The sequence below is a fragment of the Podarcis liolepis genome (genome assembly GCF_965112155.1).
Source record: "Podarcis liolepis genome assembly, chromosome: 4".
Classification (NCBI taxonomy): Eukaryota; Metazoa; Chordata; class Lepidosauria; order Squamata; family Lacertidae; genus Podarcis; species Podarcis liolepis.
In genome coordinates this window covers 57,591,001-57,663,089 of record NC_139558.1, presented here as the reverse complement: position 1 = coordinate 57,663,089, position 72,089 = coordinate 57,591,001, and the positions used below count along the sequence as shown (strand labels likewise).

The 72,089-nt window shown below is 39.8% G+C and overlaps 1 long non-coding RNA gene across 3 annotated transcripts; it reads right to left on the bottom strand.

Moving 5' to 3' along the window:
• Positions 1-26,392: 26,392 nt before the first annotated feature.
• LOC310705643 lies at positions 26,393-56,882 on the bottom strand. 3 transcript variants are annotated; one of them, XR_014525417.1, is made up of 6 exons: positions 56,784-56,882; positions 55,556-55,629; positions 53,027-53,166; positions 49,712-49,758; positions 28,701-28,847; positions 26,393-26,737 (listed from the first exon to the last, which is right to left on the bottom strand). It is a non-coding gene; the product is annotated as an uncharacterized lncRNA (long non-coding RNA). The 3 variants fall into 3 exon arrangements; XR_014525418.1 differs by lacking the exon at positions 28,701-28,847; XR_014525419.1 differs by lacking the exons at positions 28,701-28,847; positions 53,027-53,166.
• Positions 56,883-72,089: the final 15,207 nt, after the last annotated feature.

The following is a 72,089-nucleotide window of genomic DNA, read 5'->3' as shown; positions in this document are numbered from 1 at the left end:
TAATCCTGGAACTTAACACACATTTCACTTGTGCACATTCAGTTTTACATGCTTGGGGGGAAATTTAAATAAAATATAAAATATAAAATAAAATAAAAGCTGGAGCCAGCACTGATGGGAAGAAGCCTTAAAGCCTTTCTAACCATCTGACTCCATCTATTTAGGCCTCAAAGCACAATTACATGTGAGGGGAAAAACCCAGCTAGCGCTGAAAGCCTCATTTACAGTAGTGGATATATGAACAACTTTGATGGATTATACAGTTGGTTCTCTAAATTATAACCTAAGAGTCAGCAAGTATGACTGAATGTGTTCACAGTGGGTGGGCCTATCTTGCTCTTGTTTCCATGGCAATTCTTTCCCCCCTAGTTAGTAAGAATTACAAACTGAAACACCTGTGTGCAATGATGCATGTGCCTAATAGAAAATCAGACAGCCAGCTGTTTTTTTTAAAAAAAGGTTCTGGAGTTGGGAGTTTGGGAGAAGAATTCAAGTTAAATTGCATACAACCCTTCAAAACTTTTTGGTTATAGAAGTACAAGGTAAGAAATTAATCTGTGTCCACAAAGAAACTTGCTTGATGTGGCCCATCTTAAATCAACTGCTCCATCTTGACTCCAGTAATCTGCTACCACTTTTCCGTACCCATTTAAAAAATTAAAAAATGCCCAGGCAGGTGGAGATGCTTGCTAGTGACCAACTTAGCAACTTAGTGCAAGGTCTTTGTTCCTGCCTAAATACTCCCCAGCAGGGCTGTACTGAAACCTCTCCTTAAAAAATTAAGTTTTCTCTAGTTATACTTAAAGAGAATTCCAGCTTTCTGGCTCTTTTTCAGGACATGATAGAATTTCTTTAGAATTTTGGTGGAAGTGGAGAAAGGCTTATCTTATCATTGTTTTGGGTGGCTTGTGTGCTTTTATTTCCATTTTAAAAATCTCAAGCACTCTGCAGCCTCCCTAGCTGCCTACTTATGCTGTTCTGAAAAAGGTGCATGGGGTGAATTACCTCATGATGGCTTTTCAACAGTGGCATCACTGCCATTTACTGGGAAGCTGGAGTACATTGGGAGGTCGGTGCTATGGCAGTGTACTCACACAGCCCTGTCCTTGCTACCTTCCTACCCATAGGAGCCAACTCCTAGGGCTGAGGGGTCTTGGCCCCACCAATAAAATATTTGAGGGGGCTGCCCCCCCAGTTGATGGGCATTGCCATTCAAATGGTGTGCGCCATGGTGTGCACCATGTCATGTGATTGATTATGTGGGAGGCGCTTACCCCCCATATTTTATTAAAGTTGGAACCCCTGTTCCTGCCCTGTAATGACCCAGTAAGCAGTAGCCATACTACCATCAGGTCAGCTACACACTTCCACAGCATGCCAGCCACTCTTGTTTGTTCCACCAATCTCAGAAGCTCAGGGTGGGAGAGGATATTCTCTTTGGCAGCACCTGCCTGTTCTAGAACTTGATCCCCACAGAGGTGCATTGGACATCTTCATAATACATCTTTGAGTCCATTTTGAAGACACACCTCTTTACCCTGGCTTTGACACCTGTGTTCTATATTTTTAGAAACCACCTTATTTCTGTAATTGTAAGTTGTTTTACATAGTTTTTTAACATTGTCTTTTAAATTTTGTAATCCACCCTGGGATCTTAGGGTGAAGGACAAGCTATCATCAACATCAAAAGTAATCTTGTAACATCTATTTTTCAGAACTAATGTAGCTAGTTCATCATTGATGTACATTGTGACATCTCTTACATTTTCTGAGAAATAAGACGACTAGGATGTTGAGATAATAAAACAAAATGCAATAAAATGGGGAAATTGCCAAACTAGAAATGGCAGTGACCTTTAAAATTCTCTCTCTACAGTGTCTTCCAGTCTTTAGGTTATCATGATACTTACTTTTAAAAAAGAGTACCTAATCCTTCTCATGGAGGTTTTGGTGAAGGAATGAAGTCAGCATCATTGGTTGAATCAGACGCTCTGTTAAAAGTTGCATTACTGCATCTCAAATAGACGCTATGTTTCTTACAATAAAATGTTATAACGAGATGCATTTCATAATATGAATCTCAGTGGCAGGTGTTTAAAGTAATACAAAGGAAATTATTAAGTTAACTTCCACAAGACTAGTAATAGGTTCCCAAATAGCTCTTCTGCAGAGGCAAATAATTATAAATTTGAAAAAGCATACTGTTAATTCGACACCATTGTAATGACATCTCTGTAGGTGGCACATATCATGCACCATTTTATAAGCTTCTTAGGAGCCTAATGGCAGCATTTGCACAATAGGGATACAGGAGGATGAGGTAGCATAATTGCAGCATCACTGAAGCATGACTACATGCTAATTAACAAAATTGGAACTGCTGCACTCATGCTCCCATTTCATCTATCTTATTTCATTTACTTTTACATGCTGTTATTGCCAAAAAATTGCTGTGTGTGTGTTGTTTGGATATTATGGTGATTATTGTCCACTTGATGCTTCCATGCTGCTGTAGTACAAAAGCCTGGTCAATTGGCTAATGGTTTCATCCCAGAATCTGTTGTTCTTAAGAGTCTTAGGCAGTCATCACCTTTCTAATCTGGATGCTCCTAGATCTTGCTACATTCTCTTTGAATAGCAAAACTCAAGCTAAAAAAGCTACATAAATGTGTAATGCAATAGACACAGATAAATCTTAGCTGGCAATACTACATTTGGTCAGGTCTACAATTATAGCTGGATCATAAAGAAGGCTAATTGCCAAAGAATTGATGCTTTTGAATTATGGTGCTGGAGGAGACTCTTGAGAGTCCCATGGACTGCAAGAAGATCAAACACATCCATTCTTAAGGAAATCAGCCCTGAGTGCTCACTGGGAGGACAAATCCTGAAGCTGAGGCGCCAATATTTGGCCTCCTCATGAGAAGAGAAGACTCCCTGGAAAAGACCCTGATGCTGGGAAAGATGGAGGGCACAAGGAGAAGGGGACGACAGAGGACGAGATGGTTGGACGGTGTTCTCGAAGCTACAAACATGAGTTTGACCAAGCTGCGGGAGGCAGTGGGAGACAGGAGTGCTTGGCATGCTCTGGTCCATGGGGTCACGAAGAGTCGGACACAACTAAATGGCTAAACAACAAAACAACAACAATTATAGCAGTCTTATAGTAACCCCATAACTTGGAAACCTGAATCACAGTACAGCTCATGTTAGCATATGAAGGAGCTTCCAAAAATCGTGCTGGCTAGAATAGGGTGCCAATAACCCAGTCAGTCAGAGTTCCTGTCCCCATGGAGGGAGCCCCATGCACATACACCTGTATAGATATGGTACCCACTTCATACTAATAGCAATCATGCATTGGCTGGGGGTGGGGAATGCTGATTGTACATATTGGTATTTAAGAGTTGGTGCTAATCAGCCTAGTCTCAGAAAATGGCCAAAGATAAAAAGTGATCAACATTATAAAAATGAGCACATTGATGACATGATGGCATGGACTGTGCCTGCACTGTGAGAGGGAAGGATGCAGGGCAAGCTGGTGAGCTTGACATTGAAACTGTCACATGGATGTCACATGGCTGTCACATGGAGCAAGCTTCTTTTATTCTGCTTTGGAGACTAGGACCCGAACCAATGGCTTCAAGTTACAACAGAGAAGATTCCAGCTAAACATCAAGAAGAACTTTCTGACAGCAAGAGCTGTTTTGACAGTGGAATGGACTCCCTTGGGATGTGGTAGACTCTCCTTCCTTGGAGGTTTGTAAGAAGAGGTTGAATGACCATGCATGATCAAGATGAGATTCCTGCACTGCAGGGTGTTAGACTAGACCAGCCTTTCTCAACCTTGGGTCCCCAGATGTTTTTGGACTACAAATCCCATCATTCCTAGCCAGCATGACCAGTGGTCAGAGATTATGGGAGTTGTAGTTCAAGAACATCTGGGGACCCAAGGTTGAGAAATGCTGGACTAGATGATCCACGCGATTCCTTACAACTCTACAATTCTATAACTCTATAAAAAACAGCATTACTGTACAGCGAAAACACTGAAAAATCATTTGGTCCCTAATTCTAAACATCAATGAAACACACTTCCATATATGAGGGGGTATGGCAAGGACATATTAACCAGAATTTCCCTATAAAAAGTGGTTAGAAATTTCTAGTTTATATTCCTGTCCATAAAAGTTGTTTAATAAGCCGTTAGTAATCACAATGCCAAATTGGGTTGATACTTCTAGCTGTCTTTAAAGTTTGTGTTCTGTCCTTCTCCAGAAGCATATGTGATTAGAAATAATTTTATAAGACAGTACTGATTGTGTTGTTTTGCTATATGCCATTTATCAAATACCTGCACAATGCTTTGAACAATGTACACTAACCAAATAGAAAGGCAGAATGGCCATTTGCAAAAATGCCCAGACATGCAGCTAAAAGACTTGACATAATGTAGTGGTTCCTATTTGCCTTGATTTTGTAACTTGGCAGAGCTGCAGAACAGCAAAATGGAAAAAAATGGGCATAATTTCTAAAGAGGGCCTGCTTTAAGAGCAAGACTGTGACCACCTGTTCAGCTGACCTGTTTTAGGCAATGCAAAAGGAAATGTTTGGTGAATAGCCAGAGAAAATGCAACAGTGATATCACAAAGAGCAGAATCAGGAGAAATGTGACAGAAGCCCCTGCCCAATTTGTTTGAAATGAGACTGGTCACTCTAGAATAAACAGCAGGGTAGGTATGAAGGATATGATGACAGCAATCAGGCACAGTAGGGTGTGCTTTGCCTTTGACATCGAATGCATTTGGCTGAGTGCCCACCACAGCCACTCCAGTAGGGCATGGACAGCTTACTAATGTAACCCCTCTTAAGTGATTTGATGTTGTTAGTGCACTACTCATGCATTTTATCTTTGAATTAAAAACACAACTATTATAGCATTTGAAAGTGGCACAACATATGTCCTTTCGCAGAGAAAACATGCACATGATACTTATTCAAATGATCAGAACACATTTTCTTCTTACGAACTGAAAGCAAAACTCAGGAAATGAATCAGGGGAAAATATGACATAAAACAACTTTACATGATAAAACAAATGGCAGCAATTAAGGAAGCAATCCTAAGCAATCTGGAAGGGCAGTTCAGGGGCTCTATGTTCACCTGCAAAAGGACATCTGCCCCTGGTGGTGGAAAGCTCACCCAGCATCAATATCCTTCTGATGGCAGTAGAAGAAGGGGGGGGGGCGGTTCAGAGGCAGACCGAGGGAAGCCTTGGAACTGCTTGATCCAAACCCTCCCCATTACATAAGTTACGTAATTTTGCCACAGCAGACAGTGAGCCAAATGTGATGGTAACTATCCCATTATTATGATATTGACCGATACCTGGGGAGATTTATTAGTTTACAGCTAAAGATCAATTTCTCATCCCAAATATCTTCCAATACAACTGGAAGAGATAATAAGAGTACCACAAAATGATACCATGGTTTAAAAAGGGACTAGTTAATAGTTCAGGGGCAATAGCAATAATAACAAGAAATCAATCAGGCGTCGCAGAAAAGAGTAGACCAGCAAAAGAAATAAAACATCAAATGAGACAAAAGCCAAGTTCCCTCTCCCTTTTCACAGAATCATTCTATTTGTTTTTCTTAGGGCAAGATAATTTCTAAGAGGGGTGGGGGGGTTGGGGGGGCATCTTTATCTTACCCTAAAGACAAGGAGGCCTAGATTAGTTTTTTCTTTCCTTAAATGAAAAGTTTAAAAGAAGTTTTGCCAGCTACAATTGGCCAGTGAGTCTTTCATGTCTTGGCTGTGTTCCGACTTCCTTCCACTATGTTCATCTTCCTGTGCCAGCTCACCATGGAAATAATGCTAATGCTAGCATTGTTTCCATGGTAATCTGGCACAGGAAGAGAATGCAGTGGAAGGAAGTCAAAACACTACTGACCAATCAGTCTTCCCTCCAAAGCCTCCTGGACCTTGTGACTATCATCAGAGGCCCTTCTCCATGTGCCTCCTCTGAGGGAGGTTGCGGAGGGTGGCAATCTGAAAACAAGCTTTCCCAGTGGTGGTTCCCCCATTTGTGGAATGATTTCCCTAGGGAAACACACCTGAAACAATGGTTGCCAACTTCCAGGTGCCAGGTTAAGGCATTCTCATTTGTCCATGCTATGGTATGCTTTCTGCCTACTTTTGTGATTGGTTCGTATTCATTCTTTTTACAGTTATTGTTGGATTGGCACTTTTAGGAATTTGGTTTCATTGCATTTTCCCTAGAGTATTTGGTTTTGATTATCAGGTTGTTCTACCTTCTATAGATTTGTAAGGTGCTTTGAGATATCTTGTCTCAGACAAAGTGATGAAAAAAAGTAATAGACAATAATTCAGATTTTCTTCCACACATATTGGAGTTAACATTACTGCTGGTCATTTAATCTCTTGTCAGTTCTGTTCCAGGTATTCCTGCACATTAACAGTGGGCAACAGCAGGCACTTTAGAACCCCCTCCTGGTGCCAAGTACTTTGTTGTTCCTGTGCCCTACAGTATCGTGGAAAGTATATACGGTCAATACTTCTTTTAAACTGTGTTTAAAAAGGGAGGAGTGGAAGGCTACTTTCAATGGCATCATCTATATATGAAATATAGTATTTAATACTATACTTAATACTATATATTAAATATAGCAATCCAACGCCTAGTCGCCCTCTAACCCTGGTATTCTCAAAAATTCTTCCTAGTACAAGCCAGTTATTGGCACATTTTCTCTTTGGTCCTTCCCATGCAAATGAACAAATTAAATTGTCCCAGGGGGAAAGAAAGAATCTTAACTAAAACACATGTTTACAAAAAAGCCAAAGGAGATTTTCACATATAGAACACTTTTGAATTGTCAACAGAGTTCTTGAAAGAATCAGCAGGCAATGCCTTCTTTAGGCTGTAAGAAAACAGATTATATATTTATCACTTATTACAGAAGCATTTTCAAGATAACCACTTGCACCACTGATTCCAATCTCTGTGAGATGATTCAGTATAATTGATGTCTACAGCTAAATTGCTCCCTAACCTGACTGGTGCCAGATATTTGAAATGGGGCAAGGAAGTAAAGCAAGCATGGTTGTCAGATGTAAGGCAGCTACATCTCCCACACGTTGCAGTTCCAAATGCACTGACAACCTGCCCATCTATGTGACATTTGACAATATCAGCCAGCTGCTAGTGAAGCTGAGTGGGATGTTCCAAGAATTAGTCACAGGAAAGAGACCTTTGTTGGCTGTTCTTTTATGCCTGGTAGCATGAATTTAATAACATTTTGTCTTAATTCTCTCACTATATAAATCAGGAGTGGGGAAACTTCAGGCAGTTGATGTTTCTCTTTTTTAAAAAAATAAATCTTTTTTTATTAATTTTCTCAATAAACAATCATGACATTGAAAAAGAAAAAGAGAGAGAGAAAGAAGAAAAGGGGGGAAACTGCACAAAATAAAACAATTAAAACATCTATATTCACTCTTAGTATTAATCCATATTTTGGGATTCATCGAATCCCCTGACTTCCCTCCACTCCCTCCCCTGGTTCCTTTGTGTTATTTTCATTTGTGCACGTCAACAAAAAATCTTTATCTCTAATTACTTCCTTATTTAAACATTCTCCATAACATTACAAGTATTGTTGTTGTTGTTTAAAAAAAAATCCTGCTAATGTATTAACTTCCTTACATTGCTTTTGTATATATGCAATAAATATTTCCCATTCTTTTTTATATTTGTTATTGTCTTGATTTGTAAGTTTCCCAGTTAATTTAGCCATTTCTGCATATTCCATTAGTTTAATTTGCCAGTCTTCTTTAGTAGAGACTTCGCGGGTGGCGCTGTGGGTAAAACCTCAGGACTTGCCGATCGTCAGGTTGGCGGTTCGAATCCCCACGGCGGGGTGCGCTCCCGTTGCTCAGTCCCAGCACCTGCCAACCTAGCAGTTCAAAAGCACCCTCGGGTGCAAGTAGATAAATAGGGAGCGCTTACTAGCGGGAAGGTAAATGGCGTTTCCGTGTGCTGTGCTGGCTCGCCAGATGCAGCTTGTCATGCTGGACACGTGACCCGGAAGTGTCTCCAGACAGCGCTGGCTCCCGGCCTCTTAAGCGAGATGGGCACACAACCCTAGAGTCGGACACGACTGGCCAGTACGGGCAGGGGTAGCTTTACCTTTACCTCCTTTCCAGTGCTGGGCTAGCAATATTTGCACGGCTGTTGTTGCATACATAAACAGTTTTGTATTCTTTTGGTAGATCAGTTCCTCTAATTCCTAATAAGAAAGATTCTGGTTGTTTAACAAAGGTTATTTTAAACATTTTTTCCCCAAATCATTATATATCATTTCCCATTTTTTTTATATAACCTTACATTGCCACCACATGTGATAAAACATACCTTCCATTTCTTTACATTTCCAACACTTATTTCCTCTTGTTTTATACATTTTTGCTAATTTAACTGGTGTTAAATACCACCTATGCATCCTTTTCATATAATTCCCTTTAAGTAATGTACATGCTGTAAATTTTATATCATTCTTCCATAATCATTCCCAGTCTACCATCATATTATGTCCCACATCTATTGCCCACTTTGTCATAACACACTTGACCTCTTCATCCTTAGTATCCCATTCCAACAATATATTGTACATTTTTGATAATAATTTATTGTCATTTTCTATTATTTTTCTCAGGAAATTTGAAATTTCATAATTAAATCCTTCCTTTTAATCCTCTGAATATACTGTATCATTCAACTGGAAATATTGTAAGCAGATTGTTACCTTTCCTCTTATTTTAACCCTCTTATTTCTTGACATTTCTTCAATTTTAATTGGTTATCCTTTTCTTTTAACAGTTCTCTGTATGTTGCCCAATTAGGATTCATATTTTTTCCCCAAGGATATTGCTTCCAGTGGGGAAAGCCACCATGGTGTTTTTTGTTCTAACAAGCCTTTATGTTTTCCCCACACTTTAAAAATCACATTTCTTATTACATGGAAACTTTTATGTACTTTTGCCTTCTGATACAATAAATATGCATGCTATCCAAATCTATTACCATGTCCTCCTAAATCCAATAAATCTGTATTTTTTAATATTAGCCAATCCCTCATCTAGCAAATACTAGAAGCTTCATAATATAGCCCTTGATGCTTCTTCATCCAGCCTTCAAGAATTCTCCAGACCATGTCCTTCATAAATCCAGCAATATGCTCTCCTTCAGTGCTTTTTCCTAGTTAGGATGTGTCATGGAACTGTGAAAATTCTTCCTACTTCTTTGAGTAGAGGGTAGAGATATGTGTGGGTGGGTGGGCGTGTGTTATATGTAGCCTAATGTACAAAGGAGACACACTCATTGCTCTGCCTAGTTTGTCTCTGATCCCACTCATTTGTTGCCTGTGTGTGTGTCCACCACTGACATATGGCCCCCAAACTGCTGCCCACAAGGGAATATGGTTCTATGTGGAATAAATAGCCCATAACATTTAAGCTCTGTGCAGGTGGTACAGGAAGGAAATTCATAAGGGCCAGTGGAAAGCAACTAGATTCATCACAATAACAGAGGATATATTAGCCAATAGTTCACAGCCTACAAATATAATGCAATCTCATTGACCTCATGCTACCTGGATCAGGGCTGATGACACTTATGGTCCACCTTCAGCACACTTTTAAATTGGTTGGACAGTACAGTGTAAATATCAAACAAAAGTAAAGCAAAATTACCTACCTGCATTATGATTCAGTGATGATAATGCTTTAGGTTTTCATGTTGACTTTGGCATTATTAAAATTGTTTCCATTTTACTGCTTTCAAAACAGTAAAAGCAGTAGAGTTCCTATAGGCAGAGTCAACAAATTCATACTTGCTGTTTCAGTTGAATTGCAAAGTATGACGTTGTAAAGTATTAAATTACTTGCTTTCCTATAACAGGCAATTTCACAATCTGCCCCTCCAGATTCTCTTGGACTCCAGCTAGTTTTGCCAGTGGTCAGGGAAGATACCATCATTCTTGGACAATACTGGTTATTTGGACCCATTCCAGTATGGGTTCAGGTGCAGTTATGGGGCAGAACTGGCCTTGGTCACCCTGATTGATGACCACTGTCAAGAAAGGGGCTAGAAGAGTGTAATCTTTCTCCTCCTTATTGATTTCACCAAGGCTTTTGATACCAATCATCTTCTCTACCACATTCCTGACTTGGCTATAGTTCCCTACAGAGGTAACCTTCCAGCAGATGACTTAGGGAAAAGGTGCTTCAGTTAGTAAGGCATCACTGGAGCTGTCCATGGTCCTATTCTTGTTTGCTCTCTGCTTTGCTTTGCCTTGCCTTCACAGGTTTATGCTTCTCCTATGAGCCTCATGTTCTCAACGAGCGGGACACTAAGGAGAACTAGAAGACACAGGGAGCTTAGTCCACTGCTTCCTTTAACAATCTTAAAATAATAAACAATATTAAAATTGAACCCACAGATGCATCCAGCATTCATGGATGGAGAAACAGGAGTGGCTATTTCATGAAATATTCTCCAGGGAAGGAATTAAATTATCCAACTGTTCAGGAAGAGCTCTAAAATGAACATTTTCAAATATTTGTCAGATAATAATAATAATAAGAAGAAATGTAAGCTAAGTCTTGGTTAGAGTGTGTGATTACAACATGTCTTATACCCCACAATTGTCTACTACCTCTAGGGCACTTTCCACAATTTGAGAAACTATGCTATAGCCAGACGAGGCCTGCTGACTCAATTTTCATATGATGAGAGTGAATAATTGTGTTCTAGGTTACACAAATTAATGGAGGATAGATCTATCAAAACGCATTAATGAGGAGCAACCAAACATTCACTACACCTCTTGCACTACCTCTTCCACATAAGGAATACACATACATATGAACAGTTAGCGGTTATGAACAGTTAGCTTGCTTTCCAGAAGGAAATCCAAAATCCCATTAATTTAGCAATATATTTCTCTGTCAAAGTTTGTTCAGATTGAAAGCAAAGTTAATGTTGAAATTTTCTGTTAGTACATCTTATTAGAGGCGCATTTATTTTCCAAAGAAAAGACCTTTGGAAAATAGCTGTTTTGATGTAAGTTGAAATGATTTTATTCTGATGTATTAAAATGCAAATAACCTTTCCAATAAAAGGCAGCTGCCCAGTGTTAACCAAAAGGACAGTGTGTGAAGGCCAACTGTTTAACATTTACTGCAGAACGTCTGACCAATATGGCTTCAAAAGGCTGAAGAATAATTGGAAATTGAGGTTCCTAGTTTTATTTATTGGACTTTATGAGCTTTTTATATATTTGGATTAAACAAAGATGTAAAACCCTGAGGTTAATAATGTCCCGAAAACTGAAAATATTTTGGTCCCCACTGATCAACAGGTTAATGACACAAGTGTAGACATTAAATGTGCAGATATTTTATCTATAACACATTTCTAAATATTCTGCTATAAATATTTTATTTTAGATTTCATTGTCTACATTTATGTGCATTTTTTTAAAAAAAACATATCGTATTACAAGGCCTCTAAAAGTCTGCATGTAGATGTCTACATCATTCTCCAATGTTGTGCCCTCAAAACATTTTCAATTAAAGCCCCAGTTAGCAATGTTAATGGTCAGGGATGGTGGGTGATGTAATGCAAGCACTAGACTGGGGAAAATCTCTCTTGTAGTCATGTTCCAATGGTATAGGCAACCCTTATTCAGGACAGCTTAATTTTAGAAAAAACCAATCAAGCATTTAATTAAGCTCTATTGAAGGCAATGGAAGTTAAGCAGCCACTCAAAATCAAATGTTTCTGAACTCAAAACCTAATTATGTAATTTCAGATTATTGTAAACAAGGAGATGTTTAGTTGATTTCAGATGCCTGGAACAGGTTTGTTGTTGGGGTGTAGAAGAAACTTGGTACTGGATGTTGCTTTGCTTCCAACTCCATAAACTTATTTTCCATTTCCTCCTACTTTCCCACCAAGCAAAGTACATCACCAGGTATATCAAGAAGCCATAATTTATGAGAAAATACTTATTTTACTTTGCCTATTTAATATGCCTATTTCCTTTGCCAGAAGGTGGGAAGAAGCAACAAGGGACCAAACTGGGACCTACTTCCCACCAGCAAGGAAGAATTGATTGATGAAGTGGAAGTACTGGGAAACAGGAGAAAGTGATCATGTCCTTCTGGGTTTCAAGATACAGAGGCAAGGGAAAGCTGAATTTAACCGGAGATGCACTCTGGGCTTTAAGAATGCCAACTTCAGAAAGCTTAAGGAAATACTGGTTGAGATACCACGGTCAGAAATACTCAAAGAGAAGGAGTTCAAGATGGATGGAAGTTTCTTAAAGGTGAAATATTGAAGGCACAAAAACACAATTCCAACAAGAAAGAAAAGTGGGAGGCGAGCAACTAAATAAACCAGTGTGGCTGCATAAGGAACTTGCAGATGAGCTGTGATTTAAGAAGACATGCACTGTATAAGAAGTGAAAGAAAGGGGAAATCAGGAAGGAGGAGTATACATAAGTAACCAACAGTTGCAGGGTGAATGTCAGGTGGGTCAAAGCTCAGAATGAGCTCAGGCTTGCAAGATTGGTTAAAAATAATTTTAAAAGGTTTATTTGGCTATGTTTGAAGCAAGAAGGAGAATAAACAAGTAGTAGGACCTCTAAGTGGAGAAGACAGAGAAATGTTATTGGGTGACAGAGAAAAGGCAGAACTGCTCAACACCTACTTTGTCCCTGTTTTCACCCAAAAGGAAATCAATGGCCAACCTGGTGATAACAAAATAAATGATACAAGAAGGGAGCTGCAGCCTACGATAGGTAAAGAGGTAGTAAGGGAACACCTCATTACTTTACATGAATTCAAAAATCCAGGGCCTGATGAGCAGTACACAAGGAAGTTAAAGGAGTTTGTGGATACAACCTCAGACCCTCTGTCTATAATCTTTGAAAATTCTTGGAGAACAGGTGAAGTCCCTGCAGACTGGAGGCAGGTAAATGTAGTCCCCATCTTCAAAAAGGGGCAGGGGAAGAAGACCCGGGTAACTACCAGCCAGTAAGCTGGACATCAATACCAAGAAACATCCTAGAACAGATAATTAAACAGTGGTGTTTTATTCTGCCTTGTCAGACCACTGTGTCCAATTCTGGGCATCACAGAACAAAAGAAGGATATTGAGAAGCAAACCTTATGAGGAATGGTTGAAGGAGCTGGCATGTTTAGGTTGGAAAATAGGAGACTGAGAGGAGATATGCTAGCCATCTTCAAATATCTAAAGGGCTGTCACATGGAAGATGGAACAGGCTTGTTTTCTCTTGCTCTGAAGGGTAGAACCCAAACCAATTGATTCAAATTACAAGAAATGTAGGGCATATGTAGGGCAGATTCTGACTAAACATCAGGAAGAACCTTCTGACAGTAAGAGCTGTTCAACAGTGGAAAGGACTCCCTCATGAGGTTGTGGACTTTCCTTCGTTGGAGGTTTTTAAGCAGAGGTTGGATGACCAACTGTCATGGATGCTAATGTTGAGATTCCGGCATTGCAGGGGTTGGACTAGATGACCCTCATGGTCCCTTCCAACTCTATAGTTCTATGATTCTATAAGGTTGAGATCTCTAGCTATACAAAGTCCAGTGGGTCACACTTTGATGCATACAAAGCCTACAACACTTCAAATATTCACAGTTTCTGGAGAGACTCCATATTACTTCCCACTCATCTTCATCTGAGTGAAATAACATAGAAGCATCACTGTGTTTCTTCAAAGCATACCTTCATTTTGTCTGGGTCCTTATCAGGACAGCTATTTTTTGCCTCATCAGTGGACTGATTCAAACATTATGGATCAAATCTGAGTGCTTTCAGAATCACTTCTATATGCCAGTACTTTGTACAGAGGTTGTAGCTTGTTCCTGTCTATGCAGTAGTCCTGAATCCAAGTTCAAGACTACATCATATGTATCACAACGGCCACAATTCAACAATTCTCAATGCTTTGGCAGAAATGACTGGCAGAATCCGAGACCAGGAAGAAGAGTCGGTGGAAGAAGATTGGAAGAAATTTAAAGATTATTTACAGAAATATTGTAAAATTAATGAATGTTAGAATGATGTTGGATAGAAATTAAGGGGTTTCCAGCTGTCAAAATAAAAAAAAAAATCCTTCCAGTAGCACCTTAAAGACCAACTAAGTTAGTTCTTGGTATGAGCTTTCGTGTGCATGCACACTTCTTCAGACACACTTCTTCGTATCTGAAGAAGTGTGCATGCACACGAAAGCTCATACCAAGAACTAACTTAGTTGGTCTTTAAGGTGCTACTGGAAGGAATTTTTTTATTTTGACTATGGCAGACCAACACAGCTACCTATCTGTAACGGGGTTTCCAGCTGTAATGCTTAAAGAGAATATGAAAAAAGGCTTATAAATGGGTAAAAGCTTAATGGTAAGGATTTGCTGAACTAATAAATTTAAGTGGAATACAAAAAAAGGGAGGTATGAGGAGGTCCGGGGAAATAAGCTTGAGGAAAATAAGAAACTGAAAATTAATCTGTTTTTTTAACTGTTTTTATTTTGTATTTTTCTTTTTCTTTTTACATTTTTATTGTAATATGTTAAAAAATCTTAATAAATATCTTATAAAAAAAAACAATTCTCAATGCTGTGTTTTGTACGTGCCTAAAATGTTCCATTCCAAGTCAGTGTTACTGAAAAAGAATTATGATTAATGTGAGTTACTTGGCTAAATTCCCTATGGGTAGGGTGCAGCACATTAGTATTTTTGGAGATGGCCCAGTGTACTATAAGGATGACTCTGGTTACCTCACTACTGCAGCAACAACCTTCTTAAATAAAGGAGAATGTTTTCTGTGGACGGCATTTCAGAGAAGACTGAGTAATTTGTAGACATTAACAGGCTGGGACTGACTTACTACTCTGACTTGCAAAGCAGAGCATTGTGGGGATTTTCATAGGTCTGCTTTATAATCCCCTTAAAATGGAAGCCCATGCATGACTAGACAATTAATTCTCAGTGAACTCGAGACACATTCCCCTCATGCTCTGATTATGAAAACTGAGCAGTTGACAGTAAGTGAGCCAAAAAGACCCCACATGATTGGTCACAAGGAAAGCTACTTAGGGCGACAGAATGAGCACGAGTCGGAGAAAGCGCAGCACCTCTGTGCTAAACAGATTTATCCAAGGGGGAAAGAGGAGACAGCACAGTTGAAAGATTACAAAAATGGAAAACTTCATGGTACTGTGCTAGAAGTGGCATTGGTGAAGTCTATTTTAATTCAAATGTCCAAATTGTACTAAAGAAAATGTAACATGGCAAGAACTGGTTTCACACTTCAAAATTCAAATAATACCTTTTAACTCATGTTTACAATTCCATTATATAATTCTATAAGCAGTCTATATTCATAAACATTGCATACATTTGCAGAATCACACTGAATCATAATGAATCACACTGAAGTGAGGCAGCAGTATGCCCCCTTTTTCCTTTTGGAAATTATGTATAATTTATGGCTTTTAACTTCATTGTTCACCTTGTCTTTTTGACTAAATGTTGAAGAAAGTAATAAATTCATACCATAGTTTCAAAACCTCTACCTAATGCTGGAGGTCATTCGGATAGGAGACTGCCAACATTGTCCAGAAAGACAGATTCTTTGTTGTCCCAATGTCAATTAAAGTGAAATTTATCAATTAGTCTGTGTAGTACATGGGTCCATACTAATTCAGCATGTAAAAGAATACCAACCTTCCAATACGTGCTGTGAAAAATTCTGCATGGAATTAATTCACTAATAATTTTTTACGTTGTATTTTTACTACATTATATATCTTAGCTAAGACGGCTTTAACCTTCCAAACTTCATCAGTGAATATAAATACATTTGCTTCCATTAATATAAAAATGCAATAATTAGTTCTCCACTGTCATGGAAGCAATAGAGGTTCACCTTGAATTAAGGAACTTGATTAGTTGGCTCAGAATGCCCCATAGTATGTAAGCCAGATAAGTCACTAAGAATGCTCTTGTGCCATATTGAATGTTCTAAGACAATGTCACTTTAAGAAAGAGTTTTAAAAGTAGGTTAACTTCACTGTTTTGTGATGACCACAGGACAGACCTGTGGCACACAGAATGTTTCAGCAAGCATTCTACAGTCATTCACCTGTGGACACTGCAACATTAGCGGTATGCATTGGCTCTCTGTGTACCCCCCAAAGGAGCTGAATTGGAATGATTTGGGGTAATATTTCACATCACCAAGTTGGATTGCACTGTTAACAGGGCATGCTGTAGCAGAGCAAGGGATGTCCAGTCTTCCAAGCAACATGGTTGCCTTGGTTTTCCTATAAAGGCAAATGCATAGCTGCCCCCTCCACTTGATTTTCTGAGAAACAAAACCAAGCTGACTGGGGAAACATCCAGAGTTCAAGAAGGGAGGTGGCACAGAAGAGACAGAAAGGGTGTAGAGTAAGGTTACCAGATTTTTTTTCAAAGAATCCGAGGACACGTTTTTGGTTTTTTTTAAAAGGGGGGGGGGAGTTATTTTTAAAAAGTTATTAAAAAGAAGTAATATTTTCTATCCTGTGGTCTCCTCTGTCGCACAGCCTTCCTCTGGGCCCCAACATGCTCTCTTGGAGCGCTAGCCACTGTGGAGTAGGCTCAGGTTGGGCCTGGGCTTAGCCACGTGTCCTTGCCCTCCTGGTGCTCTCCTACCTCTCCTCCTTAGCGGCAGCAGCAGCAGCAGTGTAGCAAGTTGGGGCTTCCCTCTTTTTTCTCTTTCCTCTTTCTCTCTCCTCCTTCTCCCTCCGTTTTCCGGGGTTGACACACCGGGCGTCCCTGGTTCCCCCTCGGCAGTGGCAGCGGCAGTAGCAGTCTCAGCAGCCCAGAGCCAGCCTGGTAGCATAGCTGGCACTGGCTGGATTCAGGAGCTGCTCGCTGCCATGGCGTCTGCCATTTTGCCTCACCGGAAGTCCCCATATGATGTGTCTTGTGCTGTTGAACCAATCATGCAACATTCATTCCCTACTAATAAATCTACAACACATCTACTAATAAATCTACAACATTCAATGAAATCCAGGGACATTCCAGGGACGGATTTTGTCCAGGAACAGATTTGTAAATCTGGGGACTGTCCCCAGGAAATGGGGACGTCTGGTAACCATAGAGAGGTGGTGGGGGAAGTTCTTTCATTTTGATGGACAGGTCTAGCTTTTAATCACAGTTGATTGTTTTCTCAGTGCACTCCAATCACAATGATTTGGAGGAGGAACATTGAAGTAAACACATTGGTCATCCTTTTCCTCTCAGTATTGGCTATGACAACAGGGCACAAGTGACAGAGTTTGACTATGGAAGTGTCTTATACTGAATTAGGCCTGCTATGACTGGCAGCAGCTCCACAAAGCTCTTTCCCAAACCAGCCACTGGAAACCTTTCTTAACTGGAGGTAGTACAGTTTGCATCTGTGATCTCCTACATGAAAATATGTGTGTGACCACTAATCTAGGTCCCCTTCTATATTTCTCATAGCAGGACATATCTCCATAGTGACAATGTAGCTCAGTTTTTAAAGATTTGAGGGGCATGCCTAAATTGTAAGGGGGAAAGTGAACCCTAGGCCAAATTCATATATCATTTTTTTTCCTTGATAGTTCAGTAAAGTACTACCATGTTTCATCTGTGAACTGATGATGGGCATGTTAATCTAGTTTTGAGGAACAGCAGCAAAGTGCTTTCTGCTGAGCATCTACCTATATTTTTGGTCCCCAGCTGGGCTTACCTGTTGGTGGGAGGGGGCAGCAACACTACAGTCTGAAACAGGAACCTATGAACCACCCACCCTCCAAACGACGTACTATGCCCAGAGCAATTTACATTCGAGCACTGTGGGTAATTGAAATGAGAGATGGCTTAATACCCAGACACCCTGTGTCCTTCTATGGACTGTAGACCTTTAGTGGGATTTGACTGAATCTTAAGCACTTCATTTCTGATCTGTTGTGGATAGAATTAAACCATCTTTTCAAAATAGAGAATATAATGGTTTGTATTTTTCAAACTATACTTACCATGCAATCCTAACCATATCTACTCAGTTGTATGCCCTGTTGAATTTAATGGGGCTTTCTTCGAGGTAAGTGTGGTTAGGATTGCCATTTAAATTGGTAAGACTTTTTAAATAGGCTGTGCATGCAATTTTCCAAACAGTTTTACCAGAAATTACTGGGCTGTAATTTTCCTAACAGTGCTTTATTTAAAAAAAAAAAAAATCACAAATCGTCAAATGAAAAAAATAATAATCCAAAGGTAACATTTTCAGAAGTGAAGTTATGGATATGTCCCTGTCAATCCACCCTTATTTCACAGACCCACAATTTCAAGTTGTTATGCATTATACTACAGGAACAGCACAATCAGTCTAAGACACTACAGTCTAAAACAATGCAATTCTTAAATAAGAACTATTGATCTGCGACAAACAGTCTGGGGATCTCAGAGCAAAAACTGAGACTGGTAGAATATGAAACTGCACTTAACTTATCTCATCTTCTCTTTTTAGCCTAAACTCACTCTTGAATACTTGAGACAGTGAAGTTGTGGCTACTCCCAGAAAGCAATGTACATATTATTGAATCCAAGTGCTGCAAAACTGCAACAAAAGTGTGCAAAAATGAAACATCCTGCTGGAGAAAGCAGAAAAACACCAGAATCTGTCTTCAGTTCATATAAACCTTTTAAGACTGAGTACTGTATTATAATCTGTGCCTATTTTTAAAACATCCCTTGACAAGTCCCCGTCCAGCCTTTTTTTCTGACACAGGCATCTGTTGCCCTGATGGTCAAAATTGAAAGAGGTGGTTTTTTGTTTTGTTTTGGTTTTTTAGTTGTCTAATATGTTTATGGTTGGGACGCAGGTGGCGCTGTTGGGATGCGGGTGGTGCTGTGGGTTAAACCACAGAGCCTAGGGCTTGCTGATCAGAAGGTCAGCGGTTCGAATCCCCGTGACGGGGTGAGCTCCCGTTGCTCGGTCCCTGTTCCTGCCAACCTAGCAGTTCGAAAGCATGTCAAAGTGCAAGTAGATAAATAGGTACCGCTCCAGCAGGAAGGTAAACAGCGTTTCTGTGCGCTGCTCTGGTTCACCAGAAGCGGCTTAGTCATGCTGGCCACATGACCCGGAAGCTGTACGCTGGCTCCCTCGGCCAATAAAGCGAGATGAGCGCCGCAACCCCAGAGTCGGCCACGACTGGACCTAATGGTCAGGGGTCCCTTTACCTTACATGTTTATGGTATTCTATAAGGGTGGTATGTTAATTGGCCCAAGCATCAGCTGCAAAGTAGGCATGCCAGGCTGGGGACTCCACTCACTTGAGCAGCTGGAAATTGATTTTACAAACTACTGTATTGCTGAGGTTGGGAGAGGAAATGTGTGAGTGGGGGCCAGAATAAGTCCCTTCTTGGTTTCCACAATACTTTTGCTAGACCATATGTAAAGTTAATTCTCTGACTTATTCCACACATGTGAAAGAGTGGGAATAAAATAGGGCTAGGGTAATATTTCCCAGAAGAGATTTTTCTGATAGATTTCTCAATTTCCTTTTTTAAAGCTCCTACATGAAAAAGGAGAATATTTGGTTGTGCTCCCACCTGCACCCTATGCGAGATTGCATTCAGGAAAAATGGTTTCCTGAATTTTGCTGCTTGTTGACAGGATAAATAGTTTCAGCCACAACTGTGGATCCATTTGTTTTTTGTTTTTTATGAGGGAAAACTTGTCTCTTTTTTCTTTTTTTATTAAAGATTTCTTGGTTTACAAAGGTGTGCACAATGTCTCTTTTTTCAAGTTACATTTTCCATAGGTCAGTTTCCATTTTAAAATACAATTCGATTTTCTTTTAAATGTTGTAGAAGTGAGCATATGACTTGTCTCTTACTTTTACTATTCAGTGCAAAGTTTCCAGTTTCATCCAATCTGGTTTGTCAACATTCTTTTAGAACTGAAATGCAGCAAGGCACACCAGATTGGTATTGGTAATAAACAGTATCACCTGTTGAGGTTGGAACTTAACAGGTTAAGTTCTTCCCATGATGCCACACCATTCTGACGTCAATTTTGGAAGTTTGGGAGGAGTTTCTCCAGTCTCACTCTGTGTTGTGAGGGAAAAGGAGCAGTTTGTCATGGCTGCGGTGAGTCCAGGAGAATCCTGGGGAATATCGGAATAAAAGCTGTAAATAGACAAACCTGCTCTGTGTGTGTTTGTCTGGAAGCCAAGCTATGTGACAGTTTTACACCGCTGTGCGAAACTCTGCTGAGACGTGACTGACAGCTCGGAGCAGAGCATGCGGCAGAGGAAGTGTGCCGGGCATAAATAGCTAATTGAGGATCGCAAATCAATTAGCGGGGGGTCACGCCAGATAAATCAATTGCACATCACCAAGGGCCAATCTATGCAGCTTGCTGTCCAAGGTGAAGCAGTAAATGTTATACCACTGCCAAGTTAAGGTATATAGTACTAACTATTCAATTTATTATGACCCCTGAAAATCGCAGATATGCTTTCCCATGCCGGCATAAAATACAGTAACAACAAATAGAAGAAGAAGAAGAAGAAGAAGAAGAAGAAGAAGAAGAAGAGGAGGAGGAGGAGGAGGAGGAGGAGGAGGAGGAGGAGGAGGAGGAGGAGGAGAAGGAGTTTGGATTTGATATCCCGCCTTTCACTCCTTTTAAGGAGTCTCAAAGTGGCTAACATTCTCTTTCCCTTCCTCCCCCACAACAAACACTCTGTGAGGTGAGTGGGGCTGAGAGACTTCAAAGAAGTGTGACTGGCCCAAGGTCACCCAGCAGCTGCATGTGGAGGAGCGGAGACGCAAACCCGGTTCCCCAGATTACAAGACTACCGCTCTTAACCACTACACCACACTGGCTCTTGAATAATGAACACTTTCTTGTCCTTACCGGAAACTCATAATCTGCTGCCTAAGGCAGCTGCCCAATTCTAATGGTAGCATGGCCCTGAATTAGATAATGTGAAGTTCTGAATCAAAGGTAGTGTAGCTGCCACTCTGACTAGAAGAAAGACCAATGAAAGACACTGTTCATTTTCTTTCACAATTGTACTTAATTATCCAGTTTCTAGTTGCATGTTTATTTTTGAAAACTTTTGAGTTATTTTTTTAAAGAATAACTTAGTTTTTGTGAAATCTGTGTCATATCCATCAACTACAGGAGGAAAAGAAATGCAAAATAAGACTTTCCTTCCTCCTCTTTTAATTTTCCAAGCTTCATTAAATTTGGTTTATCTATTCCATGGTAAGAAAATGCATTCCTTGAAGCAACATCTATCATCCAAAGAGTTTTTATAAACAAAATATATCCACATCTGTATTTCAGTTTCTGTCAATTTTAAATGGAGCTTTGCATAATTCATTTGAATATTTTTTCTTAGAGGCATAATGTTTCAATACACCATAGGAGAATGCTATTTTTATTGCCATCAAAAGAAGGTATAACATGTGAAACCATAGGAAGACAGGCATGGGCATTTAAATTGCTCCAGCTACTATGTCTCATTGGGAAAGTTTCCAAAATAGATTCTTAAATTCCTCATATTTTCTGTGTAGCAGTGATAGTCAACGTAAAGGTAAAAATGTAAAGGTACCCCTGCCCGTACAGGCCAGTCGTGTCCGACTCTGGGGTTGCGCGCCCATCTCGCTTAAGAGGCCGGGGGCCAGCGCTGTCTGGAGACACTTCCGGTTCACGTGACCAGCGTGATGAAGCTGCTCTGGCGAGCCTGCACCAGCGCAGCACACCGAAACACCGTTTACCTTCCCGCTATAAAGCGCTACCTATTTATCTACTTGCACTTAAGGGTGCTTTCAAACTGCTAGGTGGGCAGGAGCTGGGACCGACGACGGGAGCTCACCCCGCTGCGGGGATTCGAACCACTGACCATACGATCGGCAAGTCCTAGGCACTGAGGTTTTACCCACAGTGCCACCCGCGTCCCCCGACAGTCAATGTGGTGCCCTCCAAATGTCATTGGACTACAACTCCCATCAGCCCCAGCTAGCATGCTCAGTAGTGAAGGATTATGGGAGTTGTATTCCAACAACATCCGAAGATCACCGTGTTGACTACCCCTGAATGAAATGGGACTGTTCAAAGGCATAAGAAAATAAAAATAGATTATCAGTAAGATTACAGATGGAAGTGGTGACCAAATTCTTTTCCAGTCATTGCTCCTGTGAATTGAAAAGGGAGCAAGATTTGCAGCTGTACTCTGACATCATTCCCCAGTACAAAATATTGTATGAGGAGATGACCTTGTGCATTATTGTGTGAGGAGCCAGACCCAAAACTCATTGCCAAAGGTTTCTCTAAAATTCAACTGGGTGCCTCACATGCAGGGGTAGCATGGCTACCTCTACACTGTTTGCCAAGCAATATACAACTTCAGTCATTGCCAGTCCTTTGCATAATTATCCATATATCCCAACGTCCCACATCCCTTCAACTTTCCATGCCATGGATCAATGGTTGCAGTGTTCTATCAAGAGGGAAAGTCAGGCTTGGCAATCTGGCACTGATGGCTACCCTCAATGTAAGCCAAGGGGTTGGGTGCCGGAAAATGTATGCAGGATCCCACAAGCCATTGTACACCATTACAGAATAACTCATGAGGACTGGGCCTTTAGACACAGACAGATTCTAAATAAAGTAAGGCATTACTTCAGTGTCACACAATTGGTGTTTCATGTCTAATTTCCATAAGCTTTCAGGTTGATGGATCAGTCACAAGCTGCCAATTGACCCACCGAGCAGCTTTATCTCCTTGATGTCAATTGGCTTCTGCTGCAATTGAGCAATATTTGTGCAGTATCATATATCTCCATGATGATTCCCATGGAACACCTTAACTAGATTTATGGGAAAGGGCTCTTTCTCAGTAAAATGACAAGGTCAGCAATGAATATATGCATGTTGTCTATAAGCAGTAGAAAAGAAAAAAAAAGAAAAATCACTCCAGAAGAACTAAATGTAGTGCTGAATCAGTTCTGAGGGTGCTGATAAAATACCCTGTATGCAAAATATTTTGTTTCTAAACAAGGTAATTCCACAAATAATGTGGAGCACAAATATTTTCTTTCAAAATGCTTCTACTCAAATTTCCAATTGCATTCTCTTATGGCAGTGTTCTGGTGTTGTGTATTAATTAAAACTCAACCATTCTGAAGAGCTTGGCACCATCTTAAATTGACCTGTTTTACCTAATCAAAAACCATTTTTACTTAATTTTAAAATGCTTTTTTTCTAGGCTGTGGGTGGTATTCAACTAAGTTTAATTCAGAGTAAACCTGATGAAATTAATGGACCTAACTTAGTCATGTTCATTAATTACAATGGGTTTACTCTGAGTAAAACTTGAATACCACAATGTATTCTCTACAGTGTGTGTGTGGGTGTGGGTGTGCTAACTTATGACTCTCCAGATGTTGCAGCCAACTGCTTTTAATATTAGCAAGATTTTACAATGAGCAGGGTTCTAAGCTTGTAAACCTGAATGTGTTTAGAAGGCCTAACCTGGCCTCCTTGCTCAAGAGCAGGGCTACTGTGCACCTCCCTACTCATGCTGCCTTTCTCTCTTCATGAACAACACCTAAACAGGGCTTGAATTGATTCCGGAGGTGGGTGAATCTGACAACTTCCATTCCTCTCAGTCTAACTTTTCCAATTTTAACTCGGGTTCACATTTTCACATCAGTTCGCATTTTTATGCCATCCTTGTGGAAATTCATCAGCATTTCAGTGTGCATTCTCCTAATATACCATTCTGCAAGCATTTTTGCATTTTTACTGCTATTCTCACAAATGTGTGCATTTTTATGAACAATTTCACACAATATCTACATTTTTCTATAAATCATTTTGTTGGAAAAATACATTATCGCATTTGTAGAAGTGCAAGTTTTGAAGGATAGCTGCATTTTTGTTTATTAGGTGGGTTCATCCCCGCCCCCCAAAATCACTTCTAGTTTAATTGCCTTACATTACTCCATCATCTCCTACAATTTTGCACTCAACAGTCTACTTGGTACTTGCTTTCCTGCTTTTATTTCTAATTGTCCCATTTTCCTTTGAAGTCAAATAAACAGGTTTAGCAGGATAATTTCTACCCTGTTTCAATAAAGAGCACCAGTTCTTCACATATTAACTCTCACCTCTGAGTAAATTGGTTTATTAAAATCTTTGCTATGAATTTGTTTCCCAGCCTTTTAGTACTCTCAAAGTGAAATTATCCCGTCTTCCTCCCTTGACTCTTTCCCCAGCCACTCAAGTTGAGTGCACGCAAGTTTTGAGCTTCATTTCCGACTCAGGTGAAGTGTTACACATTTACAGTAATTTGCCTTGAACATTCTGCTATCTGAAGGGTCTATAGCTGCCAAGCAGCTCAGTTGGCACCTGTGATCAAGTTAAATTAGTGCATCATCTTGCAAGCAGGAAGTATGCCATCCTAACAGATGGTTACGGTGTGTAGTCACAGCCAAGTGATCATGTATGTACATCACTAGTGCATGTTAAAGACAGCAGCCTCCACAGCCAGGTTAACTGACAGTCTATCAAATGCTTTCATGCATAAGATGACAAAAACATGGCTTTCCATATGCTGCACCTTGCTATTGCTCAGCTATATCTCACTGTGTATGTTTTCATAAGTTTCGATGAAAACAGGGCACTGTAATATGAAGGCATACCTGCATCACAGCTTGGATCTTGGAGATGGGCACTTAAAGGTATTTTACTGAGATTTCCATTTTAAAAGAAAGTTGAGCATTGATAAGGCAAAGTATTATCCATTCAATCTCAGTTTTCAAAGCCAGACTGAGCTTCCATTCCAAAGCTTTTGCAAGATAACTTTAAAATGATGTTTAGAAACAACATTAAGCCCCCAGGAACAGCAAAGCCAGAATGACACCTTCTGTGTGGGTGGCACTTTTATCCACGAAAGGCTTTTGAGCCAGCAAATAGATACTTCTGGGTGAGGGGATCTGCCAACCCTCAAGAAGAATTGGGTGTAGCAGCCCAGTGAGTTACAGGAGGGGAAGTGGGCAAAAAGCCCCCTTGGCCACTAGTGGTAGTGTCCCCTGGTCCCTGGTCCTGATCACGTTCAGGAGCAAAGTTTGGATCTAAACTAATGGATCGTCTCTTGCTTTTCTCATTGTGTGCATCTCACAATGAAGAAAGCTGAAATATACTGAGCTTGTCAACTTGTGCAGGTAAACTAAAACCAACATCAGCTACAGTACCCATGATGGCACCTTATCCAGGAAAGGCTTTTGATCAAGCAGGTGGATCTCTCTCTCTCTCTCTCTCTCTCTCTCTCTCTCTCTCTCTCTCTTGTATTTCATTTAGATGTCATTTTCCTTTAATCACTTGTTTAAGAAAGCATTTAAATGTGCAATGTAGCATTCAGTAGAAACCATTAGCTATGTGTGCTTTAGGATTGCTCTACTCATTTTAACATGACTGTAAATACAAAAACAAATGAAATGCCATTTGACCTTGAGTACGAATCGCCTGTTCCACTTAACTGTTCATTTCTGGCCCTTGGAATGCTGATCACATGCAGAAGGGATTTAGACAAAATAGATTTGACTTTTTCAGTAAATTAATTTTAAACCAGCTTAGACATTTAAATAATGAAAAAAAATTCTAAATGAGAATTATGAAGGGAGATTTAGCTCACCCTGGTTAACAAAATCTCTCATCATGATCTTCGTTTAGCCAGTTCATTTAGAAACGCTAAAAATCCCTCCTCCTCCAATGTTTTAGTAAAATAGTTGAAACAGTCAGAGGACTTTTTTAAAAAAAAACAAAAACTGCAAATAAGCATTTTTTAGGACAATTTGTTCATTTTATCCTTTAAACAGAATTATTAACAATGCAAGAACAGGAATAACCAAGTAGAATAAGCACTATAATCTAATGAATTAAGTATTTGCATAATACAGAGGTTAGTTACTAAAATAAGTCCTAACAATTAAAAAAAGCACAAAGAAGTTGAAAGGTTATGCTATGCAACACTTTTTATTTTATTTTTCCTTTTCAGAATTTGTTGTGTTATAGATGAACCCATAGCCCAACCCTAAGATTTACTGCCACAGAAATAAAGTATTGGTATGGACTGTAAAATGCATTGAGTGGTACTCAACTTACTTTTACTCAGTGTAGACCTATTTGAATTAATGAGCCAGCAGACAGAGGACAAGGGGAAAGGTGATGGTGAGGTTGGTATGGTGCATTTGCACTGCACAGCCCTGCCTCACCCCTTACCAATGCAACCAATTGGAGGTCAAGTGACCAGCAGTGCTATAATATTTTTAAATGGATGATCAAATCTTCTTACATGTTTCTTCCAAGCAGAAGTTTGGAAATATCCAATTTCACTGTAGACAGAACTTTGTAGCAAATGTTGGAAGCTTAGGGACATACATCTTCTAACAAATTCCACTAGTGGTTTTTTTTTGGGGGGGTAGAGGTAATTCTTTGTTTCCCTTGAGATTTCTTCAGTATTTTGACCAAGCAAAACTTCTATTTCAGAGAAATTCAACGGCAGTTCCTGTCTTATTTTTCCTGCTTCCTACCCTGGAAAGAAAAAAATAAATAAATCCAAGGAACTGAACATCAAATGGTGGGGAAAGCTGAAGTAAAAGATTGGATAGATGATAGATAGATAGATGATAGATTAGATAGATAGATAGATAGATGATAGATAGATACGTAGATACATAGATAGATAGATAGATAGATAGATAGATAGATAGAGATAGATGATAGATAGATAGATGATAGATGATAGATAGATGATTGATACGTAATAGATAGACTGACGGAAAGACGTCCCTGCATACCAGTGCCCTGTGTGCTTTTAACAGAGAAGACTTTTTAAAGCAAATGCAAGATGCACCACCTTAGTGGGAGTGCTACTTCATCCTTGCATCTCTGGAGAACTTCATTATGCGCGCACCATGGGAAGACTAGCTTTTGCTTCCAATTTATTCTAGGAAGTAGAAACATCCGGCATGAAAGAGTAAAGAGCAGATTACCCTGTAGTTCATCTATATTTGTTTCCTATATCCTATTGTTTTCCATCTGTTAAAAACTCAATAGACATCAGCCCTCTGGAATTAGATAATAACCTCGCTAAGCGGCAGCATAATGGGTTAATCAGTCAAGCAACGAGAAGTTTGTACTTTGAAAAGTCATAAAGAAATACTCCAAAGAGAAGCACAGCTGAGCGAGTCATTAAACTTAATGCAGATGTGTCGATGAAAAGTACAAGACAAAGGTACAACAGTTCATTAAGTTCTCTGCAAAACAAAAGTTGTTGTACTTAAAAAAAATCTACAGGCTATGAAGGCATATATTTGCAAACGTTTGACTAAGGTCATAGGCACGAACTGATTCAAGCTATTGGCAGCATCAGATTTCAAAGCAGGGGCTTGGAATGAGCATGCACATCTTCCACCTTTCCAAGCCTTCAGACTGGAGCCAAACAATCTAAGTGCCATGTTTAGCTGCAATGGGGTCACCTAGCAATGTCCACCCACCCTACTACTGTGCAAACATTTCTAATCCAACCTTACAATGCATTGACTTTATAGAGGGATCATGCAACCCTACAAGGTTGTTTCAGCAGCATCCCATTACCAGAATCCCCAGGGAATAGTCTTACTATACAGACATTAGGATACGTTTCTAAGTTCCTGGGGCACTGTCAAAAGCATGTACATCTACATTTCAAGTGCCATGAGGCAAGGGAAACATAGCTCGCAGGACTCCTGTGATCCCTAATGAGGATATCAGATTCTGTGGAAACCTCAGTGTCCACATTTCTTGGAAAATATCTTGCTATGCCAACACTTCTCAGTAGAAAAGTTACGTTACATAATATACTTGAACATTGAATGTGTAAGCTTATGTCTAAAGTCAATGGATGGAACAAATGTCACTAGATGTATTGCTGGATAAGTGTTTAATGATTCTTGTATTTGTTTAAAAAACAATAAAAATTATTGGGGAGGTGCGTTTAAACTCATTTCCCAGCGATCTTGATGTTCAAGCTGCTTCCAGAGCAGTGATCTAAGGCATAATTGAGGTCCGATTCTAAAGTTTCTCCATTCCAATGGTTTTCAATTGTCATTGTTTCAAAGAAAGTTAGGAATTAATATACTCATTTATTTCAGTGTGTGTGTGTGTGTAAGCTAATAGATGCAAACTATCATATATAACAAGAAGGTTTTGACTCCCAAGTGTAGAGATGGGGCTTATAGCTTGAGTTTGAATGAACAAGAACTTTATTGAAATTGAACATAGATGAAAGTGTTTTCCTTCTTTTGCAGCATTTTTGGGGAGGATAGAGCCCCCTGGCTTAGGGTTAGTAGTTCACCTTTGTCCTATATATGCCCCTTCAAAGCCCTCACCAGCACCACATGAGTCTCACAGCTTTGCATGAATGAGCCAGGAAGGCCCTTCTAATCTCATAACTTTGATGGGGCAGATATGAAGAAGTTTTCCTTCACCTTAATACTTGCTTAAGGGTGCTTACCTGAGGATTCTCTTCATTTCTGTTGGACATATACTGCATCAGCCAGCCTATACAGCTGTGACAACCAATCTTTAACCACGAGGACCAGCAGGTCATTGTAGCATAAATAAAACTTCCTTCACCAGCAGCCATAAAACCGTACTTGGTCTGTCAGTAAAAACAATAACAGCTATGTGGCAGAAACCAGTTTAACTCACATTGTATTCTGGGTGGGGAAGTGGCTGCCAAGCTGAATGAAGAAGAAAAAGTCTTGGAATATAATTGTATATCGTCTTACTCTGATTTTTCTTTAACTGGCTCACCAATTTACTCAGCTAGCCATTCTTTTTCCTCACCAGGGGACTAAGTGCAAAGATGCCTTTGTTTTGTTTTGTGGATTGGTTTTTACAAATGATACTTCACATTTCTGCCTAATGTCTCCTAACTTGTGAAGACTTGGGTTAGTTAAATCTTAATTGAAAGATGCACAGTTGCTGCATACATTTTTAATAACACTCTTTTCATAAGTCCGGAATTGTGATACATCATACAAAATAATACATTCTGATTGCTATTTGTTGTTGAGCGGAGTTATTTGGCCTTCAAAATAGCAAGAACAGCCTGCCCTTCTTCAAGTTGACACACACACAAAGCTAGAGCTGCAGTTCCCCTTTTCTTCCTCTTTTACCTTTCCCATATCTTCTAATTTGTTGAGGGAAATGGTCTGACACACCAAGTTCTTATGAATGCTTTTACATAGTCACTCTCTGTTATAAAATTATTGACTAAAACATATCCACTCCAGTTCTTCTCTAACGTTTTAGTAAGTAGTCCCAGATTTCTTTTGTCTGTTCCCTTAATAATGTATTCTGAAAGGAATGGAAAGAACATGAAGGAAGTGACTTGATCAACAAAAAGAAAGACAAACTGTTCTAGGTGCAGGAAACCACACAACGCATGAACACTCAAGGATGTAAGTGGGAGAGGGTAGCAGCACTGAATTATAGTAAATTGACTTGTTTAGAGCAATAGAATAAAGGAATGATGGGGCTCACAAACCAGAGTGTTCCTCTAGGCTGGCTCACATCCAACATAATTTTATTTTTCTGAATAGCAGCTGTCTTTCCTGTGAGTCACACACTGGGTTAAAAACTTAATGGTGTGGCAAATGAGGCTCCCTATGTTAGGGATATTATTTGTGGTGGAACCTTCTAACTTCAAAGCTCTAAGAATCATGGATGGCCCTACTGTAAGGCAGAGGAGTCAGGCACCTCAGGCAGCAAATGCTGAGGGGTGAGGAATAGAGCTGTGTGTGCCACATGGCCTGGCCTGTACCCTTTGTGCTAGATTGCTGCTCTTAGGTGGATTTGAGGATACTGTTCCCTTTAGCCAGTGTAAAAAAAGGATTCAATTGCCAGATTGGTTAGTTTCTTAACATTAGGGTTGCCATATTTTGCAGAGCAAAAAAGAGGACGCTATGACGGCCATTCAAAGCAAATAAATGCAATTTGACTCAAATTTTACCCTTGAAAAAGAGGATATGTCATGAAAAAAGAGGGCACATTGACTCAATATCTTGTTCTTTGTCTCAGGCAGCAAAATGTCTTGGGCTGGTCCTGCTTAGAATCATAGAGACTGAATAAGAGACTGATGGGCTTACCCAATGGAAGAGAAAGTTGAGTCTAGTCAATGAATCCTGAGTTAACTAAGAAGACCATTGGGAGAGAAAACGGCACATAGAAGAGTCTGAGTGTTGACCAGAGCATGGATAAGGACTTGAGAGATAAATGGGATCCTTCTTATGGAAGGTCCTGGTTGCATGGGGGCCCCTAGGACACCCCTGCAGGGTTAATTATTTAGGGGTGTAGCAAGCATTTTGGCCCCGGGATCACGCCAGGCGGTTTGGAACAATTACGTGAGGGTCTCGGGGTCTATAAAAGCAACAGTGTGACATAATTTGGGGCACTTGCTTCGCACTGCTGGGCACTCGCCCTCCCTCCTTAATGTTAGGTGTTGCTGCTTTGGCCTTGCTTTGCATTGGGTCGCCTGTTTTGGAACATGGGCTGGATAGGAATTTTTCCATTTGGCAGATTGGCTATAGCCACTTGGTTTTCGCCTACCCCCTCAGCAATTGTCACAACTTTGTAAGGTATGGCTGTTAGGCATTGGCTTATTGAAATGTGGGGGAGAGGAGGTGCAGTCATCACCTGCCCCTCCAGAAATAGGGTATTCCGGTAAAGGAATCTGGGAGTCCTGGATCTCGTCCGAAGTCCGCTTGAGGGGCTAGGACCATGCCAGGACCACAGGAACCCCAGGGTGAGCTTCGGTTGGTCTTCCTCGATGTCCCTCGTCTGGTATTTACCCTTTCAGACTACCAGTCAGAGAGTTATAGTCTGTTGCCAGTGCCTAAGCCAATACCGTTCACTTTGCTGTAATCAATAAAATAGTGGCCTAAAATTTTGCCCAATAACTTAAACTAAAATATGTAAAGTTATTTACAGGGGAGGGTCTTGGAGGCCTCGAAGTGCAAAAAGCCACAAACAAAAGAATGGAAGAAGAAAGCAACCCTTCTAGTGGTAACACCACGATGGAGCAGAACTGGAAGATATTCTGAGACACTGAGGTTGATTAGCCTGTACGCACATTCCTTTCTATCACTATTGAAAGAGAGTGGATGCTTTTTTCTGTTTATTATGCAGTGATTTATTCTGGGTCTTTGAATCAGTCCTAGGAAAAATATGGTACAGAAGGTTAAGGTTTCTGCCAGTGCTGTGTCTTTGAACATAGGTTGATGAAGGTTGCAGTCCTAAGCCTCAGTGAATCCCATAGTCATTAAAAATGAGTAGATATGGTAAGAATTGTGCTGATTACTTAGAGTAAGAATGTTTAGACTTGCATTGCAATTCTTGTTAGTGTTGGTGTTGTTTGTTTTGGCTTGAGGCTATAAGACGTCAGTGTACCAGGATTAAAACACCCACACCCACACACCCACACACCCACACACCCACAACCACACCCACCCATGTGCATCTTTATAGAAACATGCTTCAAAAAATAAACAGTTCTGTTTCCTCCATGTTCGATTTCAAGTGATGTGTTATTAAATGGACTAAAATCATGCAAATGTAGTGGTAGAAATTTGTACATATATGCTTACAATGACTTTTTAAAAATCCAAGTTTTCACATGTCACCTTGCTTCTGATATTCTGCAAGTATGGCATATCCTGGAATGCCTTCTCCTTAAAGGGCACATGTAGGATTCATTTTCCCATGTAATCTGAGCTAATACATTCTCCAACATATTTACACCATTTTTGTCAATATGTGAATAATATTTCTGTGTTTATTTAGTTATAATGCAATTAGCTGATAAAGGCTTATTACCACTAAGACCATGTTTATCGCACTAGTCCTGAAAGTCATTCAGCTCAGCTTTCTGTTTATAGTAAATAAAACTAGCTTTAGCCACACAGGAAATCACTGCCATCTTCTCTAAATGACATTTGAATGCTAACTGTGATCCTCATTGGCAAACTTTCCCCTTCCCTACTGCTGAGAATACAAACCAGATAGAGTTAGAAATTATGCATGTGGACTTTGAAGAAATTCAATGAGCCTGTCTCCCTTGAAAGACTTATAGATTGATAGCAGATGGCACTTTACTGTCCTGCAGCAGGCAAGTAATATGCAACAATACAGAAAATAATCATATATGATAAACAATCTTCCCATGGAGGCAGACTCTCATTTCTCCCCCAAGTGATGATTTTGGAGTATCAAAATGGTGCATTTAGGGGAGTATGACTGGTTTGGTTGCCCTGGGCACAGAACCTAGGGGGAATCACAACTATGATCCATAATAGAAGGTGAGAGGCAGGTGCCGAATTTTGGTATGACACGGGGCATCAACGGCATTTGAGACCCTGAGATTCTTGTTTCTGGAAAGCAAGCCTTATGAGGAAGAGTTCAGGGAGTTGGTATGTTTAGTCTGGGAAAGAGGAGACTGATAGGAGATATGATAGCCATCTTCAAATATCTAAAGGGCTGTCACATGGAAGAGGGAACAAGCTTGTTTTCTCCTGCCCCAGAGCCTAGGATCTGGACCAATGGTTTCAAGTTACAAGAAAGGAGATTCTGACTGAACACCAGGAAGAACTTTCTGACAGTAAGAGCTGTTAGACAGTGGAACGGTCTCTCTCGGGTGGTGGTGTGCTCTCCCTCGCTGGAGATTTTAAAGCAGAGGTTGTATGGCCATATATCGTGAATGCTTTAGTTGAGATTCCTGCATTGCAGGGAGTTGGACTAGATGACCCTTGAGATCCCTTCCAACTCTACAAATCTATGATTCTATGAGCTATACTTCAGTTTGTTTATCTGTGTTTAGTGTTTGGTCAGGGATCACATTCTTCAGATTTGGTTTTCTGCCTTTTCTAGTAAGGCAAGTATGTGGTTTTACCTTTCATGCTTTTGGGCACTGTGGATCAAATGTTGATTTGTGGGATCTGGAGCTATGTAAGTAATTTTCAGGTTCATCTGCATTGTAACATTAGCATTATCAAATTGAAAATCAGAATATGTCCAGGGTAGTGATGATTTTGATCCATCCAGAATCTATATAGGGTCTCAAAGGGCCCTGTTTTGGAAGCGATGCAAACCAAACAAAGGAATAAAATAACTGCCTCTCCCTAGTTCTTGGTCAAGTATGTGAAACTGCAGCAAATTCATCTGGACTGCAAAGAACCTTTACAATCTAATTTTAGTCTTGTAATTTGCCACCTAGGTTAAAATCTGGACCTAGCAGCGAAGGCAGCTGTCAGGTAGATAATGAGAGGGAAATATCGGTACAACTGGGCTAAGGTCATCAAACCATGACATAAACTGGGTTTGAAAGAAAGAAATGCCACTTAGTCTGCAGGAGCTTAAGACCTCAGTTGAAAGAGGCTTGATAGGGAAAGGGCATGAATTGGGTAGGAAGAAAAAGAAATGGAAGCAAATATATAACCTCTGCTCTCACTTTGGGGATAATTATAGATCCCATCACCCAGAAAGAAGGGTGTGCTTTGTCGTAAATGTGACTCTGTAGGAAAACATATAGATATGTTCTGAGGCTTCAGTAGAAAAGGGGAAATTTATTATCCCTTGCTGTACAAATGTAGGGACTATTTGTCAGAAATCATTACAAAACTTATTTCTGTTTTGCACATTAGGAGCCAAAGCTTCTTAGAATACAGATGCTGGAAGTAAGATTCTTCCAACCCCTATTGACAATGGTCTAAGTATATAAAAGGCACACAGAAGGAAATGGTTGCACTCAATCATAGATCAGTAGCAATAGGTGCTATTAAAACTTAAAATCCAAAAATGCATAGTGGAAAAATGAAGATGAGAAGATACCTGGAAACAGAAAAGAAACCCAATTGTAAGACCAAGTAGCACCACAAATATTGAGGTTTCTTTCTTCTGGAATGTTGGGATGCAGCGCAACTTGCACTGGAGGCGAATGTGTCTGCATTAGAAAAGGTAGATAGAGGAACCTCCAAGTTTCCTGGCCTGCCCTTTCTGACCTAACCTATGCCAACATTCCTTTGGGTAATCTCTTAGGGTTGCTGACCTCTTTTCTTATTCTTTTCATCTTCATCCTCATCTTGGAAGAGGAGACTTTTTTTTTGTATCTCCCACTGAGATGCAGAAACAAGCAAAGTTCAAGGCATCTCCAACTGAGTTAGACAGAACTAGGATCTTTCCTATAAAGCATGTGTTCCTTGTAATAAATATTTTCTTATTTTACAGAGTCTCTCTGTGAATATATCCAGGTTAAAGTGATACAGGGATTCAGTATTCATTTCAGTTTCTGCTGAAAGTTTTAAATCTAAACACCAAAAGTTCCCTACGGGTCTGCCATCTCATCCTGAAAATCTTGTTCTATAATTAGTTTTCTCTTCTTCCATTTGCATCAAGCAGCCTAGCCTCCTTTCCATTACCAGAATTGTCCTCTCACTGTTACCTTTGACTTGAAATTTGCACTAGCAAGTGCTAACCTATTAGGACAGCATATCCTTTGCAGATCTAGTCAACACTTCCACTGAAATGGCCAGCCAATAACGCCAGCCAAGGACCTCCTGAAGGCATAAAAGCAATATTTCTTCTTCATAATTCAGTCCAGACAACATTGTACCACTTTACATTGAGTTGATGAGAGTCTTATGTAGCTCTCATGTGACCTTTCAGGTAGTAACTAAACACACCCATCTAGAATCAAGTATCTGCTTTCAACAGGAAGTGATTATAAATTTATGTATGGAATTGAAAAAGTGGATAGAGAAAAGGTTTTTTTTTAACCCCACATCTCTCTTGTAACACTAGAACTGATGGATACCCAATGCAATTGAATGTTGCAAGATTCAGGAAACAAAAGTTGAAGTAGTTTTCACAGAGTGCACATTAAATGATTGAACTCTCTCCCACAGGAGGCCGTGATGGCCATCAGTCTGGGTGGCATTAAAAGTGGATTGGGCAAATTCACGGAGGATAAGGCTACCAGTGGCAGTAGCCATGATGGCTACGCTCTGTCACCACAGCTGTACATAGCAATGCTTCTGAATACTAGTTGCTGGAGGCTACAGTAGTGTGGACTGCTCTTATGCTCAGATTCTGTGTGAGGGTTTCCGACAGCCATCTGGCTAGCCACAGGATTCTGGACTAGATAGGCCATTGGCCTGATTCAGCAGGCTCTTCTTATGTTGGGATTGTTTTTAAGTGCAGAATATATTCATACAAGCATATGGTCACCCAACAGTATTGCATCAAACCCTCAAACCAGACACGAAGGGCTGCAAGTTCCAAGAACCCTGTTCAAATGGCCTACCAATTTACTCCCATCTTCTTAACCCCTGCATTCCTAATTTCTCTCCACATAACCTACAGGCATTTCCTGCCATATCATTTTTTATTCCAAGATGTGTAATGGCAGGCTCCTACTGTCTCTCTTTCACAAGAGGAAAAAACTACTCTCTAACAAGCTCCTGCAATGGACCCCTTAGGGTCTCATTCTCCCCTGAATCAATTTCCATGGCAAGCAAAATACTATTCAGCATGCAGTCTCTTATAATTATTTGGTTTCTCTTTAGGGCTTACTCTAGCCCAACACCTAAACTTCTCCAAGACAAAGCAAGGGGGAAAGTGGTCCATAGGCAATATTTCACCCACCCATGTAAGACTTCCCATCGGAAATCAATTTTGTCAGTAGAAACTGGAAGCAGGGAGTTTGTCTTAACAGTGCATTTCCCCAAGAGAACTTGCCTTCCACTAAGCCAAATCATAGATATAGCATATCAGAATAAGTATGTGTCAGAGAAGACTATGTGGGGAGAATTGAAAGATTCCTTTGCCTCCTGACAGGAGTCAGAAACATAGCCAAAGAATCAAATGTGCTCTCGTGTCATTTCTGCAGCAATTTCAAATCAAGACTTCCTCGAGTTAACCATGTAGAAAAGTCCTAAATGAGATATACTCAACTCTTCCTGAATCTTTGCCCTTGTTCCAATACTTGACTACTCATGGCCAGTTCTGCAACACTTGAGCACAGATAGTACTGTGTTTAATTAGGGCCAATGGTGGACTTTAGGCTCTCAAATTTCAGCGGCACCCAGGCATCTGATGCCTGATACTGGTCATAGGAACCTTAAAATTATCAACTGTGAGGGCATGTTTCTGCTTTTAAATGTTTTTAGGTTTTCTAAATATTTTTTTGATGGATTTAAATTTTCTTCTGTTTTGTAAGTATGTTTGTTGCCCTAGGTTCCTTTGGGAAGAAGGGATGATGATGATGATGATGATGATGATGATGATGATGATGATGGCTGACCCTGTCCTCTCCCAATTCCAGATCACTGTTAAGTATTATGTCAACCAATATCCCAAGACACAAAACATTTAATAAGGAATTGAATCTAATTCCAAATGCATTGTAGATCAACAAAGGTATGACACAACACCATATTTGTAGGCTTCTGATTCTGTTACCACCTTAATTGGAATTTAGGCTGGAAAACCTAACCTTGAAGATCTGTACTCTAATATTCAACTAGGAAAGTCCATCTCATAATACTTCAATGTTAATTGTTTTCAGGTCTATTTTACAAAAGTTAAGAATGCTCGCTGAGTTCTAATTAAGTATCTGCACAAGTCTTCTCTGAATCAAAGTCATGAATATCTACATTTCATTTTACTTTTAATTAAAGCATAACTCCTATTTCAATAAGTTGGCTCACTTTAAAAGGTAATAGAAGATGGCGACTTTGCGATTTGTAATCCAATTTATTTGTGTTGAAAATGATCTCCTAATGTCATAATACTCATTATTAAATATTCTTTGATATTGATGGAATATTGTTTAAAATGTATTTTTAATATTTTACATTAGACATTACCAGTGCTATTTTCTGGGGGTACGCAAGGGTACGCATACCCCTAAATATTTTTGAATCTAAGTTTGGCTTCATTGAGGGGCAGTATTTCAATATGAGTAGGAAAATGATAGTACCTCTAAACATTTTTTTTTAAAGAAAAAAAAGCACTGGGCATTACACATCAGTGGTGACAATAATGATGATGTTGTAGTCAACTGACTTTTACTCAGTGTAAATCCATTTAAATTAATGGTGATGACTTAGGGCTAGTGATTTTAGTGGGTCTACAGAGGTTTCCCAGTGGGGAGGGCAGTAGCAGACTGATGGCACTTTCCTGTATCACCCCGGGCAGTGAAGTGGGATGGGCCACCCCTGGTCACTGGATGCAACCAATGGCTTTTGCATGTGCTGATAGCTCTTTCCACTACATATTTCTACAAAAGATAGGGTCTAGTGAATCATGAAGCTGGACTTGATTCAGAACAAGGGAGGTGCCATCAGTCTTTAATCACAGGAAGTGTGCTTTATACAATTTTGAGGGAATGGGAATATGTGGCTGACCCCCTCTATAGATAGCCATACATTGGCATATACATCTACATTGGCAAAGTCTACAAGTGAGCAGCTGTTCACATGTCAGTTTCCATGCTATCAGGAGCCAGGCATGATGAACAGGGTTTCTGCAGTACAAAGAACCATGCTGGCAAACGGATTATCCCTGATAAAGCACTCTTCACGTACATTTCCAGTGAATAGGGGCAACTGATTAAGGGCAATCCAATTGTGTTTTGTCAGTGGGTTAGGTCGAGACCCTGTTGTTTCCAAATATTCACCAAATGCACTGTTTTTACACATAAGGTGACAAACCTTGCCCAAATAGTCTTATAACAGAATAAAAACAAAACAAATTTCAAAATACTTATAATCTGAAGCAAGAAAAGGAGAAAATTAAAACCATAACAATGAAATCATAAAAAGATGACAAAGTGAGACATACACATACAGCATATAGATAAATTATCATTTTTATTCTGAAAGTTTTGATTATGAGTTCTACCCCACCCACCCCCCGCTAAAAATATTGGGAGAGGCAGATTTGATTTGGGTAATATTTTCAAAGTTTAGAATAGTCAAAGAGTAAAAATCTTAAAAGATCAAGAGTTCCTCCCACTACTTTTCCTTGTTTTCAGCAGAAACAAATGGGATTTTTTTCTTTTTCTTTAAGAAGCGAAAAACAGCAACTTGTTTGTTTTATAAGGTCATGGAGACAAATTGCCCTTTCTGCTGTTAAAGAAACCAGCTTGAATCTTCCCCTTGCAATTTGTCCTGGGTACTGAATACATTGTGTTTCCATATAAATGCAGTTAATGGACTTTAATAACACAAGATAAATGGCAAGCTTCTGAAATAAAGTCATGGTGCTATCAGGGGTCCTATAGTGCCATCACACTGATTACAGGTGAGTTACAGGTAGGTGAGAAGTGAGTAAAATGTTCACTGGTGCCAATCACAAATAATAATGTGTCCTCAAATGAAGAAGTGCTCTGTCACTAATAATACCTTGCAATTTGCATATGTTCTACTCAACTATTTAGGGTGCTGGTAGGTTTTATTTATGGCTCTTTTTAATGCTTTGATGCAATTGCTTTATTGTGTATTTCAATTATGTATGTTGTTACAATTGACTTTATATGTGTAAACCGCCCGGAAGCCATTTTGGCATGCACGTAATTAATATAATAAAATACAATTAGTACTGATGATAATGATGGTGGTGAACACTATGGGGGCAGGTCTAGCCCAAGCTCAGCATGCTCATTATAATGTACATGGAAAGCTCTCCACATAGATGGTACTTACATGCACTAGTGACTGGATTCTATGTTCCCCAGTTCACACAACTCTCAATTTCTGGCACAGTGCTCTGCTTTCCTATTTATTTCATAAAATTTACATACAGCTTGACTGTAGAAAAAACCTCAAAGAGGTTTCCTGTCACAAGATGTAGCTCAATCTCCCAGAATCCCTAACATACAACATTATAGAATTTCAAGCTTACGTCTCAAATGAGAAACTTGGAATAAAAAGTATTTCACATCTTCAGCATTGTCTTACTGCACCTATCTACTTGTTTCAAATTTTAGCTTAATATCTATGCAAAGGCAACCTTTTTTTCTAATACGTGGCATGAATAGATAAATCTTTCCCGAGACTTGTATTTTCTTGACTAGAATACAACTAACAGATTTATACTAGAAATATATAGCATCATAAATTCCTACCTTAAAACATCCTGCTTCTGACTCCTCTTATCAACTTTGATATAACATGAATCAGCACACACAATAATCTTACATTCCCACCCCCCAATAAATTTTTTCCTGCATCTGTGCACTTGCTGATGCTTAGTTTAAAAATGGTATTTCTTGGAAGAAAACTTCATACTTGCTTTCTAGAACTAGTCTGTCAGGTGAGGTCAATGGAAAATAACTAGAATCTTTTTCCAAATGGTATTGTTAATCAAAGTAGGATACAGCTTTATCACTAAATAAAAAGGGGGGGGTGCCAAAATAAAAATCTGGGTGACTGCCATCAATGTATCAATGACGATAAATTTTAAGCCTCCAAATGACCAGTGTTTTTGGTTGCTGACAGGAACAACGTCAGTTGCCCCAGGGACACAGAACACAATATAAAAAGCTGGCTGCTGAGTAACGCTTCAGGAAGTAAATGTGAATTCAGAGAATGTAGGCTAGAAACAGCTCCGCATTTTTGCAATACTATGATATAACCTAACTGTGGAAGGGCAAGAAGGCAGAAGTAGAAAATCCATACTGGGAATGTGCTGCACATGTGAAAAACGGCTGTGAAGAAATACCATATATTCTGATATGGAAGCAGGTAGGACCGGGCTGGCAGGTGAATTTGTTATTGCTTTCCAGGAGGGAAAGAAAGAGGGGACAAGTTGTGGGGAGCTTGGCATGGTGCAAATGTACCAGCTGAATCAATCCAGAGTTCTTGTCAGTGTGTTTGCACCCTGCTGACCTCTCCACTGTCTCACTCCTGTCCCTCATGGTAAGCAGCAGCAACCCACCTACAGGAACAGGAATGTAGCAACTCTACCCTGCCAGGTGAGCCTCTTCTGCTCTGATGTCTGGACAAAATCAAAAATTCGCAAAGAAACCTAGAACAGGAATTTGGACTATAATCCATATTCTGATCCAATCTACAAGGCTTCCCTAACCTCGAACCTGCCAGGTCCCACCTGCTTGATTAACTGAATAAAAGAACACGGATGTCAAAGCAGCTGTGAGGAGTATTCATGACACTGAAAGTTAGTATTCACAATTTTATTAGAATGGTTTGGGTTTGTTTGTTTTTTTCATTTCCTTGCACACCCAATGGATCTCCACAGGGATTGCACTCTGTTAGAAGCCTTGCCTAAACAGTGCTTAGACTCTATCTGCCTGCCTTATTTTAAATGCCTACATGGAGAATGCATGAGTCATCTTACTGGGAAAGTGGCAAAACAAATGTCTGCAAGCCAGGTATCATACATCTTTCAGACAGCTATGAGTAGACAGCTAAAAAATTCTACTCTTGGCATTTATCCTCTTTCAATACGAGAAGCTGGAAGATGAGGTACAGACCACTTCATAAACCTGGGAGGCATGGTCCAGTTACTCCAAATAGTTGGCTAACATCAAGGAGGCAGGTGCAACTAATTGGAATGTCTTGTGGGTCATTCTCAGGTGAGATAGTTCAAAATCCAGACCCCCACCTGACCCCAGAACTCTCTTGTGGGAAATCAATCAATCATTATCACGGTCAAAGACCAGACAGCTCTTTTGTGGGAGTAGAAGGGACATATGAAGTTACTTTCATTCTAGAGCAAATCAGCTAAATTCAGTGTGTCTCAGCAAATATGACCCAGTGCTAAACTAACATATGGTTAAATCCACTAGCAATTCATTGGTTGTGCTGGGAAGAAATTCAAGGTCCCTTCACATCTGCCAGTAACATGTCTCAGTTTCCCCAAGTTGTTATTCTCAATTATTTTCATCACCTCCCCAGCATACACAGATTGTAAGACTGATTCCTGGTGCCTTTGTTGCACAGATGGCTTCTATGCCTTCCCAACATGAGCTATTCAAGTTGCTCTTGTTGTTATGCTATCAGTATACAGAGTGCTTTACAGAGTGAAATCAGGTAAACTCCAAGGAGCTTGCAACCTATTTGTTGACACTACTGGTGACATACGGGGGAGGAGGAAGGAAGACTTAGGAAAATGTGACAAGCAAATGGAGAAAGAGAACAAATGGGAAGGGTAACAAAGAACAAATTGTTCCTTGTTGAGTCATAAAGCCAATATTTCTGTTGAGGATGAGTATTCGTTTTGGACTACAACTCCCACCAGCCCTGGGCAGACCATCTTGGCTATGAGGCTTGAAGGACACACTCCCTGCTTTGCAGGCCTTTTCCCATCTGACCTGGGAGGGCAGGGCCTGACTGATTCTAGCTACAAAAGCTAAGGCTGTTGAACAGACCTTTGTCCTGGGGTATTGCTTAGGGCAGAGCTTTCCAGACTTTTCATGTTGGTGACACATTTTTTAGACATGCATCATTTTGTAACACAGTATTTCAGTTTTACTAGCAAGCCAGATATTAAACTAACCCCTTTCCAGCTCCAGGAGGAGTGCAGGAAGCATTCGCGTGACACACCTACACACGACAGTCAACACACTAACATGCCGCAACACAGTTTGAAAAGCTCTGGCTTAGGGTTTTTTGTGGGAGGTATTGTTGCTGTTATTGGTGTTAATTTTTTGCGTAGGGGATATGTATGCACTGGATATGTGTATATGACTGTGTGTGGGGACCACATTCACTGCCGGGAAGTGGCAAATGTTGAATTTAGCCCTTGGACAAAAAACGGCTACCCCCCCTCCAGTGTACCACACATTAAAAATATTTTTTCACTGCCCATACTGTGTACAAGTAAATGTTTCCTATAACTTCATATGTACATTAAAAGCCTCAACTATTCTTTTTGCTTATAAGACTGGAGAGACAAACCTAAAATAAACGTTTTCAGTTCTAAGCAAATCATTCTTCTTTTCTGACAGTGTAATATTGCTGCAGTAGTATGCCCCTGATGCCTAGGCTACATCTAATTGAAACACCACTTTTTACTGTCAAGCTGAGTGAAGTCAAACGCATATCATTTATTTCAGTTCTGTCATGCCACACAAGTGTTGCATATGAAAGTTAGCTTCTAATGGGTGGAAATGTAAAGCAGATTATAAATAACTTTACAGGACTTGCATTATTAATATTACATTACCAAGCAAACTCAAGGAAAATCACATTTGCATATTGATACTATAAGTAAGTTTGGAATTAACAAGACAGCAATCAGGGAAACACAAATTGTGCAGCGATTGGAACCTTCAATCACAAATCATATGCTTTGCCTTCCCTTTGTATGCCTATGTTGATGTTTCACTCTATACCCCAAAGCATGTCCCCTCTGTGGTTTCATAACCCACTTTTGGAATCACTATCACCACCAAACAACCTCTCCTGGACAATGACAGTTCTCTTTCTCAAACTCTGGGAGGAAGACCTTTCATTGCCTACAGACAGCCACCCAATCTTAAACAACTCCTAACCCACAATAATACTACAACCAGACTTAACACGGACACTGGCACCAGAGCCTGCAATAAACCCAGATGCCAATTTTGCTGCCACATACACCCGGACAACACCATTACTGGCCCCAACAACATCACACATACCATCCCGGGACTATTTAATTGCTCATCGTCTAACATTGTGTATGCCATCAATTGCAACAGTGTCCTTCAGCTCTCTATATTGGACAAACAGGCCAAACCTTACGCCAAAGAAAAAATCAGACATCAAGAATCACAAAACAGAGAAACCAGTAGGAGAACACTTCAATCTCCCAGGACATTCTATACAAGATCTCAAAGTAGCTGTTTTACTACAAAGGAATTTCAGAAATAGACTGGAAAGAGAAGCTGCTGAATTGCAACTCATTACCAAACTTAAAACCATGGAGAGACCTGGTCTGAACAGAGACATTGGATTCTTATCTCATTATACATGACTAAGCCATTTTTCACCTTCTCACCCCTTGCCTTTTCCTGTAAGACCTATTGCAGTCGTTAAGAGTCGTCAACAGGCTCATCTCAGCTATCTGCCAATCACCCATTCCCACCACCCTTCTGAGTAATACCCCTCCCCACCTTCTCACTATATAGAAGGATCAGGCAACTTCTGTTTCAGTGTATCTGAAGAAGTGTGCATGCACACGAAAGCTCATACCAAGAACTAATTTAGTTGGTCTTTAAGGTGCTACTGGAAGGAATTTTTTTATTCTGACTATGGCAGACCAACACGGCTACCTATCTGTAACACCAAACTTAACACATTCATCCATTCATTCATTCGTTACATCAGTAATAGCAGTTAGCAGCCAAAAGGGTTCTTAGATTTGGGTTATATGAAAACCAATAAATTAAAACAAAGCCACCACTCCCCACAAGCTTACAACCCAAAAGGTTCAACATAACAGGAAAAAATGACAGGGAGGGGGAAAAACAAGCTGAGGCTTAAATAGTAGTTCTCGTGTAGAACAGATGCAATGGAAACAATTATGGGACTAATGATGAAACAGGGTTGCTTCCTATCTCTCTTGCTCAACATGAAAACAGGGAAGGTATCAGATTTGTTTCAAAATACAAGTTTAAAGGCTTGGGGTAGGAGACACCATCAACTGGTTCTGAAAAGAATCCACAGAAGGGACAATGCATCTTTCATAATGTAGGTGCCACCATTTGTCTGCAGACAAAGGTTTCACTTGACTTGGTGGTGACGCATGGAGTAGGACATGCCTCTGAAGAGGATTGGTTGGTAGAATCGAATGGTCCCAACCTTGTCTTTACACTTGAGGTGTATAATTTTAGGACCCACTTTCTTATAAGTTGTTTTAAACTGTTTTCACTTTCTAAAGATGCTGTAACAAACCTGGTGACCTTTAGAGTGAAAGGTGGATAATTAATAATAATAATAATTAATAATTATAAATCATTTAGGACTAACATAAGCTGATTAAAATTGGAGCCAGATGGACTAGCCCAGTTTTAAATAATTCAGGCCTGGCACAGTCCCATGGACTAGATCTCCTTTTTGCCCTTGCCAAGGTTGGAACGATAGTGTCAGTTGACCTTTCTATAGCCTCACAAAGGAGGCTTGTTATGTTCGGTTTACCTCTATTAGGGACAACCTCTCTCTGCCCACAGAAAGGGAAAAGCCAAATGATCCTACACCCCCTGAGAAATCTTCCCAGGTACCATAGAACAAATATGTATCCACAAACCAAAACTAACTCCATTTGAGGCAGACTCATTTCCCTCAAATTTTCTGTTCTCAAGATATGCTTATTTGTATCCAGCTGCCCATGACTGTATGGATTGCATGTATGAATAAAATGAACTGACTTTGTGCTTCTTGTTATTAATTCAGGTGCCCTTCTTTTCCCTCTGTTTAAGAAAAACAAAACAAAACGAGGAAAGTTTGTTCTGTGATTTTGTGCAAAGCAACAGGAATAGCTCTTAACACTCCATTGCTGACTGTTTGTTCATTATAGACTGTACATAAAAATGGATAAAGGAAGAAAGGTTTCACTAAATGAGAATGGTTAAGAATACACACAAAGGGTTGTCTTCAATCAGTAATAACCTGATGTCAGGTGACATGTTTATTATAGTACTTAGTGCCCTGGCAGTGAAATGAGAGTGTACCTGTCAGAGATTACATACTTACAATTGTCAAATCAAGTCATTTAGTTACTGACATCATGACAGTAGTCAACGCCAGTTTATTTTTTCATTCCATTGTACCTAACGTCACCAGCAGGAGAAACATTTCAGTTTTTCTTCCACTCTGTTCACATGTTATGAAAAAAATTGTACAGTGACACAAATATGCTTGCACAGTCTGGGCTTTAATTGCTTAATTCTTGAATTTCAAGTACCTCAGAAAAGATGTTGAGGTTTGGTTTCTCTTCCTTGCTTTTCAGAGAAGCTTTGTGAACCTGTACTGTACTTTAAGATAGAACTTTAAGATAGAAGTAAGAAGGCAAAACACACACACACACACAAATGTATCTGTCACTCACCGTACTTTGTTTATCTTTGACTTTTCTTTCAACTAGGATAATGAAAATCAATAAAGTAGTTTCACTTCTATGCATTCACAGTTTGCAAGCTGCTCTATATTATATCTGAGAGCTACGATTCTGCAAACTTGCTTAACCCTAGGCTTTGCTGGTCAATAAGAGACCATTTTCAATTTTAAAGCTGATATGTATGGTTGGCTATATATTTCTGTTTTCAGAGTGAATCTCTTGGCTATGAAGTCACTCTGTATTCCCATTATGTGTCAACCTTTCATATACAGTTTCATTACAAGTTTATTTCCAAGAACTAATATTTATCAAGAAGGGTATTATAGATGGATAGGCAAATGCATCAATTTTGGTTTCTCTAAGGGTAGAATTCTCCCCTCCCCTCTCCTTGCACACTGTTTTGGGGGAATCTCCTGAATCTCCAGATTTGAGGGCAGTGCAGGGGGCACAGAAGGAGGAGTGAGTAAAGTCCCATTTTGCATTAGCTGAAGTCTTTAAGCTGGCTTCTGCTACAAGAGTTCAGTAGTTGAATCTGACTGTCAGTTTCTCATTTACCCAACTCCCACACCAATTTGTGAATTCTTTTTTTTAAAGTCCTCGTGAAAATTTATCAGCATTTTAGTACACATTTTTCTCCTAATATACACAATGTGCAGATTTCCCTAACGTACACAAACTTTCACTAACATGTGCCTTTCATGCACTGTTTATATACTCTGCATTCTTGCACACACTAGTGGGCTGGAGAATTGAACTGCAAAATTCAGAGAAATGTAAGTTTTGAAGGATGACTGTGCTTCAGTTCACATATTGCTACAGGCAGAAAAGGGTAAAGTGGCTAGATTCATCTGTAAATGTGAGCTTCGCCCAAGTGAGCTGAATAAAATGTATGCTGGGCCCATCCCTAACTTATACCTTGTTAAAACAACAAAGATGACAACGCTGCACACAAATGTACTGGATCTGTCAAATCAGGATGAATGCTTATGCTCATTCATCTCCTCATATAACCTCCCTACAAACAAATGCCCAATAAAGACTTTGTGCAGGATATTCATAGAATTGTAGAGTTTGGTGAGACACCAATGGTCATCTAGTCCAGCCGCCTACAATGAAGGAATCTCAACTAGATCATAAAAGGCAGAATTCAGGACGAATGTTTGGTAATCTGGAGGAGCCCTCCATATGGTGAACATTTCACTTGCCTACAAAAAGTCTGGACATACAGTGATACCTCTGGTTACGACCTTAATTTGTTCCAGAGGTCTGTTCTTAACCTGAAACCGTTCTTAACCTGAGGTACCACTAACTAATGGGGCCTCCCGCTGCCGCTGCACCGCCACTGCACGATTTCCATTCTCATCCTGAGGTAAAGTTCTTAACCCGAGGTACTACCCCCAGGTTAGCAGAGTCTGTAACCTGAAGAGTTTGTAACCCAAGGTGTTTGTAACCCGAGGTACCACTGTACAGCCTAAATTTGCCCATGGAAACTTGAATTCTCTTTACGATACAGCATGAATAATAAATTATGGTTCTATTACAAGAAAATCTTTATCCAGCAGTATCACATAACATATATACATATGCGTGTGTGTGTTAGATACTTGTGGGATTAAAATGATTGTCCGAAAATAGCAAATGCCACCAGTAGTTATTTATTCACTTGAAGTGAAAGAATAAGATTAGTCACTTGACAAAATTGTGGAGCTCCTCTTAGATAATAGTACAAAAGGTCAGAATGCTGTATGTCAAGAACAAATTGAAACAGTAAAAACACAAATACTGTACATTGCAAAACAAGCCATCTTTACAAAACATAGATGAAAGCCCATGTATTGATATATATATCAAGTCACAAAGGTTAGGAAATAACAACAGTGATGGCAGTCTTAGACCCTTCAACATTTTCCTGTGAATATCTATTTGGAATGGAACAAAATTATCAGCGGCAGATATGGGCATCTACTTCCCTAATCCAAAACAGTGAGGAAGAAAAATACGAAGGACAAAAGCGGTAGACAGGAGTGGTGCTCAGCTCTTCTACTTCCCCCCTGTAAAACTCAATCCTGAAACCATCACCACCCATTTGCAAATGTATTATGACAGGGTTATATGAAATTAACTTAGATCCATTAAATTAAACATGTCTATGCTAAGAAAATCTTATTGGATACAACCCAGATTTTCCAGGGTTTTAAACAGAAGACATTCCCAGGCCTACCTAGAGATGCTAGGGACTGAACGTGGAAACTGTTGCATGCAAAAACATGTGTTGTACCTGAGCTACGGGCTTTTTGATGATTATAAATGTAGTAAGCACAGTCTGGCTTTCTGATGCACACACAAAATGAATGTAGTATTCACGAATGAAAAAAAATACTTTTTTCACACAAGTTATTAACAGTTAAGAGCCAACTGAAATTTAAAATACGGTAACTTCCATGGTATAATTTGTCAGCAATTTCCAAACAGTGTAGAAATTGGAGAAACACCATTTTAGTAGATCAGTTACTTTGTCTGAAAAATATACTTTTTATGTAATTTCTTTCTTCTTTTTTAGATGTAAGGCCTCCTGACAAACAACATACATTTGACTTTATAGAGCCAAACATTTGGAAATTCAGACAAATGATCAAACATTTGAAGACCAAAGCTAGCATTCTTTATAATGTGTCTGCCCTAGGCATCTGCCTTGGCTCTCTAAGGGGTAAGAGCAGACCTGGTTTTCAAATATATTTCATAGACTTGATGAAAGCGTAAAATGTAGCTAGATTAACACTGAAATGAAAAATACATGTGAACCTAAATATTTTAATTTTGACTCAGTAAGAAAACTGAAGCTGCAAGAGTGGTGAAATATTTTAAAATATGAAAGCAACTAATACAAAAATGATATTTAAGAAGCACTTTAAAAAAAACACCATACACTTTTGAAATGGCCTAATGGGCAAGCTTGTTGAAGCAAATGCAGAAATGTAATCAAGAAGCAATTAGAAGGAAATGATGTATTAAAATGGATAAACTTCAACAGACTAAATAGCTCTCATTTTGAATCATTTTTACAGCATTGTGAATTTAAAACGTAATGGGCAAAAAGGCAGCTTCTGCCTCTTCAAATTCTGGCAAGCTAAGAGCATTTTTTCCACTTGATTAAATCACTGTAGGAAACCAATATACATTGATTAACTTTCATATTTCTTCAAAGGAAGGGAATGTTGCATATGTGAAAACAAAACCACGTGGGCCGAGTTAATTTGAATACAGTTAACAGACATAGATGAAATTTCTCAAATCTAAGATCTGAAATGCTTTGAGCATATTTTTTTCCAGAACTAGAACATTCACTAAACTTGATGAAGTAGGTTTCTGTCATCACAGAGACTTAATCCAATGCCCATGGCAGTCCATCAGAAGGATACAGTGGTGCCTCGCAAGACGAAATTAATCCGTTCCGCGAGTCACTTCATCTAGCGGTTTTTTCGTCTTGCAAAGCAACCCTATTAGCGGATTAGCGGATTAGCGCTATTAGCGGTTTAGCGGCTATTAAAGGCTTAGCGGCTATTAAAGGCTTAGTGGCTATTAAAGGCTTAGCGGATTAGCGGATTAGCTGCTTAGAAAAAGGGGGGGAGCAGGGAAAAATCGGAACACTCGCAAGACGTTTTCGTCTTGCAAAGCAAGCCCATAGGGAAAATCGTCTTGCGAAGCAGCTCAAAAACGGAAAACCCTTTCGTCTAGCGGGTTTTCCGTCTTGCGAGGCATTTGTCTTGCGGGGCACCACTTTGTAGTCCCTTTGTAGCCAGGTCAAAAAATAAAGGAGACAGTTTGATTTAACATGGCATTTATAGTTAAAGTACTTTTCAATTATATCCAGTGGTTTGCGGACTAGCAGGCAGACAACAAAATTGGGTTCTGGAAGCCATCACAGTAGCCAAGATACTAAGACTCCATCAGAACTAGACATTTAAAGGAGAATCAGTCTTGACTACCCCCCAAAACCCTGGGAATTGCAGATTATTAAGAGCATGGGAGTTGTTAGGACACCCATATTTCCCTCACAGAGCTACAATTATCAGAGTGGTTTAACAGTCAATTCCTCTTCCCAGAGAATTCTGTCATTGTAGCTCTTAGAGGTAAATGTTTCTCACTTAACAACTCTCATAATCCTTAACAAACTACAAATCCCAGGATTATTTGAGGGAAGCTATGGCTGTTTAAAGAGGTATGATACTGTCTGAGTTTGGAGGACAATTCACATCATCTACAACTCAATAGTTTCACATCCTCTCTGCCCTCTGCACATGGTTTATAGTCATCTATCTCATTTAAATATGTATTTGCACATATAGACTGCCCATATTAATCTATACATTTAATGGAACTGAGAGACGTTTCCCCATAACTCACTTAACGTGATGAATATGACTTCTGCCACAATAATCACGAGAGTCTGTCTGCAAAGAAATATACATTAACGTTTGAGAAAAAATGTAACAATCAAAGGAAACATCAGCAAAGATACCACTGAGATGATCCATCTACCATCTGAATCATCACAATGTACCTTTAAAATTCCTAGGAACTAACAGATAGCAGAGTCAGAAACCCCAAAAAGTCAGGATTCTACTGTCATTTACTTTGTGATACCTGTGATACAACAACCCAGCAGATTGCTGAAGAGCACTTGCCTCCTTTAATAAAGTATTATAGGCAAGTGATTCAATTAGTCATCTAAGCTAACAGTATGCTCTGCACTGGGATGTCTTGAGCCTAAACCATCAATAGCAGACATCTGCCCAGTCTTACTAGGAAAATCACCAACGGAATAACTTCCATTGCTGGTCAAATATGCTTCTTGGAATCCATGCATTGTTCAAAAAAGAAAGAAAGAAAGAAAGAAAGAAAGAAAGAAAGAAAGAAAGAAAGAAAGAAAGAAAGAAGTATGGAAAGCAAGAGTCACACTTCTGCATTTTCCCCATACGGGAAATACAAGAGATATCATTTGTAGTTCATGGAATCTTGCAAAGTATGAGCTGTTCCAATCACCACTTGCCCACTTGTGACTGGGAAATCTAGATTATATATACTGGTTGAGCTTATGCTTTATTTGCCTTTTTTCCTTCAAAAGGACTGATTAAAATAGTTATTTTAAGTTTTAATGTTATTTTGCATTCATAAATCAACTGAATGGTGCATTAATTTGAAATTACTTGGCAAATGATTTACAAATGTCTAACACTCTGAGGCAGAATTTATGCAAATGGATTAACTGGGTATCTTAGTAATGCAGATGACAATTATTAATGTTTTTCCATTAGTACAGTTAAGATGCATGAAGTCAGTGGTATTTATGAATCCTAATGCATTCACTTTGCAAGCTATAGTGTTTGGTAAATGGAAAAAACAAACTTGCTAATAGAAATGCACTTTTTATTAATTAACATTTCCAAGTGTATTATAATAAGTTGCTGATAACAAAATCTAATTTTAAATAAAGAATTAATCTGATGTCTATCTCTCAGGCTCCCACTTCAAAACGGCATGCAGGTTTCAGCAACTGTTTGTTCAATGTGTTTTAAGATACCTGGTTCCCTACCCCACCCACCCATCCACCCACAGTTTTCACTTTGCCTGCATTGGTTGTAAAGCATTCCTTCACTGCAAGGATGTAGGGAGTGGTAGCCACAAGAATATCAGAAAATCATATCAACCTGGTGCACAAAGTCACTCTTCTTTTGTGTTGTATTCTGTTAACCTTGAGTTTTAGTTTTAAGCAGTGTGTCTTTAACAGCATCCAGTAGTTGAGGGGGAAAAGGGAAGGGGTGAAGAAGTAGGAAGACTATTCTGAGAATGTGATGATTGGTTATGAATAGAGCTCCCTTTGAGCATAATTAGAATCTATTTCTTATAGTTGAAAGGGTAGATACAGAAGTTCGCCTCCCAGTTTCTTGTCAACCTGCTGCCATGTACTTAGCATGGGAAAATGGGACCACTGTGTTGCACTCCTAAATATAGGGACGCGGGTGGCGCTGTGGTTTAAACCACTGAGCCTCTTGGGCTTGCCAATCGGAAGGTCGGCGGTTCAAATCCCCGTGACGGGGTGAGCTCCCGTTGCTCTGTGTCACCTACTGCCAACCTAGCAGTTCAAAAGCACACCAATGCAAGTAGATAAATAGGTACCGCTGCGGCAGGAAGGTAAACAGTGTTTCCATGCTCTCTGGCACTCATCACGGTGTTCCATTGTGCCAGAAGCAGTTTATTCATGCTGGCCACATGACCCGGAAAACTGTCTGTGGACAAACGCTGGCTCCCTCGGAGTGAAAGCGAGATGAGTGCCGCAACCCCATAGTCGCCTTTGACTGGACTTAACCGTCCAGGGGTCCTTTACCTTTACCTTTTACTCCTAAATATATAAATTCAAGTCTGTCAAAAGCCTGACATAGACTTAGAATCTGAAATATATACAATAAACCTCTTTGGGCAGGAATAGAGAGGGCTAGTGCGATCTCCGAATCTCTGCCACATAGGGCAGGCAGTAATCCCACCACTCTCTAAGCATCTTGGAGCCTTGATGCTACCATAGTGCAGAACAGGGGAGGTCTTGCTACATGTATTCCAATGTCTATGGAGTGCCAAGGGGACAGCAATGCTCTCTTAACATACCAGAGGCTTCCATGCATAGGTGGCAGTTTCACATTGGAAGTTATTTGAATCTATTGATTCTCAAAAGTTAGCCTTCCATCGTACATAATTAAATGGCATTTGAGCAAAGTAGTTTCTGTGGGATAACCAGCCAAATAAAACCAACATGCTTAAGTCTAATTAATGAATGAAGGAGTTAAGACCATAGAGTAAGCTGTCCTGCCAGGTTTAGCTCACCTTGGGAGGGACTTGGTAATCAAGCCTTTGTTCTCCTCCTAGGAGTCAGTTACACTGGTGAAGAAAAAGTGCTTTATATGTGTAGTATATGCATTATAACACTGTGACACCAGATGGTGCTGTGGAGTTCCATTTTTGCCAATATGATTTCTTATACAAAGTTTACAACACATTTAACTGAAATGCTTCTTTGATCCAGCCACTGCCTACCAAAGAAGCTCAACATGTAAAGAGGTTTTGAGCTTGTTGATGCAGATCACACTTCATGGTTCCTACAGTTGCATGTGTTCCCATACCAATAATTTAGGAACTCACCACTGAAGCTAAAGCCAAATTTTACTGTCTGTGCAACCTTTTCTGAATACTGTATGGAAAAGCACATGAATTTGACCTTTGGAGAGTTTGTAAGTAAACTATTTCTAACTTATCAAATGTGTGGGCTTTTACTATGCTAAGGGAAGAGGGAAACTTTGGAAGGAACTTAAAAGGGCATATTTTAAAGATCTATGTTTCCACACTTTACTTCGCTGCTTATTTCAATCTCTACATTTAAATCTCTGTTGGGGTTCTCTCACCAAAGAGTACTTACCCAACTTGGGTCTTTGCATCCAGGAATTCTCTTATATACCTATTTTTCCTTGCCACTAACAGTTTCAGGAATAGCTTGCAATATAGCACGAGTGCCTGCTGCTCAAAGAATCCAGCTGGGTACATACAATTCCATGGGAATATTTAGAGTAGCTATTTGGATGCTATCCAGTCTTATTAAGTGCTCTAGAGTTGCTAATTTTATTTCTAGTGCATATATCTCAGTGAAGTGATGAACCTTGTCCAACAATTTACCTAAAGCCAAACTTTCTCACTGTATCCAAGCAAATTGCTTCCATATAATGACAGTTATCCACTGAGACAGAACCAGCACCACATAAATGCTTGTTTTGGCATCTTCTGGGGCTCTAGGATGTCCACCTCTGATACTCAACCTTCAGCTTAAAAAACAAAACAAAAACCCTCAATTAAGCCGTTTGGAGCTGTAGCCTTTCCCCCCTCTTCGTGATTGACAAATCTATCAATTATTGGTTCTCTAAGTTGTTGCTTTTCTAAGTTGTCATTGTTCCAATCTTAAATTGTGAGATGTAACAAGAAACCCCAGGGAATGAGAAAGAAGTTTCATGGGCTCATCAAAGATAACGCACCAGGAACATTGAGTTGAGAGGTTTAAACTGAAAGCTTTAAGAAAATAAGCTCTGCTGAAATACACATATTCAATAACTGTACAGATTTTAATGACGTACCCAATTATATGGTACTTCACCATAGTTCCTTTTCTTTATAAAAAATAACCAAAAATGGTTATTTGCCTTCTCCGTCATGCTTTCATAAAGCACAAATATGCAGTGTATTCGGGGGTGATACAAAAGGTACTGCCTTTTACATTAAAATAATTGTATACCTATGTGCGGTCAATTTTTGAAGGACCTTTCAAGGGAGAACATTAGGCCCTTATATTTAGCTATGATGGATTATATCTGGCTCACACAGGAATCAAAAAACAGCAACTGACTTGCATTCTCAAGCTGGTAGAGACACTAATGGCTAGCTTTGCTTTCTATGCAATTTAAATTTGCTTTGTATTTGTCCATGCTGGGAGAGACCTGCCTCTGAAATCTTGGATGTTGCCAGTCGGTGCAGATAATGTTGCGCTAGAGGGACCAATTGCCCAACGTATTATAAAGGAAGCAGTGAAAGTCGACAGTTCCCTGTAGTTTCTCATGATAAATACAAACCTGCACATGAAAAAGGATGAAGCCATGTGAAATCGAAAGCAACTGCCCAATATGGTCTCTCCCTTGTGTGTAGCGTTGAGCACACATTGCCCTCCCATGAGCCTCTGCATATGTAGATGCAGGTGACAGGAAGCATACAGTAAGAGGTTGGGTTGCCCTTTAACCTTCCATAATCCTTGGCCATATTTCATTTTTATCAGAGATGGGAGCTGTCAGAGACCAGGCTGAGGAGAGCTACTCTGTTGAGGAATGGTGGGGGCCTCCCCCTCCCCCTGACCAGAATCCTGCCCAGGAGCAGTGGAGCAGTATAGATTTGGAGCAGTGGTTTGCAGAGTGACATAGTTTGGAAGACAACAGCTGGGCAGAACTGAGTGGGGAACAGCTAGGAGAAGAAGAACAGGAAGAGAGAGAATTAACAGACTCCCTTTTGCTGGAAAGTGTCCCAGCGCTCAGTCCAAGGTCAAAGAGAGCAGATAAGGTAGCTACACAGAAGACCAAATGGTTGTGAGATCAGGTTACCAGACAATGAAGTGATGGGGGTGGCTCGGGGGGGGGGGAGTGGGTGGAAACCTTAATTAGGAGCACCTTTCCTCTGAGAATGGAGTCTTTGTTCTTTCGCTGTGAACATTATCCACAGCCAAAGGAAGGGAGGAAGCTATTTCTCCAAAGCCTGACAGGAGCACTGGGGGGCTCAGCCCTCCCACAGAGAGAGTTCCACACCTCCTTTCCCTTTTTGGTTACTCTCAATTCCCAAAGTGGGCAATATTGGACATGGCTGTCATCAGGCATGGGCCATGGAGCAGCTTTTTGTTCTCCTCTCTTCCCTTACCATGGCAACCATGCAAGTCCTATATTGTCACATGGCACTAAAAATCCTCCACTCTGGGCTGCGTGGTGGTAATCTAGTGGAAATATAACAACAACATAAATTCCTATAAGGAAGCAGCCTTATCCTGAGACAGAACACTGGTCCATCTAGTTCGGTATTTTCGACACTTATTGTCAGCAGCTATCTAGAATTTCAGACAGAGATCACTCACAGCTTTACTGGGGGTGCTGCAATTTTAACCTGAACATCAGAGCTTTTGTCTGCAAAGCAGATGTTTTGTCACTGAGCTAAAATCTTTTCCTATAGTGCTGAGGCTGAATAGCACTTGGTAGCAAACAGGATGCCGATCTAGTTCCTCTCTTCTGCATCTTCAGCTTGTCTACCATCGGGTGGTAATAACCTAGATTGGATCAACAAATGTTTATTTATGGATTCAGTTTTATACTTCTGTTGTAGCTTCTTTATTATTATTTGTGAAGAACTAGGTAATTTGCTTCTGGAAAGTGCCAGAGTTGGCAGTAGTAAATCTTTCACCAGAGTAGAAAAGTAGTTAAAATCAAATGAGCTGGGAGCCCATAATTATTTTATAGAAGTCTCAATAAAGACACAGATCCTGAAGGACACACTAGGACAAAAAGGTCAAATGTATAAAGAAAACTATTCATTATAGCGACAAAACATTCTCTTCTAACATGTCTTGACAGAAGCCAAACAGCTTTGAAATACATCACATATACTAGTTATTGGAATGATTACCTTTCCTGTTCAGAGTTAGCCTTGTATCTGGTGTCTATCATCTTAAAATCAGCATATGGATCAGCTAATCCAGTCTTGAAGCAAATGAGAGAAATGTATATAATCATAACTTTCTAGTATTAGTAGCTGGAATTGTGGTTGGCAGTATGTATAGACAAGTCAAAGTTTAATAAACAACACAATTAAAATCACTTTTTGGGTATGGGAATGTTGAATTTAGCTTCAGCTAGATTTCATCAGGTGCACTTGAATCCTTTTTCTGCATGGTTTTTAACTTTAAAAAAAATCATATTAGAAAACTCTAAGGATCCATGTAAACAATATAGAATGTGTAGTGTTTGATTTTCTTCCAAGAGACAAATGCATTAGATACTCGTCCCATTTCCAGATTCCTACATGCTGCAACTGGTTGTTTGAGAAAGATAATTTAGCCTTGTCTTGTCACTGGGCAGGAGATCCCCTGCATAGCTAAAAAGGACTGGCCCCACAAGGTGATACATCCAATGTGTATATTTTGTGATGCACCCAGGACCTCGGATCTTAGCTGTCAATCTTGCTTCCACAGACAGAAAAAATCTGCAAGACCCACAGATTTAATGAAGGGGGGGGGGGAGAAAGGATACTTTGTAAAGAGAGAAAAGAAAAATGAAGGGACATTTTGCACCATATTATCCCATGGTATTTCATTCAGTGCTGCCAACAATATTACAAAAATGAAACTCTTGTAAATTAAAACTGCAAGGGATGCTAGGAAAAAAATTCAACAATGAGAGCAATAAGCACAAAGTGCCCCCATTTCTCATCAACTATAGCCTTTAGAAATTTACCACATAATGCTAATGCTAGTCAATCAATATTTCATTTTGGTGCTCTAAAATGATGAAGTCTTTGACCATAGATCCTGCTAGATTGAGAGTTACATAACTCAGGCTATGAATGGAGGTCTGCCTTCACTCTCCTAATTGCTCCTTTATTTAACTACATCAGATGAAATAGCTTTCATACTTCAGTTTAATTCAGAGCAAATACTTTTTCCAGATATTCTGAAAAATATATATCATAGATTGGGTCTCTATTACTGTTTAGCACAGGGATGGGAAAAATGTGGTCCTTCAGATGTTGTTGGACTCCTAACTCCCATCAACACCAACAAGTCTGGTCAATAGTCAGAGATGATGGGAAATCAGAGACCCGCAGTTCCACATCCCTGATTTAGCATAAAACCTACCTTGTCAAATGCCACATCACTGCAGTTTAACAACTAAAATGGGGATTTGTGTTTTCCCCCATTCTATCCTTTTATTGCTTCTTTGCCTTCCATAACATTCTTCTGGCATTTCTAAACAAAGAGAAATTCTAAAAGCAATTCTAGATTTGGAGCATGCAGAGTTTGCTACAGGCTTCAGTTCCATCAGTACACTTACTCATTTCTTAGTCTTAATGATGCATTACTAAAACGCTACATTTTTAGGGCACATATCTGAAATGTCTATATAACCTTGCAGGATAAGAGAGGGGGTTGGTATTGTTAACTACAACTCCCAACATTCACCTCCCAACAAGTAGGTTTTGCTGGTTTTATTGTGAGCAGAGGGGGTTAGTGCAATATTGTGTATGAAATATGTTAAAGCAATTAGGACTAACAAATTAAAAGATGTTTGCTTTTCTTTTGCTTAGCAAATATTTTTCCCTAGGAAATAGATTCTATAGGGTCTCTTCAACAGTATATTATCCATGTAGAAACTGTTATGAGTTTTGGGGGGAATTAGGCTGAATGCCTTGGCCCCCTTCCGCTTCTTGGAATAGCCAGGCTACCCTTCTGGTGAGGTGATAGCCTGGATAATGAGCCATTAAGGGAACAAAGGAAGTGCCATGCCAGACAAGAAATGGGTAGGGGACCTACCACTAACTCACAGACTGTTTGTATATATAAGTATGTAAACCATATATCATAAAGACACTATGGTCTCCACTTTCCATCATTCCAAAGGAAACACAAACCATGAGTAAGTGCTTGAAACCCCTGGAATCAAAGATTGGGGTTGTGTGCAACACCTGTTTTCTCCCAGCAGTTCCCAATGCAGCTGCAGTTAGATGATTCTAAATAGGCTCATCACTTGGGTCCATGGATAACAGAATCTGCACTCTGCTGAGAGATGGGACACATGCCAATTCCATGGAAATGGCCTACGAAATTGGGTCCCAGCTATAACATTTTGTGATTTACATGCTACATTTGTCATTCAGGAGCTACTTGTAGGAAAATAGCAAAGATGTGACAATGGTACAATATATAGGTCTCTAAATGAGTTAATGAACCACTATCAGATTCTCACTATAGCATGAGTAATCAAGCTGTGACTTCAGAAAATTCCCCCGAAAAGTATACTGAATTTTAATATATTATTCATATATTTAACAATGTCTGACTGAGACAGATGTTGGTAGAAATAGTAACAGATGCTGAATGATTCTCTTTTTATAAGACATTTATAAAAGAGAAAAAAAAGTAAATGTCAACTTGATAGAGGTTGCTCAGTACAGAGATATAAACCTCCTCAAACTCATTAAAGTCAAAACAACATCCAGAACAGGTGTATGTCAGTGGAAACTTAAATTTACCATCTTTGAAGGGCAAAAATGGTGCTAGAGAACAACCTATAAGCACTAAAGCACTTGCAGATCCAAGCATTGTGCTCCCCATACCCCAACCCATATAAACAAGAGACCAATAAGACTGGTTTGGATCAAACAGGCCACAACTTTATTGAATACAGATGAAAGAGGTTTGGCTTGGGCATAGGAAAATCAAAATACTTCCAGCCCACCCACATAGTCAATCCAGGTGGGGGGGGGTCCCTAAGACTTACATCAAATAGGGTGACCCCCATGAAGACCACCATCTGGGGGAGTGCCTTTGGCCCTGACCCTGCTTCGGCATGCAGACATGACTACTCCCACCAGATCCCTTTAACACAGCCTTTCTCAACGTGTGGGTCCTCTTATGTTTTGGGATTACAACTCCCATCATCCCTAGCTAGCAAGGCCAGAGCTCAGGGATGATGGGAGTTGTAGTCCAACAACATCTGGGGACCCACAGGTTGAGAACCACTGCTTTAATGGGATACGCCAGCGTTTGGAGGGGTAGGCAGAGACTGCAACCTTCTCTCCAACCAAGACAAAGGACTGCCCCAATGCCCAACCAGTTGTGACGATTGCTATGAGGTAGGCAAAACCACAAAGTAAGAGCCCATTTGCCTTGTGGACAAATTCCTACCCGGCCCCATAAAGAACAGCAACCACCATAGCCACAGCAAAGTCATTGACTATCAGCTTAAACCAGGGGTGGGTGGGCAGGGAAACCTGATGAAGAAACAGATAGTGCCCCAGGTGCAGGTTGCTTAAATAGCCAAGGACCCAAGGGAAGCCTTCCAGCTCTGCCCCCTGCTACAGCCCAAGTCCCAGCTTGCATCCCCATTCGCCAAAGCAGGGTGCAGGCTAGGATCCAGCTCCTGATGAGAGGGGCTTATGCCCCCCCCCCACCTATCAGAAACAGCACTGAAATCATGCTTCTCTCACCAGGGCCCCAGAAGAGCCTCTGCTGTCCTGTAATGCTGCCGCACCAAAAGAGGTGAGTGGACTTGGTGAATTGTTTGTAATGTATGGCTGGACCTTTGCAGGTTACCACGAGACTTCAGCCAAAAATCCTGTAATGTAAGGGAAGGTTGCTTTTCAGTCCCGTCCTGTCCGTCCCATCACCCGTATCTATGTATCTGCCCTCATCAGTTCTCACACAGGCGTTCACATGGCCAATAGATGGCACTGCAAACTACGTGAAGAGAGGTGGTAGGAGTGTAGTTAAGGCAAACCTAAAGGAGCAGGCAGTGGCAGCCCCCCAGATCCCTCTTAATTTTATCCACAAATCACCACCACCATATTAGGGGCTGAAGGTGACTTGGCCGTAAAACAGGAACAAGAGGAGGGACCCAGCCATTAACAACTGAATGCTGGACTAAATAGGACTTTGGTTTGATCCATCAAGTTCTTATCTTCATGTAGCCAATGAGATGAGTTTTCTTTGACATAGGAAATTAAATTAGAGTAAGGACAATGCTTCCTGACCTGACTTCTGTTAACTTATGGGTAAAAGTGAGCACGATCATCATCACTACCTAGAAGTGGAGAGAGCTTAAGTGTTTCCTGAAAAACCACCAAAATGTCTCTCTCCTGACTTCACAGCCTGTAAACTGAATAATGAACTTGTGGGTGCCATTTTTAACTCTGTGCTGCTCTTAAGTCACCTGAACTAGCTCCTCTTTTCTTTATGGTCTCTCTTGTTCACTAACTCAAGAGGATTGTGTTAAGAGTTGTAGAGCAAATATCCCTGGTCTGGGCCTTCTGTAGAAATTAATTCTCTCCACCACAATAATGGATTTTTAAGCTTTACTGCAGAACAGTCTTAAACACTTAGGTTACAAAAGAAAATGTCACAAAATAAAGTAATAAGTTGCCCCCCCAAATAAGCAATGAGTTTCAGTTCCATAAAGTTACCATCTCCGCTTCATATTTTACTGAAATGAAGTTTCTTTATCTCTCCAGTAATGCACTGTATCTGCCATTCTGTGTTGCAAGCAACCTTCAGGGAAATACATTTATTCAGTTTCACAGGTTACATCTTCTGTTGTGCTTTGTGACTATCTTGTGATGGACCATGAGATTAGTCACAAGGTGTTCAGCTCATTCACAAAAGAAAAACGCTAGCTCCGTGTTGAAGGTAAACAAAGACAACCTTCCTATAAAACATTTCTAAATATAATGCACTTAAATACAGCATTTTATATACATTAAACTTAACTGATTGCCCCCTATCAGCCCCTTATTTCTTTTGCTTCAAGGTGTGCAGAAAATTGGTGTGCAAAAATCACTGAGCCTTGGAAATTGGACTTTTCACAATCACACCACTTCAATGTACTGACTTCTTAGCAAAATCTCTTGCATGTTGCCCTGTGTTGGCATAGAGGTCTCAGGTTCAATCCCCAGAATCTTCAGGAAGCAGATGGTAGAAAAGACCTACTAAAACCTTTGGAGCCACTGCTGGTCAAAGTGTGCAATACTGGCCAATTGTTTTATTCAATCCATTATATATGAAGATTAAAGTCAGTAAAAGTTAGTAGAATAATCTTTTGTATTTCTGGAAACATGCTTGTTTCCCAAAGAAAAACTCTCTTATAATACATGATTAATTACCTGTTGGATTTAGGTTTTAAAAGAAACTTATTTAACTGAAATGACTCCTCTAATCAGTAATTAATATGCACTGCTCAGTGTTCTGCTGAAGTATTAACATACCATATTTTCAATGTACTAAATGTATTTAAAGGGATTAAAACTTGATAAATAAAATTATAAAATTTAAAGACATTATTGTTGAGGCAATTTGGTAACAAGACAGACAACAACGGTACTCTTGAAAAACATGTAGCAATAATTACTTCGGTTGCTTAATGTATTAATTATATATTGTTACCAGTCATTAAAAATGTAATTCTCTAATAGGACTTTAAATCTGAATTTATTACTTGCATAAATTTGTGTTAAAGGCAATGCCATTAGATTCATATTTCACTTATTGAACTTTAGAAAATGTTCAGCTAAATTATTCATGATGGATGCCATATAGAGAAAAATCTGTGCTTAAATGGAGCATCATACCAGATTTCTAAAAGAGGGCATTAAGACAGGAGTGGAGAACCTCAGGTCTAGAGGTCTAAGGCACCCCTCTAAGACCCTCTATTCAGAGCTTGTTATTCTGCTCAAATCATGCCCCATCTCTTGACTTCACCCATCAGTGGCCTAGCTCTGTGCTGTCCTCTGGTAGTTTTACCTGGTTAGAATATATCCTTCAAACTGTGATACAGTTCTTGCATGTCACACTCTGACATGCCCTTTTCAGCATATGTTGTCATGAGAACACCAACGGTGGTGGACTGAAAATGGTGGAACTTTCTACTGCCACATGCTTTTAAACATTGAGCTTCTCTATCCTAAGACCTCTCAGCCTCTCTCTTAAGGAGCATGGACTTTCCAGAATATTGCCTATTATTTGAAACAACAATGGAAAAATAACTATAATTTCTGATTAACTTTTCAGTTGCTTTCATTGCACTTCCTACTCTAATTATTTAAATGCAGCCAATATTTTAAGACAGCAATGACCAAAAGTATAAGTTTGTTCTCCCTGAGAAACTAGGAAAAGATAAAATATATTGGTAATAATGCAAATTTGTCTTATCCTACAGAAGGGAAACTGAAAATGAGATGAATGAAATATTAAAGAGACGTCTTTTCCATACCCTTACTCCATATTTTAAGCTAAAATCACTTGCAGCTAACAGGGGAAAATGAGATAAATATTGCAATCCATGTGAAATATTCTAAATACATGAGTAAAATTATTGTGTAAGGGCATTTGCCCCTTTTGCTGTAATATTTTGACTAGAGACACTGTGATGGACAGCACAAGAATTATAAATTTCATCCAAAGTAAATTGCTCAGTTGTGTCTTTTTATCACACTCTAGCATGACTAAGAGGAGAGCAAAGGTGTGCAGATTAAAGGGTGGAACAATGTAGGTAAGAACAGATTCTTTTTCTGAGACAAAATAAACAAACTGCAGTCATTAAGACTACTGACAAGAGACCAAAATCTGCTCATCCAAGAAACCACCAAGGCTAGATGGCAGATTTCACCCACCCCCTCATTGATTGTCTTGAATTTGCATGTTCCCCTTCTCCCATATAAGGGGAAAGTTGTCATTATGATAGCATAGGGGATCCATCTAGCTCATAAAAATTGCAAGATGAAATTCCTGTCAGAAGAGGCTAAGCTTACCAGTGTACAGTGGTACCTCGGATTAAGTACTTAATTCATTCCAGAGGTCCGTACTTAACCTGAAACTGTTCTTAAGCTGAAGCACCACTTTAGCTAATGGGGCCTCCCGCTGCTGCCGAAGTATGACTGCACAGGACTGAATATTTCTCTGCCCCTAATAATGAATGACAGCCATTTAATTATGTGGCAAAAAGGTAAAGGACCCCATAACAGTTAAGTCCAGCCAAAGGCGACAATGGTGTTGTGGAGCTCATCTCGCTTTCAGGCAGAGGGTGCCGCCGTTGGTCCACAGGAAGCTTTCTGGGTCATGTAGATGAGAGAATAGGTTTTGTCATCACTTGAGCCTGTGTATTTTGTCCCAAAGAAGTCTATGGGGTTTTATGGAAGACACAGGTGGCTATATTCAGGGAAAGTATCTATGTGGGTTTTGTAATCAGCTGGAAGAAAAATGTCAAAAAGCTATTGGGTGAACTAAAGACTTTATTGCATTTTAACACTAAGGATATTGTGAGAGGATGAGAAAATCACCTACCTATCCACATTCTCCACACCAGACAGAACTGTATGCATTCCTGCTTACTTTTTTAATTCCAAGCTAAAATAGTCCCAAATGTTGTATACTTTTTTCATAATGGGGTTACTTCATTCCATTGTACATTTTGGTTGCCATCAAAGGGCTGTGGTCACTTTTATATACAGTGGTACCTCAGGTTAAGAAATAAATTCGTTCTGGAGGTCCATTCTTAACCTGAGGTACCACTTTAGCTAATGGGGCCTCGCGCCGCCACTGCACAATTTCTGTTCTCATCCTGAAGCAAAGTTCTTAACCCAAGGTACTATTTCTGGGTTAGCGGAGTCTGTAACCTGAAGCGTCTGTAACCCGAGGTACCACTGTACTCTTATCTCACAAGGGAGAAACGTGCTAAGAGGAAGGCATGCTTGGCAAATCCACACCGTTATCAACTCCCACCTGGAAACCAACGTCCCCACTGTGAAAGGACGTGTGGATCTAGAATTGGCCTCCACAGTCACTTACAGACTCATTGTTAAAACTGTGTTTATGGAAGACAATCTTACCCAGCTACGAGTGATCACCAAAGAAGACTGTTCAGAAACAACATGTGACCACTAATCTTTTTATGCTGTCCTTCCTCTTCTTGAAGCAGACACAGCGGCACACATCCAGTAGTAGAACATGTATGAAGAGAAGTGGGCATGAATACCAGGTATATAACAATTACCCTTCACATTGGTGATTCAAGTCTCTGTAATGGAGGGTTGGTGGGGTTTTGTTCACTCACAACTATGCTCTGCATTTCCACCCCTTTGATTTATTAGTCAAAATATATGAAATCCGGATTTCAGTGATTTAAACTTGTATTTGTATACTTGGACAGAGAGTTGTCTCTTTTTATATTTATCATTTGTTTTCTGCACTGTTTCCTTTGACGGTGATCTCACCCTGTCATTTTTAAAATTATATGAGTTGTGTTGCACACATGGCTGGTGGCTTTCTCCATCAGGGCAAGTTGCTGAACTAAGACTGAAGCCGATTGAATTTTCTCTATTACAAACAATTATAATTAAGCTATAATGACTGCATGTAGGTCAAATTCTTATTTAACAAACAAAAGGAGGACAATAAGATTACCCAAAAAGTCAGAGCATAGAGGAGCATGTCAAATACACTATATGGATGTTTGAATGTAAAGGTTTCTAATAAAATACTGCTGCAGCTACATTTAAGATTAATGTCAATATCTCTTCTCACTCTTAGTGAGCTTAAAAGCATTCCACGAAGGCATGAAATTATAGCGCACATAGCATTTCTAGCCAGAAACTATTTTGACGAACCATTTACAATTCTGACTACAGGTTCAGAATCAAATTGGCTTATTTTTTAAAAAAATAAAAAATAATACTTTTACTCCCACATGCCATCTGTTCAAAAAGGAGAAGCAATAATTTTATGCTCAGACAGATTTTTTTTTCTGATAATGTTGTATGGACTTTTGCAGGGGAACAGTGCACTTCACAACAGTGTACTTTCCTGCTTCTCTGGACTTCATACCCTATTAAATTTGGAGAAATCCTTATAAGCCAAATTACCTCTAGGCCTTTAATATGGCTCCTCTCCAGCAAGCCCTCCAACACTATTAAGTTACATTGGAGCACCTGTAATGTTTACTCACACAGTAAATAGCAGCTTTATGGAGAGCTTTTTTCATGGTGACTTATATGAAAGGGTTAATCCCCTCCCACAGGGCTGCATTCCTGCTTAGAGACCCGATGTTGCATAATGGCTAGGTCACCATATATTTAAAGCATTATTGCACCCCTAACAGTCATTGCTTTCCACAGAATCCTAGGAACTGTAGTTTCTTAAGGAACTATTACAACTCCCAGCACCCTTTAATTGACAGTTCTCAGGATTTCTTTGGGGGAAGCCATAACTGTTAGTGGTAATCAAATGTAAGGTGTTGTGTAGGACCTAAGACAATGAGCTATGACTCAATAAGTGTCTGGTTTGATCTTTGCCTCTGCTGTAACATAAGAGCCAATGTGGTATTTAGAGGTATAAAGTGTCGAATTAGGACCTTGGAAACCAGTGTTCAAATCCCCACTCAGCCATGAATCTCACTGGGTGACCTTGGGCCAGTCACAGCCTTTCAGTCTACCTCACAGGGTTGTTGTGAGGATTAATTGAGAGGGAGAATCATGTTGAGATCCTTGAAGGGAAAGGTGGGATAGAAATTCAATTAGTAATAAATTTAATCCATAGCCTTAGGTAAGCATCCATTCTTGGTCTCACTTCCCATCATGTTAAGTGTTCGGAACACTTGAAATGACTATACAAATATTATGTATTAGATTGGGGAGGTGTCTCTTGAGGTTCCTATTAAAATTCAAAAAGTTAATTACATTGGGGAATTCAGCATGAATCACCTTGTGTTATATCTAGTTGCAACCTTAGAACAACCTCATCAGCTGTTCGCTTATTAAAGATACATGGATTGTTCCATTTCACCTTGGAGAGGTATATTCCTTCAGATATACATCCCGAGGCTATGATCCACGCCATCACTTTCAAATGTCTGCCATATGTCCAATAAAGAAAAAGAAACACTAGATGGGATTTCCTTCAACTATCCTGTCCTATTGTTTGTACATATGCCTGCCCCAGGTGACATGGACCAGGATGCAAGTTTAGATTAAAAGAGTTAACTTGATCCCTGTCCACTGAAGTTCTTTGGATTGTTCTCTGAAGTCAGTTTGTCAAGCATCCTGCAAGGCACCAGGACTCTGTAGAATGTCAGGAAGACAACAGAATCTGAGGTTCTCCGTTCATTAGCATGGCAGGGAGGAAAAACTGGTCCGTAACTTTTCAAAAACAGAGAAGATTTCTCCCTTTGGAACCCATGAACAAGATAAGTGTAAATGAGCCATTTTTCTGCAGTACATCACCTTTGAAGTAATATATGACTTCCCTTAAGCTAGAGTGACAAGAATACACCCTTTCTCAACAGAGAAGCAGGACAGGTTGAAAAGTCAACTGGCAGTTCCTTCAAAATGGTTAAAGAAAAGTTAAGATGACAAACAACCTTACAGTATTCTGCATTTATTGCTTGCTAGACCAAACATCATCAAAATAATTACATGTTTGATAGCCCCAATTTTCAAAATGTAAAAAGAAAAAAGCCCTGTAACAAATTTATGCCCATAAACCTTCATTGACTAGAGTCCACTTTATGACTCCCCACACACAAAGGAAAATTCAATATCTTGTCCTATATATCTCTCTCAGGATTTTTAAAAACAATCATTTAAAATGGCACTCTTATCTGGGAGTAACTTCCACTGAACTCCACATGACTTACTTCTGAGTGCCTGTGCGTGCTGTGTTGGGGACTGCAGCACAAGAAAGCTATAATTATAGATATCATAACCATAGTGCGTTGACTGTGCTTTGTTTCACTGCTTTGGGGAAAAAACAAAACGCATCTGCTCCATTTTAATCCTTCAAGAGTTCACCAGCACACATTTTTCTCCCTCCTATGCTGAGAATTTCTGTATGAAAATCTACAGGGAGATGTCATATCAAAAGTATAGGGTTACATTCAGTTCTTTGTTTTATATTCTCGTCCCTAATAAATTATAAATGTTTATCCCCATGTGACACTTCTCTCCCTCTGATGAAGCTTCTGTCTCTTTTGGAAATGTGTTTGTTCCCTTCCCCACAACACATCACTTGAGGATTTAATATTCAACAAAAGTTGCACTGAGTACCACCAGTCTGATGCATTCCCAAACAAGCTATAATTCTCCAGGGATTTTAATTACATAGCTCTAAACCCCCCAAAATAACGGAACAGAAATCCATCTCTGCAAAATAATATCCACCATGTTTAGGGCAGTTTTATATGCAGTCCAAAATATTGTATCACTATCACATATGTGGAACAGCCATAGTTCAGAGGCAACATTTCCAGATGGGCTGGGAGAGACTTGTGTCTGAATTCTGAAGAGTCATTGCTGGTCATTGTAGACAATACTGAGCTAAATGGACCAATGATCTGACAGAAACTAAGAGGCCTCACTACATTACTGGCTTATTGTAGGTTCTCCAAAAATTCACCTTCCCTTAATATGACACTTGATTTGTACCTCAGACTTGTGTGGATCAGAACTTAACCAGCCACTGGTTTTTATGCCTCCCAAATAACCTACACAGTTCTTGGCTCAAACATGTGTTAAACCCGATTTTGAATTGTTGAGAGAAAATATGTATATGTATATATATTAAAAATCAAAGATCATATGGAAAGAGGACGGGATGAACTTAAAAATGAACACATGCAAAACAAGAATGAGCCAGAAATAGACTGATTTTTCCGTCCTTATTTTCAAACCACCAGCTTCTCTCCAGCCCTCACCCAAGTGGACAAGTTGTGTCTAGGAACCAAAAGGCAGCAGCAGCAGCAGCAAGATCATCAGAATTTATTTAGGCAAACATCTGCTTGCCATCAATGCCCATGAAGGTAGCATAATTACCTCTTCACTATACAAGAGACTTAAGATGTCATTTTCTCTTTGGGTAGTTTTTGATACAGTCCATTCTTCCACTAAATCATGAGAGCTCCTAGCAGACTTTTTGAAAAACAAGTAGCAATATACTAAGCCTTTCCTTTCATACCTTTATTCCATTCCCCCTGCTATGGACTGCCTTTTTAACACATCAGTTATGGAGGGAATTTGAAACACCAGATAATGTATCACAGTGCATGTAAATAGAGTACACTTGCTTGCAACCAGGATTTTAAACTTATTCACACATTATGCTGCACAGATATAAACTGACTCTACAAATGTAGAAGTGTTTGTGTGAAAGATTATACAGCAGTACCTTGGTTTTCGATCCATTCCGGAAGACTGCTAGAGTTCTGAAACGTTCAAAAACCGGAAACTCAGTAGCCGACAGCTAGGCCTCAGGATCTTGTACTCAGCTGCGTGACACGTTCAACTTCTGAGGTATGTTCGAAAACCAAAATATTTCTGAATGGACATGTTTGAAAACTGAGGTATCACTCTACACTTCTTGATTTGCATAACTCAACTATTGTGTATACAGTTATGCAGACTGAACCCTCATTGAATGCAACATTTTAGATGTAGCTTTTAGATGGAGTACACAGTAGCTATCCCAGACAGAGGACGAAATAGCACATCCCTTGCCCTCACACGGAAAATGATCATATTGGCAGTTGAATCTTATTTCAATATTGGAAACAAGGTAACGTCTGTCACCACATCTGGGGAAAGCAGGGTAGCATAGATGGCACAGAACACAAGACAGGCCATGTAGCACACAGGTTCTGTCCTCTGACACTTCCCATACCTCACAGTCTCTGCCACATGAGATAGCTGCCTTATTTTGCCTAATGGTTGAACCGGCTTAGACATGCTCCCTTCTTTGTCTCATTTCCAAGGTTTGTATTTGTTCTAATAGTGTGCTAGATGTCATTATTGTTCCAACACCAGATTTACGGCAATGTGGGTGGTTCCCCTGCACAGGGCACTGAGCCAAGGGGGAACAAAATATTAATAACTGTATTTATACAGGTACCTGTTGAGAAGATCCATAAAGAACCAAGTGTACCAAAAAGAATTATTTTGAAAATAAGTATTTAGTTGGAGGAGGACAATTCTTGTCGTCTCTCAGGGTGCAATATTACCAAAGTCCACCCTGATTGTCATCATAAGCAGGACACATTTCAGCAAAACAGTGGTGTATACCAATTTGAATTCAATACATGCTCTGCAGTCTAGAGGAAGTGAAGCAGACTGGAGAAAGTTTTCCTGTTCCTTCCATGTAGAACTCCAGGCACACAAAGATAAAGAAGGATTCCATTTGTCTGTATACTTAACACCCTTTACACTGTATTTAACTATAGTCAGTAAAAGGGGATTTTAAAAATAGAATAGAAAACATATAGTTAGCTTAGCCGGATTCATACATCAAATACTCTTCAGTGATAGTGACAGGGAGAGAAAAGCAAAACTTGTAAAGAAGACCATTATTTTAGTGCCCATTTTTCTTTTGATTGATATTTTCCTACACATTTCATGTGAGTAGTTAATAACAGCTTAGGCACACACTGAGCATTCCACACAATAAAACTTTGATTCTCAAAAAAGCTCATTTTAAGCTTATATGAGTGGGAAGAAACCTCGGGCAGTGGACCTATATTATGGAAATTGCTTAGAGGATACTCTGGAAGGATGATGCGGATGTGAAAGATGTGAGATAACCATTGGTAGCATAAGAAAAGTCAATGCAATGATGAAAAGAAACTTTTCCTTCCTTCCTTCCTTCCCCACCCAGACATTTCTGTCCTTTCACTCCAAGACCCTGAATAGAAATGTATAGGATTACCCTGTGAAAAGGTTAAACCAAAAAAGGAAGATGTATACATTAGTTACAAATTAATATGTATTTAACAGGTTGCATTCTACTAGTTTACACCGCCTAAACATGGTTATGGTCTGCAATAGGGTTGCTAGGCCAGAAGCATCCTGACCTGGTATCCAAACCAGGATTTCAGGAACCCCCAAAGGATTACATAGGAATCTGAGGTTACCCACAACTAGGTAAAAGGTAAAGTTACCCCTGGATGGTTAAGTCCAGTCAAAGGCAACTATGGGGTGTGACACTCATCTCACTTCAGGCTGAGGGGGCCAACTTTTGACCACAGACATCTTTCCAGGTCATGTGTCCAGCATGACTGAACTGCTTCTGGTGCAATGGAACACTGACACAAGCCAGAGCCCACGGAAACACCGTTTACCTTCCCACCACAGCAGTACCTATTTATCTACTTGCACTGGTGTGCTTTCGAACTGCTAGATTGACAGAAGCTGGAACAGAGCAAAGGGAGATCACCCCGTCACAGGGATTCAAACCACCAACCTTCTGATTGGCAAACCCAAAAGCCTCAGTGGTTTAGACCACAGCACCACCCACAATTGGATGCATTCCAAACAATCAAGCACATATTTGCACCATCTTTACAATCCCCACCCATGCAGAGCTCTTTCCCTTGCAGTATTTAGCATCTTACCATCTACAAGATAGATTTTCAAAAATCCCATACTCTGAAATATACTGCCCTTGTGGCACAAAACAGGTGGAATCCATCACACACGTTTTACTTTATTGCCCATTTTATGTAAAAATATATGATGAAGTATTTGGCCCCCTTACTGACAGGGATTTATTGTAGTGACTCTTCCAGGGTGTCTTATCTGCTTAATAATTGTAGGAATGGTGTTGTGGAGAATGTGGCAAGATTTTTGAATGACCCCATGAAATGATATCACTAGAGGTTCTAAGAGCCATTTTCATACCTCACAATGTCTGGTCAGTTTTATCCTAAAGTATTTCCTATGTTTCATTCTCTGAGTTGTGTCTGATCCATGTATATGATGCACTTTCTCTATGCCAATAAAAGAGGTTGACTGATTAACTGAAGTTAATTTGGAGAGGGGAGCAAATGAGAGTAGACCCCCCCTCCAGCAGCGTATCAATGCTAAGTGAACCCTCCCCCCCCCCGGGAGACTCAAGTCATTCACCGGCCCACCTGGAGGGGCTAAGCAAACCTGGAGACTTCAGGTCAGATCTGAAGCTCTGGCAACTCTAGTCTGCAATACGAAACCTAATTTTTAAGTTTCTAATGCTAAGGCATGGTGGCCAGTGCTTAGTTTTTCTAAAACCTTTAAAAACAAAAAAAACAAAAATAATGATAAGTTAAATATCTGTCCCTACAGCAAGGGTGACATACAAATTGTTTCATTTAAAGAAATACAATTCTGGAACATGGAAGATTACTACCTTGTTTTTCTAATTTGCTCTTTAGGGAGAATAATGTATGCTGTTCCGGTTTCAGACACAGGACATAAGTGAAATTATAATCTTAAATACACAAGTGGTTATGGATGGAATATACACTACACACACACACGGACACACACATATCTTCAATGAGTATTAATGGGCTTTTAGTACAAAGCACACACTGAGAAGATAATTTGCCTACAATCCACATGACACATTATGCTATTTGTCTAGCTGTGGTAATGCTGTGCTATGGCATGGACAACCTGACCACATTTTTAAAGGATGTGCATACTGGAATGTAAAAAAGGCTTCAGCTGTTGGAGAGAGAAAAGAGGAACTTGTGCTTTCTACTTTTGAACATCTCTCCCCATTATCTGAAATACATCAGGAGCTCACGTATAGTCCAAAGAAGGCAGATGTGTGTCCCCATTTAAGACACTGCAAGAGGAAGCAAAGTAAGAAATGCAACATATTCATGCTTATTGCCCTCCTTGCAACTTTAAACAGCTGTAATTACTTACAGAAATCACGGCTACAGCATATGGGTTACGAGTGTCACCCTGGGCTTTCTATGGAAGGATAAGATAAGGGGGAGAATCTGGTTATTGTGATGAAAGTTTGCCTGCAAACAATGCTTGCTGTCATGAGTAGTACTTTGACTCAATACCATATCTCTGTGTGCCACATATCTCCATGGAACTGAGCTTGCAAATGGATAGCTCACACCAGTCAGAGGGAAGTGGCATAAAACATATGTCTCCCAAACCATGCCCAACCACCCCTTCCACATAGGAACAAGGATTATGCTTGTACACATCACACAAATTACTGTATTTTTCCATGTTTAAGACGGTATTTTCCCCTAAAATTTTGAAGATTAAAATAAGTGGTTATCCTATACATGGATAGTGCATAGTGCATTTTTTAAATTTTGAGTCCCCCAAAATAGGGGGCATCATACATGGGGGCGTTTTATACATTGAAAAATACAGTAAAATACTGAGGATTCATTCGAGAACTTTTAAAAAGGTCAGATTTTTTTACAGTGGGAAAAAAACAGATTTTTAAGTACATTATTCTAGAATTCTAGCTGAATACTGGCAAGGTAATGCGGCAACATCCCAGCAACTAGACCACTGTAAATAGTAAGTGTTATGTACTGAGTTGAATAGGATCCAAAATGCAGCAGTCTGATTGGTCCTAGAACAATAGGATCCAGAATGCAGCTGTCTGATTGGTCCACAGAAG